The following is a 72,089-nucleotide window of genomic DNA, read 5'->3' as shown; positions in this document are numbered from 1 at the left end:
GAGTTTGATTATATCATGGAGTACAAGCCCAAAAAATCCAATGTTGTTGCTGACGCTTTAAGTCGCAAGGCAGAACTAGCAACTCTCACCCTGGTGACATGTAACCTTGTTGATAGAATAAAAGAAGGGTTGAGCCACGACCCACTAGCCAAGATCTTGATGGAGATGCTTAGAGAGGGCAAGACAAGAAAATTTTGGGTTGAAGAAGGACTCCTACTCACAGTTGGTAACCACATGTATGTTCCGAAATGGGACTCCTAACTCGAAGATATGGGGGGCCCTACAAGACTGTTGAAAAGGTCGGGACACGGTCATACAAACTCGAGTTACCATATAACTTGAAGATCCATCCCGTATTCCACATAAGTCTCCTCAAACAATACAATTGAGACAAGGAGGATCCATCTAGAAGCGTATCACATTGTGCCCCAGTCGCCAATGGCGTCTCGTATGATAAGGAGATGGATGAAATCTTAACCGACATAGTGGTTTGTAAAAGAGGATTACCTAACCGGACAGATTATTACATACGATGGAAAGGATCACCCGAGAGCGAATCCAATTAGGAGCGAGAACAAGATTTATGGCAGTTCCATGACAAGACCGATGCTTATCGAACTAAAGCTTGATGAGGACGTCAAGGACTTTGGTGGGGGAGGGTGTCACGGACCGTATCTAGAATTTTCCAGACTACTCGAGAAGTTGATAGAGTATGTTAGTTTGATCCAGAATATCCTAAAGCATCCTAGAATTCTCTAGGACATCAAAGACTTATCTTGATTTTATAGAATCATGGATACATGTAAATATTTAGATAGATTATTCTAGAATAGTCTTGTATAAAGAAATAGGTAGTAGCATCTAGAATATTCCGATGAGGAGCTATAATGACCCTATAAATAGGGGTGTAGCCATTTGTTCCAGGATCATCGGAAGCTATCTTGTATTCTCTTGAATTCGTATAATAGAAGCTCTCGTTCATTTGTAGTAATTCTCAACCTTTGTCTCTTGCTTTCCAAGTCCTTAGTACATCATCGAGGAATCGTAGTAAGCCTGACTTAGTAGAAGAAACACCAAGTGGCACACAGTGATCGAGTAGTCCCGTGACAGGTGGCGATGGTTCCTTGGCTCGCCGACAGTCGTCCTCGATGCACGAAGTCCCCAGCGGGACTATTTTAATCTCCGGTAAGTGGCAACAGTCAATAATTAGGATGTTTGTCAGGTTTGTTTGACAAGTACCAGGGATGAACAGGGGAGTCTTCACCTTCGTGGATTACTTCAGTAATCAAAAGAGGTGGTTGGAATAGAGGCAACAAAAAAACTCAGCCTTGTGGTGGTTCATCTGTGGTGGTGAGAGGGTTGCAGTCGGCGTCTCCGACGAGCCCACTGTGGTTTCTTTTCTGATCATCGGTAGTGAAGGAACATGAGGGGGTATTGTGTGGTTTCTTTGAGTTCATAGGGGATTTGCATTGTTGTTCACATCAACAGGAACATTAGAGGAAAGAGAGAGGTTGTTGCCTCTTTGATTTTCACCGGAAAATAACACTTATGGTGGTGATTTCTTGGCATAAAAAATGTAGAAGAAGGGATAGAGAAAGGAGAGTGTGATGAGTATCAGGAACGCTTTGAAGGTGTACCATCAATCTCGAATGACACATGATCCGATCTCCATAGATTTCAGTAGATTTTAACATAGACTTTACTATATTTTTGAAACGTATTATAGATTAATTTGTAAGATGTACATATACATGTATGTATTTGGAGGGTTAGTAATATTTTGTACATTCATGAGTATTGTATATAACACCATATTTAAAGTAAGTTTTTAATAGTTTTATAGGTTATAGGAAACTATTAAGAAGGTGCACAATCAAATACAATGTAATTTCTTGTGATGCAATTCTCCGATTCTCGATTCTCGTGTCATTGACCTCGACTTCGTAATATTTTTATGAAATTGCATGTTGGTTGTTCTGGTCTTGGTGATTTCAAAAATGCAAACGGATTTCAATTCTGATATACCAAACTTCGTGAATTTATGTTTAAAGTTTCGCGATTAATTGGTTTGGATTCGATAGATTTTTACGAATCTGATTTTGGTCGAGGTCAAAAATATTATAAAAATATAATAAAATAATAGACTGTAGTCTGAATTCAAAAACGTGCTCAAAAGTGATTTTCAAGGTTTGTAGCTATTCCAAACAAAGCAGTGCACGGTCCGTTTCGGAAAAAACAGATAAATACTAATTTTTATAACTTTAAAGAGGTATAACTTTCTAATACGACATCCGTTTTGGACGTTCATAATCTATTTGATTTTATTATCCATAACTCTCCGATATACTTAATGCATAAAATTTATTTTTAACGCCACAATTAGATTTAATTTTTGTTGATTTTTTATTCAATATTCAATGATAGGCGGTTTAAGCAGTTTGGGATGTTCTAAAATAATTTATAAAAATAAGATATTTACTATACATTATAAACATAAAATTACGCACAATAGGTCATTAATACTTAGCGGTTTGTGGTGGTTTGATCGTCGTACTCTAACCGATTTTTACCAATTGTTATATTAAAAGTTGTAGATGAGTTTTTTTGCTAAAACTAAAAAAAACGTCCTTGGGTGAAGCCCAGAATCACCACCTAGTTAATGATAAATAACAAATATTAACAAATATCAATAATCATGGTAATAGCATATAAAATGGTATAAAACAAAAAATGTGTTAAAGGGGCTAGATGTAAAAGATAGAAGTGTATGGACCAAAGTGGAATACAAAAGTTTGACATAACCGGAAAATTAGTTATAGTCGATCATAAGGACCTAACTGGAACATAAAAATTTTCCGACTAACCCCAAACAATGATCAAAGTTGCTTAGAATATTTCATATTTTACTCTTTTGGTTTTGTTAAGTGGTCAAACTAGTGCTACCATGCTCCCTTAATGATCTCTTAAGTTTTAAGCATACCCAAAATCTTGACATTAAGGTGCATTATATTATTTCGTACATTAAAGCTCATGCCACTTATATGCAATATCATTTTTTTTTTATTTGGACAAAATTGTGTTCATTACATATGTGTACAAAGAACCAGATGAACAATGTAGAAATTAACCGACAACATTTGTGCCCCTTCCCAGATCTCCTTGTGTTTTCTTCTTCATCATCACCAAATCGATGTCATTTTCCCTATGAACGTTATCAATATTGTCATTAAAAATTGTCTTGTATACTTTCAACCATAGTTGTTAAGATTCCGATTTGATCTTAAGATCTTATGTTCATAAGATTTCACAAGCAAAAATCAATCTCGATCACACAATGAACTTTCTAAAGTAAGGTCTATAAGGGGGTCTTAGGACTTGGATGTTAAGATTTGAATCCGATCTGATCCCACTTATTTAGTCATTTTAGATAGTCAAGCCTCAAACATTCATCCGCTCAACTTAAAATCAAGCATTAGAGATCGAAAGAAGTCTTGTAGAGACCACCATCACTTCATCTATTCAACTCAAGTTACGTAGAGTATCATGAAAAATCAGAGCTTCACTTTAGGATGTTAAAATCAAAGTCATATTTTTCATCTTCACCTTATTTGCAATCGTTGCTTGATTCACAAGTCGTTGCTGCTTCATTCTTCGCCAGCCACCATAGCCACCGTTCTTGTTGAAATCGATGGATATAAATCAAACTTATAAATCATTTGATGTATACATAGCTCAATCCAGAAATCATTCAATTGATAAATATTTAAAAATTCATACCATGACTTCAACTAAAGTTACAGCTGAGACAAGAACTTGGGGCGATGGATGTTTGTAGGTTTGTTGGAAAACTTGTTTCCTGTTCACTGATTTAGCCTATTGGCATGTTTGTGATATAGAAGTTGAATTTTGGGGAAAAAAACATCCCTACAACTCCTTAATTTCTTCCTAAAGTCTTTGTTTTTTTTGCATGTAACGCGATGCGAATGTTGAATTTTAGGGCAAAACTAAGTCAGTGGTACGACAAAAAGTGTGCAACCACCCATCATTTCCCCTATGATACCTCTTTTTTCGTTGGATGAGTTTTTTTTCGTAGTTTATCTTTAGATGTCCCATGATTTACATTCGAACCTAAAAATTAGTGTTCTTGATTCAGATAAGATGGTGGGGTTAGGGACAATTTAAGGGTATTGATTTTTTTTTTTTTTTGTTTCAGTTTCAATGCTCACAAATTTTCGTTTTGATTGGTTTTCTAGATATGAGGCTTAGAGGCATGTGGTCAAAGGAGGTAGGTGGTTTGAGGGTTTTTTTTTTAATACCACTAAAGTGGTGAATCCAAGAGAGTCTCTTTAAACCATATAAATTTAGAATTATAGTTCAAGAAACAGTGAAACACCTATGATGATGGACGGAGATGATGTTTATTGGTGGGAAAAGATGAGTAAAATAAATTTATTTTAGTAAAATAAAATATAAAAATGACTAAAAAACATTTTATATAGGACATAGATAATTCGTAAAAGTTTTAAAAACCACAAAGATTATTTGTGTAAATGTAGAAAGCACAGAGATCATTACTATATAAATTTAATAGAAATTGAAGTTGTAATCTTCGGTAAACAACATAATCCATTAATATAATTGTATCTAAAAATTATATAAAATCTTTAATTTTATACAACAATTTATAAAACTGATATTTATTATAAAATAATTTTCAGCCAAATAGATATCTAAAACCAAAAGCCGAATGATATCGTGTTTTCTTATTCTAGTTCCAACATTTAAAAAATGGTCGTTCCGGACAAATTATTTGGATACACACAATCACACATATCTTGATCATCACCTTAAACTAGGGGTGTCAAATTGGACAATCATGTTGTGTTTTTATCTGATATAACACGACATGACAATGTTTTATGCAACACGAACACAATACATTTTGATGTCGTGTTTTTTTAACTAACACGAAAACAAATCAATTAAAAAACGAAAAACATGACAAGACACGAAAAGATAACATATAATCTATTTAATTAATTCTTAATCATACATAACACGACAAACAAATATTAAATTATGTCAATTTCGTGTCAAATTTTGTAAACGAACACGACATCGTGTTTTTCACATTCAACACGAATATAACATGAACATAAGTTTAAATTACAATTCCGTCCCAATTTTGTTTGGTATCTTATATTTTTATCATGTCACCTATCCTAAATAGTAAATAAAAACATCATTTCACAAGTGAATCTCATCAAAGGAATTTGTTAATTTAAGTTTTTATTCCTCGATCCATTCTTTAATACTGGACATAACTGTTTTTTCGTATTTGATGATTAAAATAATAATATATATAAGCCTAATATCATGGTTATCAAACCAAATGCTAATATATATATATATATATATATATATATATATATATATATATACACACACTAGCTGTTTTACCCGCGCAAAGCGGCGGACAACAAATAGTTTGTTTCGATAATTAATTTTTTTCGATGGAGAATGATTATTTTCAATTCAATCATTAGTTTGTTTTAGGAAATATCTCATATTAAAAATAAAGAAAATTAATGAAATGACCAAATTATAGGGTGTTAAGTATTATTTGGATGAAAAAAAATCTGGTCAAAACCTTGGAAGAGAAGATTTATAGGAGTTTGTTTAAATTTTAATATTATTTTATTAGTGATTAGTTGTACAATTAGCTTAATGATTTGGACGTATTAAAAAAAATATTATTATTTTATTCAATCTATGTTTAGAAATAGTGGAATTTGTTTTATAAGATAGTATATATATATATATATATATATATATATATATATATATATATATATATATATATATATATATATATATAATCATGGTATTTTTTTCTTTCCTAACGAAGGTTTTCGGATCAACTTTCATACAATGATTAATCCCCCGTTGTCAACATGAGACTTTGCCTCATGCCCTGAAATTATACAGACGAACCTCCATAACCATAAGACCTGAATAGTACCAGAATTTAAGTATATATATCAATAGATCTAATCATATTTTGTATATGCCTAACCAAGTCACAAAAACTCAAATGATTAACATAATATCATGCTTATCAACACAATGCTAAAAAAAAAAAAAAAACCCTACCCAATAATGACACAATCACACAAACAACTAATTCTAAATGACGGATATTATAGAAGAGTAAGAAGACCATATATAAACAAATTAGAGCAAACAAGTCAATACAACATTATCGTATAGAAATCAGATCACATCATCTTAATTAAACGAGGACAACAATTCTACAACACAATTTCTTAACTTATGCAATTATTAAACACACTTAATACTCATAATATATTAGCAGCTCTGTAAATCCTTAACCACTAATGTCAATGGATTTCACTTCCGGCTTCTTCTCTTCCGCCTTGGGCACGGTCACTGTCAGCACGCCGTTCTCCATGCTAGCTTTCACCTCTTCCAGTTTTGCACTTTCCGGCAGCCTGAACCTCCTCAAGAACTTCCCGGAGCTCCTCTCAACCCTATGCCACTTGTCGTTCTTCTCTTCATGTTCCCTGCTCCTCTCTCCGCTGATCTGCAACACCCTTCCTTCTTCAACCTCCACCTTCACCTCCTCTTTCTTCAGCCCAGGCAAGTCCGCTTTGAAAATGTGGGCCTCCGGCGTCTCCTTCCAGTCGATTCTGGTATTGGCGATTGCTGCTGTTTCACGTGATGATTCGGGAAGGTTGCTGAGAGCACTGGAAAGGCCCTGGAAAGGGTCCCAGATGTCGAGGGAGAAGGGATCGAATACGTTGCTCCTTCTGCCTGTAAAGAAGCTTGGAATGATCGACATGGCTGAAGCTTTTGACGATTGATCTAATATTGTGACACTATGATATCGAAAGTTCTCTTGTCTCTTGAGATGTAAGGAGGTCGACCGGTGATTATTATTTATAGGAGGGAAAAGCCGAGTGGGACAGGAATTTCTAGGCTCATCTTGAAGCTTGTGGAGAACTCGGACGTCTCAAACTCTCTAGAACTTCAAAGTGAAACATGGAGATGGGCCTCTTTGACTGGCCAAATGGATCAATAGGAATTTATATTAGGCCCATATGTAGTGGCATTTTATGATTTTACCTGGCTATTTGATTTATCTTAGAAATGAATCTAATATATAAGATTATTTTTAAACCAATCAAACCCTCTTTTACAATAATCACTTATATAGTTATATTAGTGTAGGGATGGCAAAAAAGCCCGAACCCGATGGGGAAACCCGAAACCCGATCATTTCGGGTCGGGTAACGGGTCGTTATTGGGTTTTTTATCGGGTTCGGGGCAGGGAGTGGGTTATCCTCGCCCCGACCCGCCCCGCCCCGATTATATATGTATATATATATGTGTGTGTGTGTGTGTATATATATATATATATATATATATATATATATATATATATAATGTTCAAAAAATTTTGCTGTTAATTGTACGCGTTCAAATATAAAATACTTATTGTGGACAATTTTTTTAGTTATTAACAATCTGGTGTTAATGATCATTTTTATGTGTTTTGACGTATTAAACAAAACTTAAATCAAATAATTTTTAATATAACGTCCAGTTTATTTTATTAAAGTGATGCATCATGTTTTTAATTTAAAAGAGTTGCTAGAACATGTATATTTTATAAGACATTGGGGTACCCTAAAAGAGAATAAAGATTTCGTTATCAATTGTTGTAAACCCGATAAGATACCCGAAACCCGACGGGGAAACCCGAAACCCAATGGGGCGCCCCGATAAGATACCCGAAAGTTATCGGGGCGGGTTTGGGAATCCATGCCCCGCCCCGAACCCGCCCCATTGCCATTCCTATATTAGTGTAGGGGTGAGCAAGTCAGCAAGAATGTCTTTTACTATAATCGGTTAAGCTTCATCATTTATTTCCTTTCTTTGCTATTATATATCGACGCCACATTGAAATATAATAGGGTTTCTTTTGGTAGATCATGAATTATGATTGTTAACAAGAATTCTCTTAGATCGTAGCCCATTAAGACCGAATATGGTGTACACTGTATAGAGGGGTTGACGTACCAAATGTGTTTTGTCCGATGTGTCATCTTCATTTTGAGTTGTTGATACATCTATTTTGTGGAATGTGAAGTTGCACTTAGGACTTGGAATGCAATTGTTCAGTGGATTGATTTGGGTGTTCTGGTTTAGGTCTCGACCCTTTGTTGTGGTTTGATGATTATGGTGCTACCTTGAAAAAGAAGATGGTGTTGCGGGTTATCATCTAAAGTATTTGGTGGATGCTTTTGAGACTTAGAAATGATTTGGTCTCTGATAATTAGATTATATGCATCCTGAGCTTCTTTTTTATTATGTGATTGAGTATTTATATTTTTAGTTTTCTAGTAGGAATCGTAAATGTCTTTTTTGTTGGATAAACTCACTCCCAACCCCGTTATTTTTTGTAATGTTTGTTCTTCTCTAACTCTTTGCTCACCGTGACATGTAATAAATTCAGTTGTTAAAAAAGATTATTACCAAGAAAAACAGAATCTTCAGATTCTGACTTATTTATGGATACTGAAATTTAGAATTCCGTGAATCTATCATACAATTCATTTAATTGATGCCTTATAATAATGACAAGAATACATGTGAAGAAAAAATTTTTAGGCTGCATAAGACATTAAGAATTTTCTGAATGCAGCGCTAGCATCCTTGACTTCTGATTACAACTAGACTTCTTATCTTCGCCTCTTTTTTTTCAAGAGGGATGCCCCTTTCCCCATATCATATTAACGACCAAAATACTTTTGTTTTCCAATATCTATTCCTAAATCCACTCTCCAAATAAACACCCTAAAATGTCTGATATAATGGAAAACTTTTTGAAACCAATGACAATTAGAGATGAAGAATTTAGGGTTTAAGTGAGATAATTTCATGCCTAAATTGGAACTTGAAATGATGGGATTGAATTAATAATTTAGAATTCAAATAAAAAGATATGCACATAAATGTAATCTTGCATGAAATAAAATAGGCGGGAAAACAGTTATGAGAAACTCCAAAATATGACATGTGTCCTGCAAAACTATTCTTTTATTATAATAGGTAGAGGTAGATGGATAGATAATTTCATATAAAACTACAAAAATGGTTCATGTAGTTTGCCAAAGGTCACAAACTTAGTACATGCTAAATTTTGTTGAAAACTTGCGTGAATGACTCTTTTTGCTGACGTTGTTACTACTCATTCGTTAGTGTGAAGGTATTTTGCTCTTTTCAAGTAGGAGAGACTGAGTTTACCCATAAAGACCATTTATGTAATATATATATATATATATATATATATATATATATATATATATATATATATATATATATATATATTTATGTTTTTGAGTTTGTGGTTTTTCAACCCCTTTAAAATATCACTTTGAACCCTTCGCTTTGAACTTTAAAAAATGTTACTTTCACCCGTTTATTTTCTAAATTTTCGTATTTAACCCCATATTATATATAATTGAAATAAACCTGATAAATAGTCCCTGTGGTATTCTGAAATATGAAGTTTGGTCTCTAAGTTTAAAAAACCTCATAGATGATCAATGTGGTTTCAAAACTTTTAACAAAATGTCCTTATTGCTAACTCCGTCAAGTTTTATCCATTAAGTGAAGGATATTTTCGTCATTTCACTATCATAGAGACCATTTATGAAGTTTTTGGTTATTTAACAAAAAGAAAAAAAATATATAATTATTTAAATACAAAGGGTCTCTCTCTTTCCCTCTCCCTCTTCATCTCCATCTCTTCCTTTCTCTCTCTCTCTCTCTCTCTCTCCCTCTCTCTCTTTCTCTTTCTCTCTCTCTCTCTCTGTTTGTTTGTTTGTTTCTCTCTCTCTCTCTCTCTCTCTCTCTCTCTCTCTCTCATTTGCACCTGGTCATTTACATTTGCATCTTTAGAACCCAAGTAATTATCGTATTGTTCATATACCCAAATTCAACATACACACCCACTCATATCTCTCACACACACATATACACTCACATGATCATCTCTTCTTCCTCTTATACCTTCGATTTTCCATATTCACTAGTCCCAACTAGTACTTTCTTCTCCTCTCTATCAAGCACAAACTCCAAAATTTCAAATCTAATGTTTATGGTGTGGTGTTTGTCTCATTATGCCTAATCATAATCTAAAGCTCGTCAAGGAGAATAAGGCTCATATCTTGTTGGAGTTTCCTGATTCGCCAGAAAAAGACATTGTCGATTTGTTCCGCCAAAAATCACCCACCTGCGATACAACCGACACCCCTTTGTCGCCACCGTCGTTGGATGGATTCCAGTTCATGATTTGGAAATGATCAACAATGGATTCCGCCACCGTACCATCATCCTCTGTGATTTATTTTTTTCATTTGATTTATGTTTCTTCAAATCCAAACGAAGAAGAAGAAAAACACCTGACATTTACAAATGGCCTGTATGAAGCTCGGTACAAAACCTGATTGATTTCACCTTGAAGACCATCCATGGTATTCTACTCAACTAAGATTTCCTCAATTTCTTTTTCATACATCGATTAATATATGTTTCTGTTTCATGGTGTAAAACTCGATTTGTTTAATTCGAGCTCTTGTCAGTTAGGTGTTTATGCCATTGCCTCCCAAAATTCTCAAATTCTTCCGACATTGGTTAAGTTACACCTATAACCAGTTCGATTTTTTATGTGAAATGACGGAAATACCCTTCACTCAACGGATGAAACTTGACAGAGTTAGCAATAAAGACATTTGTTAGAAGTTTTGAAACCACATGGACCATCTGTGAGGATTTTTAAACTTAAGGACTAAACTTCAGATTTATGGATACTATAGGGACCATTTATGAAGTTTTGTCTACATAATTTGTTTTTCATTAATAACTTCTATTAACCTAAAATAAACTATTTTTACGTTTTTATTTTTATATATTTGTCTGTATAATTCAAGGTGATCAACGTTTCGTTTTTAATTTAGAACTTTGTTTCGTTAATTTTTTAAAAAAAATTACATGGTTTTTTTTATAAACTTGTGGGTTTAAATTTGAGTTTGTGTATGTTTCGATGTAGTTCTTTTTACGTTTGTATGTTTAACTTTATGTATGTTTCCTACGTATGAGACGAATCACATATAATAAATTTTGTTTGCTAATTTTAAAAAATATATTATATTCGAGTTTGTCTACATTTCGACGTTTTATTTTTTATTTTTTATTTTTACATTTGTGTGCTTAATTTTATGTATATTTATACGTATCATTCGGGTCACATATAATAAATTTCGTTTGTTAACTTAAAAAAATGTATTATCTTCGATCTTGTCTATGTTTCGCGAAACGTATTTTTTTAGCTTAAAAAACTCTTTCACATTTTTATGTACGTGTCGATATAAATTTGAGTTTTTTTTAATATTCTGATGTAATTTTTTTGTACATTTTGGTGCTTATTTTATGTATATTTATACGTATGGATTTGTTCACATATCTTTACTATTATATAAAATATATTGTGTGTTTCTTGAAATTTAAGAGGTACAAAACCTAATAGATTGTATACAATCATATTATGCTTATATGCTTATTGTTTATTCTTTACCGGACATATAATTTATAACGTCTCCATTTAATTAACTCAAAAAACCTTAACATATACATTTTATTAATTAACTCACACTAGATGTGCATCGACTACCGGGAGTTGAACAAGTTAACGGTCAAGAACCGTTATCCACTATCAAGGATCGACGATTTGTTTAATCAGTTACAGGGAGCATCTTGGTTTTCCAAGATTGATTTGAGATCTGGGTATCATTAGATGAGGGTCTGCGAGGAGGATATCCAGAAGACGACATTTCAGACTCGTTATGGGCATTACAAGTTTTTGGTGATGCCTTTCGGGCTCACTAATGCACCGACAGCGTTCATGGACCTCATGAACCGGGTGTGTAGGGCCATGTTGGATCGGTCGGTGATCGTGTTCATCGATGATATTTTGGTGTACTCGAGGTCTAGGGAACAACACGAGGAGCATCTTCAGGAAATTCTTGGAGTGTTGAGGATGGATATAATTTATGCCAAATTCTCCAAGTGTGATTTTTGGTTACAAGAGGTCAAGTTTCTGGGACACTTCGTTAACCAGAATGGGATTTTGGTCGACCCGGCCAAGATTGAGGCAGTTATGCAGTGGGAGTTGTCGAGGTCCCCATTCGAGATCAGGAGTCTTTTGGCTCTGGCAAGCTACTATCGGAGGTTTATTAGAGATTTCTCCAAGATTGTTGTTCCTCTCACCAAATTGACTAGGAATGGTGTTATCTTCGCTTGGGGGCTGAGCAGCATGCATCATTCGAAACTCTTTGCCAGGGATTATGCGAAGCTCCAGTGCTAGCCCTTCCGGGGCGAGTAGAGGACTTCGTAGACTACTGTGATGCATCCATATCCGGATTGGGTGTCGTGTCGATGCAGAGGGGGCACGTGATAGCATACACGTTGAGGCAACTGAAGCCTCACGAGACGAGATATCACGCCCATGATTTGGAGCTGGGGACGGTGGTATTCGCCCTCAAGATTTGGTGCCACTATCTTTATGGTGTCCGTTGTACCATATACACGGACCATAAGAGCCTGAAATACCTTATGGATCAGCCCAACCTGAATATGAGACAGAGGAGTTGGTTGGATGTAGTGAAAGATTATGACTGTGAGATTTTGTATCATCCTGGCAAGGCTAATGTGGTAGCCGACGCCCTGAGTCCTAGAGCAACGAGTTATCCGATCCAAGACGTGTGTATGAGGATGACGGTGATGACTCTAGTCTTAGATACCATCCGAGAGGACCAAGCGGTGGCCATGAGACTAGAGAACCGTAAGAGAGAGCGGGTGATTGGGCAGATTTCTGAGTTTGAGACTGATATTCGAGGGCTTATGACCTTCCATGGGTGGATATGGGTGCCATATACGGGTGGGGCCCACGGATTTCGATGGAGGAGGCCCATAGATCGATATTTTCGATCCACCCTGGGGCCACCAAGATGTATTTGGACTTGAAAAAGGATTATTGGTGGCCCTGTATGAAGAGAGATGTGACATTGGTAGTCAAGAGATGTTTGACCTGTCGTCAGGTCAAGGCAGAGCACCAGCGTCCCCATGGCCAGTTACAGCCTTTGGAGATTCCCCTGTGGAAGTGGGAATAGATCTCCATGTATTTTATTACCAAATTACCGAGGACTGCGAGGGGTGTCGATGCGATACGGGTGATTGTAGATCGGTTGACGAAGAGTGCTCACTTCCTGGCTATAAGTGAGAACTTTTCTACAGAGAAATTGGTCGAGGTTTACGTTCAAGAGGTGGTGGCATGGCACGGAGTGCCAACATCGATAGTGTCAAATCGTGATGTGCGTTTTACTTCCAGATTCTGGAAGAAATTTCATCAGGAGTTGGGTACCCGACTAGATTTCAGCACTGCATACCACCCACAGACAGACGGGCAGAGTGAGCGGACGATTCAGACGCTCGAGGACATGCTATGCGCATGTGTTATGGATTTCGGTGGGAGTTTGGACTCCTACCTGCCCTTGGCTGAGTTTTCAGACAACAACAACCATCACTCCAGTATTGGGATGCCTCCTTTTGAGCTTTTATATGAGAGGAGGTGTCAAACTCCCATCTGTTGGGGGGAGGTCGAGCAAAGAGTGATGTGGAGCACTGAGATAGTGCTCAAGACGACAGAGCAAATATAGTAGGTTAGACAGAGGTTGCTGACGGCCCAGAGTCGTCAGAAGAGTTACGCAAATCGGAGACGTTTTGAGCTAGAGTTCTAGGTCGGTGATTGTTTCCTCTTGAAGGTATCCTCATGGAAAGCAGTGATTCGATTCAGAACACAAGACAAGCTGGCCCCTAGATACATTAGTCCTTTCAGATTAATTGCTTAAGTAGGTAAGGTAGCTTATCGGTTAGAGCTGTCTACAGAGTTGAGCCAGATTCATAACACTTCCCATGTATCCCAGCTGAGGAAGTGTGTAGCCGAAAAAACGACAATGGTCCCTTTAGAGGACATTCAGGTTAATGATCGCTTGAACTACATTGAGAAGCCAATGGAGATTTTGGATAAGAAGGTGAAGATCTTGAGAAATAAGGAGGTGCCCTTGGTTAAAGGTCAGTGACAACATTGGAAGGGATTCGAGTACACTTGGGTGCCGGAGTCTGAGATGCATGAGCAGTACCCAGAGTTGTTTCCAGAGAATGAATTTGAGGGCGAAGTCTAATTTTAGTGGGGGAGAATTGGAACATCCCAACTGCTATATATAAATTTAAATTGTTTATATTCATTTTGATATGGCAACTTGACGAGTTGGAGGCCCCAACTCGTCGAGTAGAGACTGAGATTGGCTGCGTGATTTCAGAGAGAACTCGACGAGTTGGTGGATTGAACTCAACGAGTTGGAGCTAAGTGTGAAAACCCTAATTTTTAGGGTTTGCACCATATTTAAAGGACCTTAAGTCCTTTACCCCGCCTCCCTCATCACCTTATCCCCCAGAGACAAACCCTAATCGAACTATCCTCTATTTTGAGAGTGTGTGAGGCTAAGAGTGTTTGTTTTTAGTGCATTCCTTGAAGAAACTTGAAGAGTAAAGGGCTTGGAAAAAGAAAGAGTCTTTAGATTCAGTTCCCATTTAGTTGTAGCAGTCACCTGAAGGTAAAAAGCTATTACCTTGATCATTTGTTTGTTAGATCTCTTCATTAGAGAGTTGATGGCAATTTATAGCTTCTACTTGTGTCATTATTGGTTTTGAGCATACTTTGAAGCTAAGACTTTAGATCTGGACACTATTAGGACCTTTAGGCCTAGAGACTCAAGATTTGTCCAATCCTCATGCCTTAAACCCCTTGTTGAGCCTTTTTTGGAAAAGTTAGCCCCTAAATGCCATGTATGGACGTAAAGCTTGCAGCTTTACATGGTATCTCATCCATAGAAGGCTAGATCTAGAGTTTGGATCCTTAGTCTTGCTTAAAAGCGTCTGAATGAGAAAAAGGTATGAAGGAACTCGACGAGTTGGCTAGGGTTTTTCCCCAATATTCTGGACACTATAGAAACTCAACAAGTTGATGAGACAACTCGGTGATTTGACTCGAATATTCCCGATTTTTCCTGACAACAGAAGGAACTCGACGAGTTGTATATATGTACTCGACGAGCCGAGTCAACATGGACTGTTAACTTGGGCGTTGACTTCCATTGACTTTTCAAGGTTTCGTCAAATTATGGACTTTGGAGACCATGGAAGGGTAAAATGGTCTTTCATCCTTTCGAAGATCTAGTAGAGGAGTTAGTGTAACGCCCGTGTTTCTAGGCTAGGCATTAATATTGATGTAATAGTCTAGGTTAACCTTTGTAACTCATTTTGAAGTAATAGAAATGTATCATTTGAGTATTATGTGTTTATTGCTTATTGTGTGATTTAAATGAAATAAGGATAAAAATAAGTGATAAAGTAAAATATTAGATAAACCCTATATCTATGAAGGAAGTTGTAGTGGTCGTGACAAGGATTCCGGATATATAAGGAATGCCGAAATCCGAGTTATAACGAAGAAGTTATGACCTTTCGAACTTTCACGACAGAACCGGTACGCCACTGCGTGACGTAATTAGTGAATTTACGATAGAGCGATATTTAGCCTTAATAATCTAATCAAAAGTCGTAGATTACGTTAAAGCAAGAGTGTGCATAAGAAGAACGTCCAAATCTGACTTCGTATGAGGAAGTTATAATTTTTCAAAGTCTCGACTTAGTAGTATGCAACCCAAAGTTCGAACATGAGATAAAGTGATTTCTAGCCGAAACAATCTAAATGAGAATCGAAGATCTCGTTGATAGTAATGAAACGGTAAAAAGACGGAAGAAAACGGACGTCAGATGAAAAAGTTATGAATTCCTAATGGAGTTTTCCTGTCCCGGCCTAAAAAAATAATATAATAAAATCTAACTTCAAAATTAGCCGACGGATTCTAAATGAGAGTTGTAGAGCATAATCTCACCTACGCGTGCATATAAAGAACGTCGAAAACAGAGCTCGTATGTGAAAGATATGAATTTCTGAAGTTCGGGGCGTGAACTTCAACCCCTGTGTCAAAGCTCACGATGTGAACAGAGAGTTCATGACGTGAGTAGGTGATGGACATCTTCTAGGGCAAGTGGCCTGATGACAAACACCATGACATCGAGCTCACGACGTGATCATTAGTGGCTCATGACGTGAGCGACAAATTTCAGCCCTATAAATAGAAATTGAAGAGCAGCAGACCATGGTTGCTAATTCCCCCCTCTCTCACTCCCGATACCCTCTCTAGCTATCTTGAAGTACCCCCGAAGCCCCGGTATCATCCCGACACCCGAAGCAAGTCCTGAAGCTCCGATCCCGAGAAGAAAAGAGTTTCTGAGCCAAAGCTCTACCCACAAGAAGCCCGGTGTGTGAAGATATCCCGGATTCATCAAAGAGTTACTACTTGAAGAGTCGTAGTGCTGTCATAATCTTCTTATCAAGTGAGTGCATAGTCCATTTTATATACATGATTTTTAATACAAGTATTGTTGTATGTATCAAGTATATGTTTTGAGTGAGGGTATATTCCCTTTCTTATAACACATAAATATGAAGTATCTCATATAGAATACGTGTTATGTGTGTGTGTGTGTGTATATATATATATATATATATGATCTGTTTATCTGGAATGAGTATTGAATGTATATCTTATCAAGTTTATAAGTTGAATCTGAATGAATATGCTTGTTGCTATCTACAAAAATGTTGGGTAGAACTGGATAGATAGTTGACGTGTGATAAACTGATGAGAGGCCTCGCTGTTGTTGTTGATTCAGTTATCTAGCGGAGTTTAGATGACGACCACAGACTTTTCTAGACAGTCTAGTGGAACTCTGGCAGGCTCACCACCTGTAGGTGTTAATGAACTTGGATGTTCATTTGTTGTACTCTATCCCCCACATGGTTGCCTTGTTTGACATATATTGCTGAGGAAACCCCGAAGTATGTGATGTCGCCCCGATGAAAATCCTTAGACTAGGTCCCTTATGATAGTTGTTTTAGGGACGTAAAGTGAGGATAACAGGAATGAGTAATTGGGTTGTTGTTGGTTTGATGAAATTAGTATAAATATTTATTGTGGGTTGAAAACCCTATATGCTCACCAGGCTCCCAAGCCTGACCCACTCAGTTTTCTTTGTATTACAGGTAGTAACGCGGGAGCATAAGTGGATGACTTATCAAGATATTTTGATTATAGGCCTTTAGTGTATATAACTGTGGTAAGACTTATAATGAAAATACATTTCTTTAAGAAATGCTTTGCTAAATCTTATTTTATCATATTTCATTTTGGGAACCAATTCCACAACTCTTTTAATCAAATGATTACTCTGAAATTATTTTAAAAAGCATAAATTAAACCGGTTTTTTCTGGCCGTGAATTTGGGGATGTCACAGTTGGTATCAGAGCATTAGTTTAAGCGAACTAAGAATTTGTAGGATTTCTAGACTTAAACTTAGGATGCTAAGTAAAGATTGTGAGATGAGTGTCTGTTGTATTTTAGGCACGAGCACTAGTTTATTTTAGGAAAGTTGCCTAAAATGATTTTATGTGCTAAATGTTATATGTTTTCCATATATGATGTTATTTGTTCGGATCTATGGTTTGTTGCCAACCGGATCTGGAAACTTTATGTGTTTAGGATTCTAAGCGTAGGATTACGACATTAGAACTAGCATGTAAACGTTTCGGAGGGATTTATATAATTTAAATATCTAACATGAATGAGGATCTAAAATCACCTTATTCGGTGTATAGATCAACAATGGAAAGAATTAGAAGTGGAGTTGGAAACGCGAACGAAGACAGGAATTAACCACCTGTGATTGAGCGAGTACCTGTTGTAGCAGCAGCACCTGAACCAATAATAATGGCTGGTGTACAATTGATGATTCAGACGATGTTGGATTGTCAAATGGATGAAACTAGACGTCTGCTTCAGCTGAATCGTGAAGAACTTTAAATGCCGATTGAACAGATCGAGTTGAATGAAGGGAAGTCGGGAGGAGGTAACTTCAGTGGGATTGTTGGTCAAGCCAACCCACTGTTGGTTAGAAAAAACAACCAAGAGGTAGGAATTGATGGACTTGGATGCAAGTACAAATACTTTTTGATTTGCAAACCATCGACCTTCACTGGAAAGGAGGATCCGATCGGAGTTATGGATTGAATCTCAAAAATGGAGCTAGTCGTCATGACGTGTGGTTGCAGAGGCAAGTTGCAGACCGCGTTCGCAGTACGTCGGTTCAGAGGTGGCACTGTTCATTGGTGGAACACTCTGGGGAAGACCCTAAGCCCTAATGAGCCACTGGAACTAACTTGGGCAGAGTTCTTGGTGTAATTCAAGCGCAAGTTCCGCTGGGCCCAAAATCTACTGGAGTTGGAGAACAAGTTTCTGACATTGACAAAAGGCAGCATGTCAGTCAACAATTACACCAATGTCTTTATAGACAAAATGGAGTTTTTTTGCGCATCGTCCTAGACGAGCTGACAAAAGTTGACCGGTACACAAAGGGACTCCCGTGGGAGTACGCGGTGCCAGTACGTCATGCACCTACGCTGGAGGTAGCTATTTGGGCTGCCAAGTTTGTTTAGGACATGATCAAGGGAAGAACCACCAACAAGGTTGAAGTTGGTGATAAGAGAAAGTTTGAAAGAACTTCAGGTTCCAACAAGAGAAACAAATTTTCGAAGTCTAATTCAAAGAAGTTTGGAGGCGAAGTGAAATGGTGTGAAAAGTGAAAGAAAAAGCACTCTGGGAAGTGTAGCGAGGAGGTGACCTACTACAAATGTGAAAAAAATTGGGCATTATGCCAATGAGCGTCCATCCAACAAGAGGACATGCTTTGGATGTAACGAAGAGGGGCACATTTTGAAAGACTGTCCTAAAAAGAAGGAGGTAGCAAAACCTAATATTCCGCCAGAGCCACAGGCGAGAGCCTTTTAAATGACACTTGAGGCTGCAAAAGATGAAGCTGATGTCGCTTCAGGTACCTTTCTCATAAACAAATTGTCTACCCAAATTTTATTTGATTCTGGAGCCAACTACTCCTTTATTTCGCATGAATTTGGTAGAAAACTAGCTTTGACTGTCGATAGACTAGGTAATGATTTATTAGTCGAAGTTGCTATTGGCAAGTTTGTACCTGTTAGCCATCTTATGAAAAACATCTTCATTGACTTGAATGGGAATAAGTTCCATGAGGAATTATTTTCTATTGAGCTAAACGGTTTCGACATCGTGCTAGGAATGGATTGGCTTAGCGCCAATGATGTTGAGATATTATGCAAGAAGAAGATAGTAAAAGTAAACCCGCCAGGGAAAGAGTCATTTATGGTGTATGGGGACAAACGTAGAGTAAGTTCTGGGATTATTTCCCTAATGAAAGCCAAAAAGTATTTGACCAAAGGATGTACATCATATTTGGCATTCGTGATCGATGCTAAGAAGGAGAAAAAGGAGATGCAGAGCATTCTTGTGGTGTGTAATTATCCGGAAGTATTTCCCGAAGATCTTCCCGGATTACCGCCTGATAGACAAGTGGAGTTCAGAATAGACTTGTTACCAGGAACGATGCCAATAGCAAAAGCATTGTATCGATTAACACCAACGAAGATGAAGGATTTGATGATGCAACTTCAAGAGTTATTAGACAAAGGTTTCATTAGACCTAGTTCATCACCCTAGGGAGCTCCGGCGTTATTCGTGAAGAAAAAGGACGGGAGTATGAGAATGTGCATTGATTACAGAGAGCTGAACAAGGCAACAATAAAGAATAAATATCCATTTCCATGGATTGATGACCTGTTCGATCAACTACAAGGTTCAAGTTATTTTTCAAAGATCGACCTAAGGTCAGAATATCATCAGCTGAAGGTGAAATAGCAGGATATCGAAAAGGCTGCATTCAGAACACTATATGGACACTACGAGTTTTTTGGTTATGTCGTTTGGACTAACCAATGCTCCAGCATCATTCATGGATATAATGAACAAGTTTTGTAAATTGTTCCTTGATAAATCTGTGACAGTGTTCATAGATGACATTCTGATTTACTCGAAAAGCCAAGAGGAGCCTGGCCAACACTTGCGAGAAGTGTTGGAAGTATTGAAGAAGAATAAGCTATATGAAAAGTTCTCCAAATATGATTTTTGGATTCGAGAAGTCCAATTCTTGGGTCACGTGGTCAACCAAGCAGGGACAATGGTTGATCCAACGAAGAGTAAAGTTGTGATGAAGTGGGAACAACCGAAAAGTCCCACGGAGATCCGAAGTTTTCTGGGATTAGCCGCATATTACCGAAGGTTTATCCAAGGCTTTTCTTTGATCGCTACTCAACTAACAACTTTGACCCACAAAGGAGCTACTTATGCTTGGAGTGATAAGCACAGAGAAGCATTCGAGTTGCTAAAGAAGAAGCTATGTGAAACACCGATTCTTTCTCTACCCGATGGAGTTGAAGACTTCGCTGTCTATAGTGATGTGTCTGGTGTTGGGTTGGGTTGTGTTTTGACCCAAAGAGAAAAGGTGATAGCATATGCATCTCGACAGCTGAAAGAGCATGAAAAGAACTACCCCACTCATGATCTGGAGTTGGCAGTAGTAGTTTTCGCTCTAAAGATATGGAGGCGTTACCTCTATGGCACGAAGTGCAAACTTTTCACTGATCATAAGAGTCTTCAATGTCTCTTTAATAAGAAAGAATTGAATATGAGGCAACGTCGCTGGCTAGAGTTACTTAAGGACTACGACTGTGAGATACTTTACCACCCTAGTAAAGAAAATGTTGTCGCTGATGCTCTCAGTCGGAAAGTCGATCTTGAGAGAAAGAGGCCAAGAGTGTTGAGGATAGAAGTTGTCTCGACGATTGTGGAGAGTTTAAAGAAAGCTCAAGAAGAAGCTTTAGAGAAGAATGACCGAAAGGAGGAACGTTTGGGTAAAACGTTAGTATTTGGTATAAACAGTCATAGACTGAAGGTGTTCCAAGATCGGATTTGGGTACCTAAGTCCGAAGGAATAAGAGATCTTCTGATGGAAGAAGCTCACAAAACCATGTACTCGATTCATCCTGGCAGCAACAAAATGTATAGGGACCTGAAATCCAATTACCGGTGGCCGACGATGAAGCTTGATGTAGCAAAGTATGTGGTCGAGTGTGTGACATGTGCTACAGTTAAGGCACAACATCAGAAACCATATGGGAGTTTAGAACCTTTACTTGTACCTATGGGTAAATGGGAAGACATCGCTATGGATTTTGTCACTAAACTGCCCAGAACAAAGAACAGTCACGACATGATTTGGGTGGTCGTTGATCGCTTCACTAAGAGTGCGCACTTCATAGCAGCCAATGAGAAATGGTATATGGATAAGCTTGCAAATTCTTACGTGAAGGAAATTATGACACTTCATGGTGTTCCGTTAACGATTGTATCAGATCGTGATATCCGTTTCACCTCAAGGTTTTGGAAAAGTCTATAAGAGGAATTGGGTACCAAGTTGTGTTTGAGTATAACTTACCATCCACAGACTGATGGTCAGAGCGAACGGACGATACAAACACTTGAAGATATACTGAGAGCATGTACACTGGAATTCCAAGGCAACTGGGTTGAACATTTTCTTTTGGTAGAATTTTCCTACAATAATACTTTCCACTCAGGCATTAAGATGACACCTTATCAAGCTTTGTACGGACAGAAGTGTCGTACGCCGTCTTGTTGGCTTGAGGCTGGGGAAAAGCAGTTTATGGGACCTGAGATAGTCCATCAGACTGTTGAAAAGTTGAAAGTGATTAGGGAGAGAATGTTAGCAGCTCAGGATCGTCAAAAGAGCTATGCTGACAAGAAAAGACGACCGATGAATTTTGAAGTTGGAGATTCGGTTATGCTTAAAGTCTCGATGTGGAAGGGACTTATAAGATTTGGTAAAAGGTGAAAGTTGAGTCCAAGGTTATTTGGACAGTTTAAAGTTCTTCAAAGGATTGGGAACCAAGCTTACAAGCTCGAATTACCCGAAGAAATGAATGGAATTCATAACACTTTTCATGTGTGTTATCTGAGGAAGTTCACGGGAGAAGGTCCCGACATGATTCCACTTTTGGAATTAAGAATTGATGAAAATAAGAGGTTAATTGAAGAACCAGAGGCAATCGTTGACCGTAATACTAAGAAGTTGCGACACAAGATGGTCGAATTAGTGCTTGTCCGTTGGAAACATACGAATGGGCCAAATCTCACCTGGGAGACGGAGAGTGACATGATAAGTCACTATCCGCATTTTTTTTGTTGATGTGTGATTCTGGGGACGGAATCATCCTAAGGGGGAGAGCATTGTAACTCCCATGTTTCTAGGCTAAGCATTAATATTGATGTAATAGTCTAGGTTAACCTTTGTAACTCGTTTTGAAGTAATAGAAATGTATCATTTGAGTATTATGTGTTTATTGCTTAATTGTGTGAATTAAATGAATTAATGATAAAAATAAGCGATAAAGTAAAATATTAGATAAACCCTATATTTATGAAGGAAGTTGTAGTGGTCGTGACAAGGGTTCCGGATATATAAGGAATGCCGAAATCCGAATTATAACGAAGAAGTTATGACCTTTCGAACTTTCGTGACAGAACCGGTACGACACTGCGTGACGTAATTAGTGAATTTACGATAGAGTGATATTTAGCCTTAATAATCCAAACGAAAGTCGTAGATTACGTTAAAGCAAGAGTGTGCATAAGAAGAACGTCCAAATCTGACTTCGTATGAGGAAGTTATAATTTTTCAAAGTTTCGACTTAGCAGTATGCAACCCAAAGTTCGAATATGAGATCAAGTGATTTCTAGCCGAAACAATCTAAACGAGAATCAAAGATCTAGTCGATAGTAATGCAACAGTAAAAAGACAGAAGAAAACGGACGTCGGATGAAGAAGTTATGAATTCCTAACGGAGTTTTCCTGTCCCGGCCTACAAAAAAATAATATAATAAAAGTTAAATTCAAAATTAGCCAACAGAGTCTAAACGAGAGTTGTAGAGCATAATCTCACCTACGCGTGCATTTAAAGAACGTCGAAAACAGAGCTCGTATGTGATAGATATGAATTTCTGACGTTCGGGGCATGAAATTCAACGCCTGTGTCAAAGCTCACGACGTGAGCAGGTGATGGACGTCTTCCAGGGCAAGTGGCCTGATGACGAACGCCATGACATCGAGCTCACGACGTGAGCATTAGTGGATCACGACGTGAGCGAAGAATTTCAGCCCTATAAATAGAAATTGAAGGGCAGCCGGCCATGGTTGCTAATTCCGCCCTCTCTCACTCCCGATACCCTCTCTAGCTGTCTTGAAGTACCCACGAAGCCTCGGTATCATCCCGACACCTGAAGCAAGTCCCGAAGCTCCGAAGATCCCGAGAAGAAAAGAGTTTCCGAGCCGAAGCTCTGCCCATGAGAAGCACGGTGTGTGAAGATATCCCAGAGTCATCAAAGAGTTACTACTTGGAGAGCCGTAGTGCTGTCCGATAATCTTCTTATCAAGTGAGTGCATAGTCCCTTTCATATACACGATTTTTAAAAAAAGTATTGTCGTATGTATCAAGTATATGTTTTGAGTGAGGGTATATATATATATATATATATATATATATATATATATATATATATATATATATATATATATATATATATATGAACTGTTTATCTGGAATGAGTATTGAATGTATATCTTATCAAGTTTATAAGTTGAATCTGAATGAATACGCATGTTGCTATCTACAAAATTATTGGGTAGAACTGGGTAGATAGTTGACGTGTGATGATAAACTGATGAGAGGCCTCGCTGTTGTTTTTGATTCAGTCATCTAGCGGAGTTTAGATGACGACCACATACTTTTCTAGACAGTCTAGTGGAACGCTGGAGGCTCGCCACTTGTAGGTGTTAATGAACTTAGCTGTTCATTTGTTGTACTCTATCCCCCACATGGTTGCCTTGTTTAACATATATTGCTGAGGAAACCCCGAAGTATGTGATGTCGCCCCGATGAAAATCCTTAGACTAGGTCCCATGTGATAGTTGTTTTAGGGACGTAAATTGAGGATAACGGGAATGGGTAATTGGGTTATTGTTGGTTAATGAAATTAATATAAATATTTATTGTGGGTTGAAAACCCTATATGCTCACCAGGCTCCCAAGCCTGGCCCACTCAGTTTTCTTTATATTATAGATAGTGGCGCGAGAGCATAAGTGGATGAATTATCAAGATATTTTGATTATAGGCATGTACTGTATATAAATGTTGTAAGGCTTATAATGTGTCGTTTATGCTTTTGGTCTGTATCGGAACATAACATCCCGAGTTTTGTTAGATAATGAAAATAAATTTCTTTAAGAAATGGTTTGTAAATCTTATTTTATCATATTTCGTTTTGGGAACAAATTCCGTAACTCTTTTAATCAAAGGATTACTCTGAAATTATTTTAAAAGCATAAATTAAACCGGTGTTTTCTGGCCGTGAATTCGAGGATGTCACAGTTAGCTTAGCATCTTTGGAGTTTTTAATGCAAATTGTTAATTAATGATGATTGTGATATATATATATATATATATATATATATATATATATATATGTATATATATATATAGGCGGAGTTTAGACCCATAATTTGAGTATGAGACATACTTGCTTTACTTACAAGGTGAGTCTTCTCTCTATACTTACCTGAGTGGTAATTACTGTGCGGCCGGAGGGTCTTATTTGTGTTACTGACCAAAGGGTCATATGTGCTTATACTGAGATATGTGATATTATGCATTTTTTTCTTTGTGAATTATGTTGTATATTATTTTGTGCATTACCGAGATAGGACCAGAGGGTCCAAACCGAGTTGTGAGACCGGAGGGTCTTCACTGAGATACAGGACCGGAGGTTCCAACCCAAGTTGTGAGACCGGAGGGTCTTCACCGAGACACATGACCGGAGGGTCCTTATTAAGATATAGCCATGAGAGGCTAATTATTTGTGTGTGATATTTTGGGGAACTCACTAAGCTTTGTGTTTATAGTGTTGTGTAAAATGTGTTTCAAGTACATCTTAGGACCGCGGGAAGGCGCTGACATGATTGGACACACCAGCTTGTTGATTTATGTTTTGAGGATACTGGGATATTTTACAAACAGTTTTTATGATTGTGTTTGGATACATTTACAAATTGAGTATGAGAGTTGTTGAACTGTGTTTTTGTGTGGAATTAAAAATGAAAAATTTATTTGAAAATTTAGAGTGTTATAATTTTTAGAAGAGAGATCAAGGTGAACAAAGTCCAGATCTATAAGCTATAATGAAAACAACACTTCTCCAATAAGTTCCTTCTTCTCCAAGGTGCACCATACATACTTTAAAGCACTCAAAAACACATTCTTTTAGCTCTCAAGGCTCAAACTAGGGTTAGGGTTTCATGAGAGGGTGTTGGAGAGGTGGAGGTTGAGAATGGAATGGTTTTTTTTTTGGGGGGGGGGGTGTTAAGGAGCTTAAATACGGCTCAAACCACAAAAATAGGGTTTGCGCACTGATCGCATATGCCCTGCATACTCCCGGTACGCCCCGCGTACTCGGGATGCCCCAATACGCCCGTCGTACTCAACTTAACCCAAAACCGTCCAAACTTCAAACCGTCATAACTTCTTTATTTCAACTCCGATTTCGACGATCTTTATATCCACGGAAAGATATCGAGGAGCTCTACAACCATATCTAATTACTTTTGATTTAAAACACATCGAACTAAAATCCATAATTCATAAAAGAAGTCTAAAACACTACTTTCCCATTTTACCCTTTGACTCCAAAGCACAAACCGAACTATTGGACCACATATCTACATCACCCACATTCAAATAGGCCTAAACCTCTCTTCCCTAAAGCACGAAGCCTTATGATACTTGATCTTCAAGTTACAACCCCGAATTATGAAACGACCCGAAACAGGGTATTGCAACTCTCCCCACTTAAATTAGATTTTATCCTCGTAATTATTCTTTACTATCTCTTCTACCCAACCAAACGATCTTGACTGAACTCCCTGAATCACGAAGATGACTGGGAAAGTCACCTCACTCTGATAACCATCCACCCTTACTACTATCGAACCCAAAATAGCAGAAATCACAAGGCTTAACGAAAAATGAACCTCAACATGGCTCTAAGCCAACGAGTGTCCAACCGCTACGTTTGAAACTGAAAATCCTATTCGATGTCTGCCTCCTAGGAAGGAAAAACCACTCCAAAACCATTTCCACAATGACTCAACTTCATATCCCGAACTGCACAAACATATCCCCCCTGAACAAATTTACGGAGACCCGGAACATATACGTCCCGACCACTCACCGGTACCGAAAAATCCTCATCGAAAACAAAATCAGCTTCAAACTCAAAACTGAATAGCTACAGGTGGTCATGGTCTATCCGTCAACATTAATCTTCATTCATTTACTCCTAATGAAGGACAACTCAACTAACTAATGCTCGAACGATCACCAAGTCCGCTTAACCCCAGTGATGGCTACAAACCGAACTGAGTACTTGTGACATCCCCAAAATCTCGGCCAGAAAAGACCGATTTTCATTTATGCTTTTAAATAATTTCAGAGTAAATCCTTTTGATTTGAAAGAGTTGCGGAATTTGTTCCCAAAACAAAACATGATAAAATAATATTTATCAAAGCATTTCATCAAGAGATGCATTTCATTATATAATCAAAACTCGGGATGTCATGTTCCGATACAGACCATAAAGCATAAACGATAACATTACAAGTCATTCAACAAATATATACATATACAGACTTGTAAACAAAACAACAAGATGATCCATCCATCTTACGCCCTTGTGCCACTTCCTGTAATTCAAATAAAACTGAGTGGGTCAGGCTTGGGAGCCTGGTGAGCATATAGGGTTTTCAACCCACAATAAATAAGTTATATTTAATTTCACCAACCAATCACTATCCCGATTACCCATTCCCGTTATCCTCACTTTACGTCGCTAAAACAACATCTATCTCAAGGGACCTAATCTAGGATTTTCATCGGGACGGACATCACTGCGAAGGGGTTTCCTCAACAATAGATATCCTAAAGGCAACCATGAGGGGGATAGAGTACACCGGTGAACACATCGTTCACAATACCTACAGGTTATGAACCTGCTAGCGTTCCACTGGACTGTCTAGAAAGAGTCCGTGGTCGTTATCCATACTCCGCTGAATAACTATATCAACAACAACAACAACATCGAGGCCTCTCATCTGTTTATTACACACCAACTATCTACCCATGTTCTACCCAACATATTAGTAGATAAAAATATATTTTCATACATAGTTTAAAACCTGTATATCATTTTCATTCAATATATATTCCACATAACAGATGAGGCATACCACGTAACACGTATTCCATAGAAAACAATTCAGATCTATGAGACAGAATAAAGTGAATATCCATTCACGCATACAATCACCAAATATACACATAACAAGTATATCATATAAAATACTTCATAGTTACTCGTTAGAAGAAAGTAACTATACCCTCACACATATAAACCACAATTTACTTAATACACTCAAACCGCACTTGTATTATTATCATGTTTATGAAAGGTAGTACACACTCACTTGATCAGAAGATTATCGGACAACACTACGACTTGCAGAAGTAGTAATCCACAGCAGATCTGGAAGATCTCCACAAAAATCGAACTTCTCGCGGGCAGAGCTTCGGCTCGGGAATCGCACTTCTCAGGATCTTCGGGATCTCGGGACTTGCCTCGGGGCTAGAGAATAATATCGGGGCGTCGGGGTATTTCTGGCACGCAAAACGATGCAAAACGGGAGAGAGAAGAGAATAAATGGGCAAAATAGTCGGCTGCCTTCGGATCCCTTTTATAGAGGCTGGAACCTCGGAGTACGCGGGGCGTACTAGCCTCCGAAATCGTCACTGCATGCGTCATCCGAAGTGTCGACACTCTCGGCGTACGCGGGGCGTACGTCGGATCGGACTGGTGACTCCCCCTTCGGATAATGCCGGATTTTTGATTTAAAAATAAATACAATTTATTTATCAAACTTCGGAAATTCATATCTTCTTCATACGAACTCCGTTTTCGACGTTATTTATATCCACGGAAAGGTGAGACTACGCTCTACAACTTTCGTTTAGACTTCGTCGGCTAATTTTGACTTTATTTTTATTATTTATTTTTAATAGGCCGCGACAGAAAAACTTCGTTATAAATTCATAACTTCTTCGTTTGACGTCCGTTCTCGCCTAACTTTTTATCGCTTCGATACCAACAATGAGATCTTCGATTCTCATTTAGATTGCTTCGGCTAAAAACCGCTCGATCTCAAATCGAGTATTTCAGGCTGCACACCGCTAAGTCGAAACTTCGATAAATCATAACTTCCTCATACGAAGTCAGATTTGGGCGTTCTATATATATTCGAAAACCTCGTTTCAACTACTACAACATTAACCAAAGATATTAAGTTTACTTTACACTTAAATTTTGACGCTTATTTTTATTCTTAATTAATCAAACCACATAATTAAGCAATTAAGCACAAAACACATAATACTCAAATAATACATTCTTATTATTTCAAAACGGGTTACAAAGGTTAACCTAGACTATCACATTGCTAAAAACGGCAAGCCCGGAAACACAGACGTTACAATTCTCTCCACCTTAGAATGATTCCGTCCCCGGAATCACACATCAACAAACAAATGCATATAGCGACCCATCATGTCACTCTCCGTCTCCCAGGTGAGATTCGGCCCATTCATGTGTTTCCATCGGACAAGCACTAACCCAACCATCTTGCGTCGCAATTTCTTAGTCTTTCGGTCAACAATTGCCTCTGGTTCCTCAATCAACCTTTTGTTCTCATCAATTCTCAATTCAGAAATTGGAATTATGTCGGGAACTTCTCCCATGAACTTCCTCAAATAACACACATGAAAAGTGTTATGAATTCCATTCAGTTCTTCTGGTAGTTCGAGCTTGTAAGCTTGGTTCCCAATCTTCTGAAGAACTTTAAACGGTCCAATAAACCTTGGACTTAACTTTCCCCTTTTACCAAATCTTATAAGTCCCTTCCACGGCGAGACTTTAAGCAAAACCGAATCCCCAACCTCAAAAGTTATCGGTCTTCGCTTCTTGTCAGCATAGCTCTTTTGACGATCCTGAGCTGCTAACATTCTTTCCCTAATTATTTTCAACTTTTCAGCAGTTTGATGAACCATCTCCGGTCCCATAAACTACTTTTCCCCAACCTCAAGCCAACAAGACGGCGTACGACACTTCTGTCCATACAAAGCTTGGTAAGGTGCCATCTTAATGCTCGAGTGGAAACTATTATTATAGGAAAATTCTACCAATGGTAAATGTTCATCCCAATTACCTAGGAATTCCAGAGTACATGCTCTCAGCATATCTTCAAGCGTTTGTATCGTTCGTGCGCTCTGACCATCAGTCTGCGGATGGTAAGCTGTACTTAAACACAACTTGGTACCCAATTCCTCTTGTAGACTTTTCCAAAATCGTGAGGTGAAATGGCTATCACGATCTGACACAATCGTTAACGGAACACCGTGAAGCCTTACAATTTCCTTCACGTAAGAATTCGCAAGCTTTTCCATAGACCATTTCTCCTTGGCTGCTATGAAATGCGCACTCTTAGTGAATCGATCAACGACCACCCAAATCATGTCGTGGCCATTCTTTGTTCTGGGCAGTTTAGTGACAAAATCCATAGCAATGTCTTCCCACTTACCCATAGGCACAGGCAAAGGTTCTAAACTCCCGTACGGTTTCTGATGTTGTGTCTTGACTCTCGCGCAAGTCACACACTCAGCCACATACTTTGCAACATCAAGCTTCATCGTCGGCCACCAGTAGTAGGGTTTCAGGTCCCTATACATTTTAGTGCTACCCGGATGAATCGAGTACATGGTCTTGTGAGCTTCTTCCATCCGAAGATCTCTGACTCCTCCTGTCTTAGGTATCCAAATCCGATTTTGGAACACTTTCAGTCCATGACTGTTTACACCGAACACCAACGTTTTGCCCAAACGTTCCTCCTTTTTGTTATTCTTCTCAGAAGCTTCGCTCTGATCTTTCTTTATACTTTCCAAAATAGTCGAGACAACTTCAATTCTCAACGCTCTTGGCCTTTTCCTTTCAAGATTGACTTTCCGACTGAGAGCATCAGCAACAACATTAGCTTTACCGGGGTGGTAAAGTATCTCACAGTCATAGTCTTTAAGTAATTCCAGCCAGCGTCGTTGCCTCGTATTCAATTCCTTCTGATTAAAGAGATATTGGAGACTCTTATGATCCGTGAAAAGTTTGCACTTCGTGCCATAGAGGTAATGCCTCCATATTTTCAGAGCGAAAACTACCGATGCCAACTCCAAATCATGAGTTGGGTAATTCTTTTCATGCTCTTTCAGTTGTCGAGACGCATATGCTATCACCTTTTCTCTTTGGGTCAAAACACAACCCAATCCAACCCCAGACGCATCGCTATAGACAGCGAAGTCTTCAACTCCATCGGGTAGAGAAAGTATCGGTGCCTCGCATAGTTTCTTCTTTAGCTTCTCGAATGCTTCTTTATGCTTCTCACTCCAAGCATAAATAGCTCCTTTGTGGGTCAAAGCTGACAATGGACTAGCGATCGAAGAAAAGCCTTGGATAAACCTTCGGTAATATCCAGCTAATCCCAAAAAGCTTCGAATCTCCGTGGGACTTTTCGGTTGCTCCCACTTTGTCACAGCTTCAATCTTTGCTGGATCAACCATTATCCCTTCTTGGTTGACCACGTGACCCAAGAATTGGACTTCACGAATCCAAAAATCACATTTGGAGAACTTTGCATACAACTTCTCCTTCTTCAAGACTTCCAACACTTCTCGCAAGTGTCTGCCATGCTCCTCTTGGCTTTTCGAGTAAATCAGAATGTCGTCTATGAACACTATCACGGATTTATCAAGGAAAGGATTACAAACCCTATTCATCAAATCCATGAACGCTGCCGGAGCATTGGTTAGTCCAAACGACATAACCAAGAACTCGTAGTGTCCATATCTAGTTCTGAATGCAGTCTTCTCGATATCTTGCTCTCTTACTTTTAGCTGATGATATCCTGACCTTAGATCGATCTTCGAGAAATAGCTCGAACCTTGCAATTGATCAAACAGGTCATCAATCCTTGGCAACAAATATCTATTCTTTATGGTTGCCTTGTTCAGCTCTCGGTAATCAATGCACATTCTCATACTTCCATCTTTCTTCTTCACAAATAACACCGGAGCTCCCCAGGGTGATGAACTAGGTCTAATGAAACCTTTGTCCAATAACTCCTGAAGTTGCATCATTATCTCCTTCATCTCCGTTGGTGCTAATAGGCCGCGACAGAAAAACTTCGTTATAAATTCATAACTTCTTCGTTTGACGTCTGTTCTCGCCTAACTTTTTATCGCTTCGATACCAACAATGAGATCTTCGATTCTCATTTAGATTGCTTCGGCTAAAAACCGCTCGATCTCAAATCGAGTATTTCATGCTGCACACCGCTAAGTCGAAACTTCGATAAATCATAACTTCCTCATACGAAGTCAGATTTGGGCGTTCTATATATATTCGAAAACCTCGTTTCAACTACTACAACATTATCCAAAGATATTAAGTTTACTTTACACTTAAATTTTGACACTTATTTTTATTCTTAATTAATCAACCACATAATTAAGCAATTAAGCACAAAACACATAATACTCAAATAATACATTCTTATTATTTCAAAACGGGTTACAAAGGTTAACCTAGACTATCACATTGCTAAAAACGGCAAGCCCGAAAACACAGGCGTTACAGTACTGGCATCACATTTGGCTCTAACCAATCCTACGATCTTCCAAGTATTACAGATGTTGAGGCCCACTCATAGCCTTTCACCCTACCATGCAACAATCTAAATTATCCTAGATGATGCCATGAGCCAACTCATAGACTTCCGTCACTAGTACCACCGCCTACCGACCGAGTGAATGCTACGACTACTCCGCAGTCTTATAATACTTCCACAACCGCATCCTATCCTAGTGAATGCTATGGATGCTCCGCAGTCTTACATCACATTCACAGCCACACACTAACATGGTGAATGGTACGGCCGCTCCGCAATCTTACATCACTTCCACAACCACACACTATCCTGGTGAATGCTACGGCTGCTCCGCAATCTTACATCACTTCCATAACCACACACTATCTTCGTGAATGCTACGGATGCTCCGTAGTCTTACATCACTTCCACAAATCACACACTATCCTGGTGAATGCTACGACTGCTTCGTATTCTTACATTACTCTCGTAACTAAACACTAACCAAAAACACTACGAGTCAAAACCTTGCCTACTGAACTCTATCATGTGTTCATGTCGTGCTTTAGACCACAAAACCTTCATTAGACAAGAACAGGAAGAGAGGTCCTAACACAACCCTCGACCTGAACCTAACCATGAATCCATATCATTTGCTCCGATGCTCGTCACTGACCAAAGAACACTATTTCTTGCTTAACTTTGAACCCTCTCACAACCAGAATTGGCTCTCTCGTTGATTGACCTTCCCAGTTAATCCTTAATCAAACAATATCTTATCAGCACTACCCGATTAGCCGTTTAAGGTCTCGTCTTCCAAACGATAGTATGCTCCACACTTATATTACTGACCTATCTTGGATTCTTCCTAGCCTCAAGGAACCCTGACACTCCCTCCAGATATATCGATCCAAAACTATAACGTGGGCATAAATTCTAAAGTGGCTTCACACTTGTAACTATCCTTGGCAGCCCTAAGTGACCATCCCTCACTTGGATTCATCTATGTTCTGATAAATTCATATTCATTGGATTACTTGGACATCCCACAATCTTCCTACCTAATCATGTAACGCCCATGTTTCTAGGCTAAGCGTTATCTTAACGATGAAATAGTTAGGGTCAACAGTTGTAACCTATTTTGAAGTAATGAAGATGAATTATTTGAGTATTATATGAATTATGTGCATTTTACTTGCTATTAACGACGTAATAAAATAATAATAAAAATAAGCGTCAAAAAGAAATAATAGATAGACCAAATATCTATGAAGAAAATTGAAGTAGTCGTAACAAGGATTTTGGGGATATAAGGAACGCTGAAATCCGACTTATAACAAAGAAGTTATGACATGTCGAAATTTTGCTGCAAAATCGACACGACACCGGGAATCGTAAAAGGTGAGTTTACGATAAAATACGTTTTAGATTTAGCGATCTAAACGAAAGTCGTAGTTTACGTTAAACCGAGAGCCCGCATAAAAATAACGTCAAAATCTGACTTCGTATGAGGAAGTTATGGTTTTTTTAAGATTTAGCATAGTAGTGCACAACCCAGAATTCAAATTTTAGATCGACCAATTTTTAGTCGACACAATCTAAATAAGAATCGAAGATCTCGTTAATAAAAACTCAACGATATAAGGACAGATGAAAATGGACGTCGAATGACAAAGTTATGAAATTTTAACAGACTTTACCTGTCCAGGCCAGTTAAAATATAACTTTAAAAAAAATTCTAAATTAGCCAATAGAGTCTAAACGAAAGTCGTAGAGTACGTCGCCACCTACGTGTGGACATAAAAAACATCAAAAACGGAGATCTTATGCGAAAGTTATGAAATTTAGAAGTCGGGAATAGGCTGTTGCGAAGAGGGTGACGTGGCAAAATCCTGACCCTTGCTTGTTCCCTATGGCCTCGCATCTGGAGCTGACACCTGCCCCTTCGTACGTGCAGCGTACCCCGAGTTTTGAATCATCACTTTAACAAGTGAGTGCATAGTTACTTTCATCTTATATATATATATATATATATATATATATATATATATATATATATATATATATATATAAATTACATGTTATGTGTGCATATTATCTGTGTACTTGATATTTATGATGGATGAACAAAATATACATGTTTTACTTGATTTAAATTGTATATGTATTTAATATAAATTACGTGTTATGTCTGCATATTATCTGCATATTAATCTCTTAAGCCCTTTCATCCAACACTTAGGTCTAGTCCCGCAACATCATTCTAAGTCATAAAGTTTTCACCTTTATGACTTTCCATGTCTAAAAAAGGTCCAAAAGCCAAAACCTTAACTTCTTAATCTATTAAGACATCATGACACTTTCATAGAAGGAATAGAAGGATCAAGATCACATTTTCATGGATCCTAATAACTTCATAATGGATAAAGTTCAAACTTTATCCATTAGAATGGTTCAAACCACAAAGATCTAGACTTTAAGTATCAAAGGGACCAAAAAGTGCAACTTTTTCAACTTAATCCATTAAATTTAAGTCTCTAACCTTCATATCTGAATCACAATGATGTTTAGATGGATAAAGTTTCCAACTTTATCCATAACAAGGTCATAAAGTTTCATGATCAAAACTTTATGCACCAAAATGACCAAAATCTCATAACATCCAAAACTAGCTAGATCTAAAAAATGCATCATCAAGATTCAAACTTTATACCTTTAGAAGAGAGATAAAGGTAAACAAAGTCCAGATCTACAAGCTCCAATGCAAACAACACTTCTCCAAGAAATTCCTTCTTCTCCAAGGTGCACCATGCATACTCCAAAGCACTCAAAAACACCTTCTTTTAGCTCATGCACAAGGCTCAAACTAGGGTTAGGGTTTCATGAGAGGGTGTTGGAGAGGTGGAGGGTGAGAATCAAATGGTTTTGGGGGAGTTAAGGAGCTTAAATATGGCTCAATACACAAAAATAGGGTTTGGGCACTGATCGCGTACGCCCTGTGTACTCCTAGTACGCCAAACGTACTCCCCCACTGTACCCCCATCGTACTCAGCTTAACCCAAACCGTCCAAGCTTCAAACGATCATAACTTATTTGTTTCAACTCCGATTTTGACGATCTTTATATCCACAGAAAGGCATTAAGGAGCTTTGCAACCCTATCTAATTACTTTTTCCATAAAACACATCGAACTAAAATCCATAATTCATAAAAGAAGTATGAAACACTACTTTCCCAGTTGACCCTTTGACTCCACAACACAAACTGAACTATTGGATCACATATCAACAACACCCACATCCAAATGGGCCTAAATCTCTCTTCCCCAAAGCCCGAAGCCTTATGATACTTGATCTTTGGGTTACGGCCCCGAATTATAAAACGACCCGAAACAGGGTGTTACATCGAAACCTTAATCACACTTCCTAAATCTAAAATTTCAAGAAAAATTTGTTTTCTATTGAAATTATAATAATTAAACAAAAATAGCAAATGAAAAATAATACAATAAAAATTTTATTAAAATATGAATCTTATATAATTATTTGATGTTTAATGCAAGGCTGCCGATATATCGATGCATCAACTTTTATGTGTACATGTTCTAATGAACAAAACTGGATGATTGCAAATTGTTGTAATTTATATATCATAAAGTTAACTATGAACTTTCTAATGTATGTTCAACTTCCATGTCTTATTGTTCGACTATGCACATAGGTAGAAACTATCTGACACAAAACAGTCTGTGAAAAGGCCATAACGAACTAGGTAGCACCTAAAGGAAACTAATTACCGCACTTAAACTATTTCCAGAAACAAATAGTCGCCGCTCGCTGCTTTGCGCGGGTAAATGACTAGTAATAGATAAAAGCATAATTATAAGCATGAAATTTTTTAAGTTGAACTTTGGCGTTTATATTGATAAAGTTACATTTCGACGTAAAAAAACATGAATGGAAAAAACACGTACATAATCTAATGCCTTGTGACAAGATGTAAAAAGCATAATCCTCCTTCGGCAGTAATCTCAAGCAACATAATGTTGTTTATCTTATTTGCTAACTCATATGGGTTTATATAATCATTCTCCAACTTCAAAAATGCACATTATTTGCTACAAAACATTGAAACTATTAATTACCAAGAATACCCCTTGTTCAAATATGAAGCATGATCTCGACAATTATAAAGCAGAGAAATTTTGTTAACCATATTGAATGCAATCAATACCTTAAAATGATTACTAATTGGTTTCAATCTCCATAGTGTGCAAACAGTGAAATCATTATTTGGTTTAGGTCATTAATAAAAAAAATAATTCCTAGTAAAAAAATGTTAAAAACCTTTTGTGAACATCTAAAAGTGTTAAAAATAACATGTATTCACCACATCTCTCCATGACCGTAGAAGGCTCTTCTAATCTTTGAGAGCACATTGGGGACTTTCTTTAAACAAAATTGTTCCTCTCCTTTTATATTATAAAAATAAAGTTGTAAAGACGTAATGGCGGTGAAGTGGTTTCTTTTTCTTAACCATCACTCTGATTACCCAAAAAATGATTCACACTAAAATTTGCAAACAATACAAAAATCGAGCATCATGGTCTTTTATTTGTTTAATTCATAAAAAATTATAATTGATAAATGATAAAATACCATAATTATAGGAAGAAAAGCCATCTAATTCAACCTCTTGAATTAAGTCCTATGAAAACAAGTATACAATCAACATCCTTCATTTCGTATATCTATAAAACAATTATTTGCATAAGGAAATGTATAAATTTTCAAAAAAGAACCTCAATATGCTTGCCAATAATCTCTTCATTCATAATTTATCTCATATTCCAGATTTTAAAACGGTGATTCTGATAACATTTTTTGAATTTTAGTAAGAAAATCTACATAAGTAGCCCACCTATGAAAATTAATAAAGTTCTAATTACATTTTCACTATAGAACAATAAAGCTCTGATTCAGGAATCCTACTAACTTTTTGGTTTCCTCGTTTCTACTATCTTCCTTCACAATCTATCTATACCCTAAACAAATTAATGGACTTTTATTTAGGGTTTTTTTAGTGAAACGTGATTTTTACAGTAGGGTAGAGGAGGACCGATGAGATGTAGGGAGAAGCAAAGACCGAAGATTCCAAACGTGATTGAGGGAAAAAAACATATCCATACTCTGTTTGGAGTTTTTAGAGAGAGAGAGAGAGAGAGAGAGAGAGAGAGAGAGAGAGAGAGATGGATAAAAAAAAGGAGAACGTGTGTATGGCGGTTTCAGAGAAGCCGATTACGATGCAAATGAAGCCCCAACTCCAAGCCATAAAACCACAAAACCAACAGCTTGAAACTTATATTGTAGGCAAGTCAATTCAAAATTAACTGTATATATAATGGAGATAGGGAATATACATTACAACCTCACCTAAGCGTAGGTACTAAACTTCTAAAATATGTCGTTAAACACGCTAAATATACCCGGTTTGGTTTCACTTGGTAAATATATCATCCTCTATAACATTTCTTTCTTTCATTATCGTTTTACCATCTCTGTTTTCTTTCCTCAATTATCGTTTATTACTTCACCCAAGTGAACATTACTAAACCCTAAACTTAAACCCTAAACCCTAAATTTAAACCCTAAACCCTAATCCTAAACCCTAAACCCTAAACCCGAAACCCTAAACCCTAAACCTAAACCCTAAACCTTAAATCTAAACCCTAAACCCTATTGTGTCGATCTTGAATTTACATCTTGAATTATTAATTGTGAATCCATTAACCGTAATCTTTATATAGTAAAACAATGTATTTTCAAGAAGTTTAGTACCTAAGCTTATATTGGACTATAATGTTATTCCCTTTTCCCATATATAATATTATAATCTGCTAAAAGTCCAACCCAATTTGTTGTTTATAGGTTTAATATTTTAATGGGCTAAAACTCTTTAGAAGCGAAAGTAACCCGGGTTTGGGTTCGACCCGATTTGCTCTTCCTTTACATATACATATAGAGGGTTGGGTTCTCTAGAAATTAGGGTTTAACGATAACAAGTCTGAAAAAAGTTTCATCGAAATAGCACCAATCTGCAGCAATGATCTACGACGTCAACTCTCCGTTGTTCCGTTCCTTCCTCAGCCAGAAGGGAGGCTCAGCTGATAAAAGGTACTGCTCGTTTCATGGATCTTGAATTTGGTAATGAGATTTGTGTATTTTATGTTTTTCTTTTGCAATTAGTCGGCTTCGTATTATGTGATTCGAGTATTCTTTGGTTTGCTTATTTGCTATTTTGATTCATACGCGTTATCTGTAAATGATTTCGTCAAGATGTTTTATTTTGCTCAGGTGATAAAGATGATTAAGTTTATATACGCATATCGTGTCTTACAGGTTTCAGTTTTAACATGTAGATTTCAGCCATGCTTGATAAGTTTTTTGCGATTCATCTATGATAAAACATTCATTGTTCATGCTTCGGGTAGCGAAATAAATAAATGTAGGGCTTAGGGCTGTTGATTGACGGATGCTTTTAGGGCTGGAGTTGTAGATCTAACATTGTGAACCAATTATTTATGTATTTCAGATTATGTTTTTTTACTTGTTAATCCTATCTGCTTTTTTGTTCAGGAAAATGGAGGAGAGGCCAAAGGAGCAAAAGCCAAAGGCAAATGAAAACAAGCCTGTCATGAATGAGTAATGCTGTCTTTTCAACTAAACACATATACATGGTGTATGTCATATCTTTCTTTGTATTTTGTTCATGGAGTTTTATGATATAGCTGGTATCATGTCTGTTATGAGGTCATTATCTTCATCACTTTTTGACTGTTTGATATTTCTTTTGTAATGATCTTTGTTCGGGATTTAGATTTTTCTAGTACTCAAGTTACAAACTTTATCTCAGGTTTAACAAAATACTTTAAAAATATATACCTCAAGATGTGATTATCCTGTAAAACAAACAATAACCGATATTGCGATTGGCCAATTGAAACAAGTTGCTGTATAATTTACATGTTAGATCTGAAAAATTAAAAGGATTTATAAGGTTTCTCATGTCACCCTCAATTGTGAATATATACTTTTACAATAGTATATAATACAAAGCTTTTATTGACGACTTAACATAAAAAGTTAAAAGAACTTAATAACCATACAAATAATCTCACAAAACCCACACCACACTACACGACTAGATTATTACATTCTATACAAAAACCTATCCGGAGATATCAATAGCCTTCACTTCTGGCTTCTTCTCTTCCTCCTTGGGCACAGTCACTGTCAGCAAGCCGTTTTCCATTATAGCCTTTACTTGATCCATCTTTGCATTCTCTGGCAACCTGAACCTCCTGAAAAACTTCCCGGAGCTCCTCTCCACCCTATGCCACTTGTCATTCTTCTCCTCATGTTCTCTGCTCCTCTCTCCGCTTATCTGCAACACCCTTCCATCCTCAACCTCCACCTTCACCTCCTCCTTTTTCATCCCAGGCAAGTCCGCCTTAAAAACATGCGCCTCCGCCGTTTCCTTCCAATCAATTCTTGTCCCGGCGATTGCTGCTGTTTCGTGTGTAGATTCAGGGGTGTTTCCAACGGCGCTGGAGATTCCCTGAAAAGGGTCCCAGATGTCGAGGGAGAAAGGGTCATATACGCTGCTCCTCCTGCCGCCAAAGAAGCTTGGAATGACCGACATGTTTGATACTTTGAAAGGTTTATCTCTAGTGGTGTCAATTATACTGTTCTTCACTGAGACCTGAGAGGATAGAGACATAGAGTTATTTATAGGTGAGAAAAGATTGAGCCTTGAGGCGGCGATTTCCGCTTTCCAGACTTCTCTTGAAAATACACTTCTGAAAGGTTCTACAGTCTACCGGACAGAAAGAGAGCCTTCGTTTGTTCTTTATAGTTTATCCTTTAACGAAATTGGGCCATGAATCAGCCCAAACAAAGTAAAAGAAGATGACATTTCCTCTGCTACAGTCCAACTGTCAACTTGCCACCAATTTGTACTTTTTCAATCATAAAAGTTTGATTAGATGGTGAGTACTCCACGGTTTAATCACATTCATATCCTCAAGTCATGGGAACCAATTTTGGGAGAAGGTTTTAACCGTATGGCTATTGATTTTGAAGTAAAAGGACATGTTTGGAGGTGTAGTTCATTACATGAACATTACAAAAAGTTCCTAAATAATTTAATGTCAAGATAAAATAATGATATTCTAAGAATAGGGTATTACTTCTAATGCCATGTGAATGTCATCTTATATTTTTATAATGACACTTAATTTTCTTGTAATTTAGAAGGGTTGTTTGCTATGCAACGTTTATTTTTTATTTTGATTATTATCTAAAATAATCTAACTTATATAAAACTTATAATCTCACCTAACCAGTAACTCGGGTATGACTTCTAATGTGTTTTCTTTAAGAGGCCCCATTATATTTCGGTTGGCAAAGGTAATCATATTCCAGTTATTGGTTATGGCGATTCCACATCCTCCGCTAACCAAAGATACACCCTTAAAAGTGTTTGCTCCGTGTCAAACATAATAAAAAGCCTTGTTTCGGTCCATATTTTAACATTAGAAAACAAACTTTCATTAGAATTTGACCCGGTTCACTTCCACATATGTTATGCCTCTTCATGTAGTTCTCCACACAATCTTCCCGACCCCCTAGTACAAATGCTTGGGCATCTGGGATCTTCTGTTTTCAACTTTTTATGCAAATGTAATTTCCTTTTGGGTAATAAAAAAAATTTATTTTCAGTTCTTGTTCAATAGGAAAACATTGTTGTTTACATCTTCGTAGTTCGCATTCTATTACTCTCTCCATTTAACATTATACATGTGGACTGATGGACTTCACCCATTCCTTCACAATAAGGTCATAAATATTACCTTGTCTTACTAGAAGACTATTCACACTTCCTTTGGACATTCACCGTTTAAAAGGAATCGAAAATTTATACCACCTTTATACAATTTCAATATATTATACGTATATCTTAACTTAGTTCAAAAGGAAATAAAAACTCGTAAATGCATTACTGTTCGAGAATTCAACAATCCCATTTCCACAGAATATGTAACTCAACCAATATGCAATTCCAATTTTCTTGCGCATATACCCCCTCAACATGGCAAAGCCGAATATATCATATAAACTATAAATAATATGATATATACAAACCATAGTTGGAATGATCCCATGAAAACTGAGTATAATGCTTTGCTTAAACAAAATACTTTTGAGTTGGTCGGGACCTCGTGATGTCAATTTCTTTTACACTCCCAAAAAACCGATCAATTTCTTCTACACCCAAACAAAAATCTAAATAAGAAGGTATAGATAAACACTTATAAGAGGCTGGAAATAATTTCTTGTACACTTCAATCAATTTCTTCCCGTTGCCATATCATCTCCGATATAAAATCCCAGACACTTCATCATCATCAAAAGTGAAAATGAGTTGACGGGATAAAGATGTTAGGATGAAAGTGGGGGTGTAGGGTGGGGTATGGGAGATAGGGTGGGTTATTTAATATTAAAACTTTGTATATGAGAAATAAATAATGATAGGAATAAGAAAAACGATTCATTTTAATTCGACCGATGACCAAAACCGAAATAAAACCAAACTATATGGATCGTCTGAATGAAAAATAAAATAAAAACGAAACTTGCAATTTACCTAAACTATAGGGGCGAGTTATATAATTTACTCTTACATTATGTAAATTGTAACAAGCTAGCAAGCATATTATGCATGAACAAAAAATCCTCCGTACCTCAGGTCTACGGAACAAAGAGGATGATTCTCTCACATGTCATTTGCATTTTCATCAAATAAGCGAATCAACAGGAACTGAAATCAATTATATGTAATCCTAAAATCCATTCTTCAATTTGCAAAATGGATTCTCAATCAAGTTCTCCACATGTACTCATATTCCCCTTTCCGGTCCAAGGCCATGTTAGTTGTATGCTCAAACTTGCAGAGCTCCTCTGTCTCTCCGGTCTCTCTGTCACCTTCCTCAACTCCGACATCATCCACCGCCGCCTCCTCCGGTACACCGACGTCATCTCACGTTTTTCCCGGTACCCCGGTTTCAGATTTGAGACTATTTCAGATGGGCTTCCGCCTGATCACCCTCGTTCCGGTAATAGAGTTGTGGATATCTTCGATTCCATAAAAATGGTAACTAAACCCATGTTTAGAGAAATGCTTCTCCCTGGTGGTTGCTTGAATTCTGGTAAACGGCCTCCTGTTTCAAGTATTATTGCTGATGGGATTATGTGTTTCACCATTGACGTCGCTAAAGAGATGGGGATTCCCATTTATCTTTTCCGTACGGTTAGTGCTAGTTGTTTTTGGGCTTTTTACTGCATTCCGAAGCTCATAGAATCCGGCGACCTTCCGATCAAAGGTGCATCGTCTATTATCATAGAAAGTTAAAAGTTCCTTCTCTTGGTGTTTACCTTTTCTTGGGTCGAATACAACATTTTTTATGGACTCCATTCAAATTAGTTATTAATATCACTCAATTTTTCCATACGATTGAACGAAAAAAGAGGGATAATTGTTTTAAAAGATGGTGTCAAACAAATTGTTATACAACGAGAATGGTAAAAAATGCAAGAATTCATAAGTCTAAGGTTCGAGTTTGAGCATCAACTTACGATTACTTTTTGGTGTTGGCCGTGAGGCTGATTAGCGAGATGACTTTTAGCATTTTTTGAAAATTTGTAGTTATTATACTAACCCGAGTTGTTGATAATATGCAGAAGACGATGAAATGGATAGGCTTCTACTTGGTGTCACAGGGATGGAAAAGTACCTTCGGCTTCGTGACCTACCAAGTTTTTGTCGTGCAAACGACCTATCAGATAGAGCTTTCCAAGTTGTCACAACTGAGACACAAGAGACCTATCGAGCAAACGGACTCATTCTCAATACCTTTGATGATTTGGAAGAATCTGCCTTAGCTCAAATCCGCAAGCACATTCCTAACCTATACTCGATCGGACCTCTTCATGCCAACTTAAAATCCCGATTGGAAGCAAAATTGACATCACCACCTAGATCATCAAATAGTCTATGGGAGGAAGACCGAACTTGTATGACATGGTTAGACGAGCAAGCTCAAAAGTCGGTTATATATGTTAGTTTTGGAAGTATGACCATGTTGAGTAGAAATGAACTCATTGAGCTTTGGTATGGGCTTGTGAATTCTAGAAAGAAATTTTTGTGGGTTGTTCGGCCCAATTCCGTGGCAGGAGATGGCCAAAACATTCCGGCCCAATTACTAGAGGGTACGTTGGAAAGAGGGTATATGGTGAGATGGGCCCCACAAGAGGAGGTCCTAGCTCATCCCGCAGTTGGCGGATTTTTAACACACAGCGGATGGAACTCAACGTTGGAAAGCATAGTGGCTGCAGTCCCGATGATATGTTGGCCTTACTATGCGGACCAACAAGTTAATAGTAGATTAGTAGGAGAAGTGTTGAAGTTAGGGTTTGACATGAAAGACATTTGTGATAGGGTTGTTGTTGAGAAATTTATTAAGGATTTGATGGACACAAAGAGAGATGAGTTAACAAGACCGGTTGAACGAATGATGAAAATGGCTCGAAGATCGGTTGCTAAAGATGGGACTTCTTATAGTAATTTGAATCGATTGATTGAGGATATAAAAAACTCGAAGGAAAAAAGATGAATATGTAGTGTGAATTAATATAATTCATTTTGTTTCTAGATTTTAAATAACTTTCTTCTTTTCATATTTTGTAAGCGAAACTTATCGATTTGCCCTGAAGTTGTATGCATGTAACCCAACTGCTGTGAGGCGACCTTGTCATGCTAATGATAACCTTAGATCTTTCGAAACATAATTTTCATGAGTGATGTGAAAATATATATGTATATTTCTCTGTAATTGTTATATATCTTTTAGTTGGAAGTTTATATCCAAAACTGTTGTCAGCGTATACCTTTACAAAACAAATTACATTGTCAATAATCATTTCCCCAAATGAACTCAATATTTTTTATTTATGAACGTCATCTAAGTTATTTTTTAACGGCATTATTTTAGTTACTTATCAATTTGAAGTTGAAAGGTTGATAAAAAAAAGTTGCATTTTTTCATATTTAAAAAATTAAACAGGAAAGGAAAGAGACACATAAATATATCTTTATCTGCTGTGACCATCATATCTTTTCCATGATTTGGAATTGTAATTTTAACATTATCTTCTTCATCTTCCATTTCAATATAAAACATCAGGTCGCCATTGTCAAATTTCCACAGCTTCGAGTCATTAGTGTTGGCTTACTCGTCTCGATACACTCTCTCAAATTCAATTGATTATGCCTCCTCATGTCTTAATTTTCCCATTGTCAATGCAAGGCCCTTTAAATTGTATGCTCAAATTAGCAGAGCTACTCTGTCTCTCCGGCATCTCCGTCACTGTCCTCAACACCGACCACATCCAACGCTCTCTCATTCGTCATACCGATGTCTTGTCCCGATTCAGCCGCTACACTAATTTTCGATTTGAGACTATCTCCGACGGACTCCCCGACGATCATCCTCGTTCCGGCGAGCGGTTTCTGGAGATATTGGAAGGATTCAGAACTGTGACGGAGCCGGTTTTCAGAGAGATGATGGTTTCTGGATGCTTCAGTTCCAAATCCGGTTTTCCGGTGACGGTTATCATACCTGATGGATCCTTTTCGTTTGCACTTGATGTGGCTGAAGAGATTGAGATTCCTTTGATTTATTTTGAAACTGTTAGTCCTTGCGCTCTTTGGACTTATTTGTGCCTCCCTAAACTGATCCAAGCCGGCGAGGTTCCTTTCAACGGTGACCTAATTAACTTCTTTCCTTTCACCGGCGATGCACTGCAGCACTGTTTGAATTTTATTTCACATCTCTAAACAAAATTTTAACCTAATCTGATGATTGATTTAGGTAATGATTTGGATATGCCAGTCAAAAGCGTTCCAGGCACAGAAACGTTTCTCCGGCGTCGTGATCTACCATCCTTTTATCGCTGCGATGACCTTGTCAATCCTGTCATACACATCATCATGAACGAAGCTCAACATGTTCCTCGAGCTCAAGGTCTAATTATCAATACATTCGAAGCCCTAGACGCACCCATACTCGTTCACATGCGCAATCTCTGCCCAAATATTTACTCCATAGGCCCATTACATACCTTGCTCAAATCACGTCTCCAAATCGCACACAAATCCAACGTTTCAAACAGTTTATGGGAAGAAAACAGAGCTTGTCTCTCATGGCTCGACACACAACCGGAAAAATCAGTTGTTTATGTTAGTATCGGAAGCATGGCAACAATGACGGTGGACCAATTCTTTGAAATCTGGCATGGATTAGTGAACAGTGGACAGCCTTTCTTGTGGGTTAAACGTCCAGGGTCGGTTGTTGGAGAGTATGATGATGGTGAAGTTTCGAAACATCTCATGGATGAAACTAAAGAAAGGGGGTTCATGGCGACATGGGTTCCACAGGAGGAGGTCTTAGCCCATTCAGCGATTGGTGTTTTTCTAACACATAGTGGGTGGAATTCTACGATGGAGAGTATAGTGGAGAGGGTGCCCATGATTTGTTGGCCACATAATGTCGATCAACAAGTAAATAGCCGATTTGTCAGTGAGGTGTGGAAGATTGGAATAGATATAAAAGATTCATGTGATAGAGTTATAATTGAGAAAGCAGTGAAAGACGTTATTTTTCAGAGAAAAAACGAGTTTATTTCATCAGTAAAAGCGATGGCAGAATACAGTGTTCAAAGTGTTGCAGAAGGTGGATCTTCGTATATGAATTTAATTAAGCTGGTTGAAGACATTAAATCAATGGGCAATAAAGCATTGTAATCTAAATAAATATAGTCAAAGAAAAATACTAGTTTATATGTAGTTTACTATATTTGAAGAATATTTAACAGAAATTGATGAGGAAGCCATTGAAGTATGAATTATCACGCCATGTTTACTTGATATGATCCCCAATTTCTGAAGAAGAAAAAGGTCAAATGGATGATCTATTGGCCGTCTTCTTGGGACCATAGAGTAAATAGTAACTTCATCTGTAAAACATGGAAGGTGGGATGCATACGGAAGACAGATGCCATTAAAAATTCAATGGAGAAAACAATACGAGATGTTATTGGATCGAAGGGTCATGAGTTGATGATCGAAAATGTAAATAAAATGAAAAAGTTGGACAAAAAAAGTGTAAGCATAGGCGGATCATCCTATGTAATGTTGGATAATCTAGTTATCTTGATTCATCTTTAATGTTGTAGTTTACATTAACTTTATTTTTTGTGTGTGTACATTTTATTTTAGATTCAAACTTCATCTATTTCAAAAAAGTTATTAGTGATGAAATTTAATAAGAACTATTATATATTTATATGATAACCTTTTTTATAAAGTTTTTATGACAGTTTTAATGATAAACTCATTAAATAAATTTTTAGTTGTGTATCAGATGTTTTATAATTATGGGAACTATAGAATAGAAATTAAAAAGTTATCAGGGTTAAAATAAAAATTAACATTTTTTTTCATGTCAAAAATAAACTTGCACAAAATAGTTACTTATTCACATTGGAGATGAATCACATGATACTAAATTAACTTTGTTTTCTTCTTTCAAACATGAAACATATCGTGTAAGAAGACGACGACGAAATTAGGTGCATGGGATTTATTATTTTTCTTTTTAAACTTTGTATAATTTACACATTCATGAGCCTCATAAATGTGATGAAGATATGCACATAATCTTTTTAACTGTTAGCAAGGATGTGTTTTAATTAAACCGATTAAAATAAACAATAGAACTAACATAAGTACATGATCAAATGTAGTAAAGAATAGTAGATGGATATATTTTATAGAGAAACGATGAAGTCAACTAGATTCTCCAGTGATTCGTATGCAGAACCACCTTTCTCCATAGAACGATTCACCTTCTCTTGAAGATATTTAGATCTCTGTCTTATCTCACATCCTTCTTCCTCCATAATTACACTTTTCATCACTCTTCCAAACTCCTCCTCCGTCCCCTTATCCAACATCACTCCTACTCTCCAAACGTCTGTTACGTATCTAGCATTTATCGGTTGATCATAAGAACAAGGTGAACAGATCATCGGAACACCTTCACAGATGCTCTCCAATGTCGAGTTCCATCCATTATGAGTCCAAAACCCTCCTATGGCTGGATGAGCTAATACTTCTTGTTGAGGAGCCCACTTTACAATACACCCCCTTTCACCAACTTCCTCTATAAACCCTTTAGGCAAAGACTGGAGCCATTCAGACCCTGAAACCGAACCAGGCCGAACCACCCATAGGAACCGTTGCTTACTCTTTGCAAGCCCCCTAGCCATATCTCTGAACTCGGCTTTACCCATTTGAGCGATACTCCCAAAGCTCACATACACTACAGACCTAACTGGTTGCAGATCTAACCATAACATAACACTTCGATCTTGTTCTAGTAAGCTGCTAGAGGATGCTGGGAAATATTTATGAAACGGACCAAGTGGGAAAGTGGGAATACATATATTTTGGGTTATCGCACAAAATGCAGGTTCTTCGAGTTCTTTGAAGGTGTTCCATATGATTCCAGATGCCGCTTTTATAGTTCTGATCATGCTAAAGATTAACTCGAGCTCTCCCTCCTTACAATCTTCGTTAAAAATCTTTAGCATGTCTTTTTCTGTGATCGGTGAAAGGTCTGGGATCGGATCTTCTTCTTCAATTGTGGTTTTGAGGTAGCAGTTTTTAATATGAGGAAGCAAGGCTGAGTAAACAAGGATGCAGGACATGCTGCTGGTTCGTAAAACGATTCTTGGGAGATTAAGACTGTCTGCAACTGATTGAGAGAAGTACCATAGCGCATCTGAGATCACGCATGCAATTGGCTCCTCTTCTTGTAACTTTACTAAACAATCCCTCAACGGATTGATGCAGCTTTTGTTTAAGAAGTTGATGACAGAATTAGGATTATCCAGATTCAAATTCTTGTTTTTGGATTCGGACAAGCCGTCTGAGATCGATTTGAAGGTGAATTGTGGGTAGTTTGATTGGTTTGGCGAGTTGAAATGGGTGTGAATGATGGTAATCTTGAAGCCTTTTGTGTGAAGTATGTTTGCTAATTGAAGCATGGGGTTGATGTGGCCTTGAAATGGTAATGGAAAAAGCGCCAATTGGCGGTTGTTGGGCTGTGGTTCGGTGGACATGGCGGTGGCTGGTTTTTATTTCTCTCAAAGTGGGTGTTCAGAGGTAGCTATGTTGTGTTTGAGTTGATTAAAAAGAGATAGATTTATGTGTATTGCCACATGGAAGTTTGGGGAGGTCACGTGAGTCGTGTTCGACGATGCTTTTATTGTAGGATTCTTAATTCTTATGTCATCTATATATGTAGACTAAGAAACATGGAAGTTTGTGGAGCCCCGTGAGTCATGTTCACTAAAACTCATTTTACATGGAAAAAGTTATTTTATGGAAAAATATGTTTTTTTTTTTTTTTTTTTTTTTTTTAATAAATACATTTAATTTGAATGCTCAATATGGTCCTTATGGTTTGGGAGGTTGGTATCTAACTATTTTTTTTATTAACATGGAACATCCTAATAATTTTGTTTTGGTATGACTTTCGTCCATGTCTTTACCTAAAATGACTCATTTATTCTTAGTAATTTCATTTTGAATTTCCTAATTTCTTATATAGTTATTTATATTATTTTAAAATAAAAGTGAGTCTCATCCCAACTCCACCCATTTCTTGTGGGTTAAATGTCTAAGCTCAATTATTAGAGAGTATGATGATGATGTAATCTCCAAACATCTTATCGATGAAACTAAAGAAAGGGGATTCATGGCGACATGGTAAGTAGGATGAGGTCTTAGTCCATCCAAAGATTAGGGAATTTATAACACATAGTGGGTGGATTTCTATGATTGAGAGTATAGTGGATCGGTGTGTTGATGATCTATTGGCCACATAACATGGATCAACAAGTAAATGGTCGAGTTATTAGTAAGGTTAACAGCCCAAAAACCAGGATAAAATTTTTCATTTTTAAACAGGAGTGACAATCATAATATTGTTCCAAAAACCATTACATAATATCAGTGTCAAATTATCAGAGTAACAATATCAGTAAGTGTGGAAAATAGTGAAGGGAGAATCACTACAAGAAAAATGCTAAATAGCTACGGAAAGTTACTACGGAATCAAAATCCGTTGCTATTTTACTAAGGAATATGCTACAGAACGACTTGTCGTAGCTATTTTGCTACATAAATGGTTACGAAATTGCATTACGTAGCTAAATCTTAAATAGCTACGTAAAGTTGTTACAGAATCTAAATTCATAGTTATTTTAATACGGAATATGTTAAAAATGGTTGGTTGTAACTAATTTGCTACGGAAATGGCTACGGAATTGCATTCCGTAGCTAAATCTTGAATAGTTGCTACGGAATTAAAATCCATAGCTAGTTTACTACAAATAATGCTACAAGTTTTTTGGTTGTAGCTAGTTCTCTATGAAACTTGTTACAAAATCCATGTATGTAGCTAGTTGGCTACATAAATGACTACAAAATAAAAATCCATAACAAGTTAGCTATGAAATTAGGATCTGTAGCTATTTTGCTAGGAAATTTGCTACAAAATAAAATTTTGTAGCTAATCTATTATGGAATCTGTTACAAAAAGGTGAATTTGCAAAATAGCTACGAAATCAAAATCCATAGGTATTTGGCTACGGAAAATTTCGTAGTGAAATAGTTACATAATATGTTTCCGTAGCAAAATATAGAAGATTTTTGAAAAGATATATTAAAAATGCACAATTATTTTTGAAAACTCAACAACAAAAATAAAATATTATTTTTAATTGTTTTGAAATTTTAATTATAATATAATTTTTACATTATAAATATTTTAGCTTCAATTTTTAGATTTTGATGACATACATTTGCTAATTTTCTCATAATAATATTATCCCGACTTTGAAAATTATTACCTCTAAATCAAAATTTATTTACCCTCTATTGTACTAGCTGTTCTAAAAGAAAGAATTAAAATGTTTTATTTTGACTTTTTAGTTAAAAAAATGGTCAAGTAATTGTCGCATAAAGTTTTTTTCAATAATGTTTGAGTTTGTTTCAATAATGTTTCTTTAGGGGCAAATTAGTAAATTCAATAACCCCAATTTACTTCCTCACAAATTAGGGGTATTTTTGTTGAGTTCAAATCCATCGCCGGACAATGGTCAAGATCGGATCTCTTCCTCTCTCTCTCAACCTGCTGCCGCTGTCGCTCGTTGCTTAGCCACGTCGTCGCTGCTCACAACATTCCGATTTCAAGTACTGCCCCAAGCCCTAAACGATTTCATTGGTATTCTTCTATCACTATAAGCATCTGTTCTTTCATGTTAATTAGGAAGAAAATTCCATAGCTAAAGCGCTATTCTGTTTAGAAACAAAGTCTCCATGATTGACTTCTCTGTCATGCATATAAACTAACATATTGCTAGGCATAAAAGTCTCCACCACAGTAAAAGACTAAAAGTCCATCCAGGTAGATATGATTTGAAACATGATAAAGAATCCTAGTTTTATCAATCAAAAACAGAAGTTTGATAAAACATGACTTTTAGAAGTATTAACCACAAAAAAACATATTTCTTGCATTTTAAGTTTTTAACCCTAAAATTTATAGCAAATACCACTCCAAAAGATATATTTTTATTTGAAAAACTGTTGCACAAAAATATATAAAATCAGAATGATATTATTTATATATTTTATTTATTTACCATGATCAAAATTATATAAATATACTCACGTAATTGATAGTTCAGGGAGAACACGACTCGTGCGTATACAGGTAGATGAAAACAAAGAGCGAAATTCCACCTGACATTTAAAAAAAAATAATCAAATATTCAGATTAAATACACCAAAATATAATAATTTTTTCTGTTAATTTAAAGATTTTATTTGGTAAATTTGATTTCTTAGGAGAGGACCCATCAAGTCATCAACCGATCATTAAGGGCAAATGGGTCAAATAATCGGATCATATCTTCTTCCCCAAATAAGAGGTAATCGGATCATATCGATCGTATTCCTCATTCCTCAGATCAATCGGTCTTAGTACGCCATCATCGATCGGAGCTTTGTTGTTCACCGCCTGCTCCATCAACCGGTAGATTTTTCTCGACCGACTTCATCCCTACCTCGATCCTCCCTAAATTAGAGGTAACATTATTCTCTCTTCTTTTTTGCTCTATTTTTCTCGATCTCTCCATTGAATCTTTCTTCTTCGCACATCATCGCTGTCTGGTCGTCGCCGTCTATTGCTGCTTCTTCCGGTCATCTTTCTCATTGACCCTGTGCAGGTACTATCCTTGATCCTCCCTAAATCCCTTCCTCGGTTTCTCCTTCTCCACTCTTCTGTGAACTTAGCCGGTCATGATTTTGTTTCAGAACTTCTAAATCTTCCAGTGAATTTTGTTTCAGAACTAAAATTATTGTTCATTACGCATTACAGAACATTGTATCACACTCTCATACACATTTAACACATATACACCTCTACTGCTCTTTTAAAAGGATTTTGTCAACCAAATGGTTAAATTTCATATGACTTTATGTAGAAAATAAGCATACATTGTATGATGAGTTTATTGATCAAAACTAGAGACAAAAACTACATTCTGTTGTGGACTTGTGGTCTACTGATGATAGAATTAAGATAACTTGGTGATGAAAACTAGATTATGCAGTAACTATGCTTTTGTGTGGTACATCACATTACAAACACCTCACTCATATTTTCTTTTTTACCTTAAGCATCAGAATCTTGTAATTTACTCCAATGCTTATACCAAGCCCTCCAAATTTCAATGTTTAACAACTCATGAAGATGTTTTCCTATCCTATAATAATACATTGTGCATTCTATACATGTATAATATGACCTTGTTAGTTGATGAAAAAGATGACTCTTGAAAAGAATGTATTTGATCGATCAAGTCAAGACTCGAGAATAAATAGAATACAAGATGGGACAATCATAAGGTCCTATAATGTGATGTGCATTCATTGTGTTGTTTAATTTGATGTTACTTTACTAGATGGCATATTCTTTGTTTGTAAAATGTAATCTTGCACTTTTTTACTTAGATGAAGATAAGGAGACTCAGCTCTCATTTTGGAGTCCACTGTTGGATCTGAGCTCTTTCTTGTTAAGGTGAAGTTGATAAAAAATCAGTGTCCAGCAATGTTAATTAAAAAGCAGTCAAGTAAACAAACCATATTGTATTATTCCTGGAAGAAATTAAGGTATAAAGTACAATTAAAGTTGCTATTATAGAACTCCTAAATTAAAACACAGACACATAAAAGTAGCAACCATGACCTAGTGACCTCTAAGGTGGTAGTGAAGCTCTAAAGTACCCTAGATTGATAAATCTATGTCCCACAGATGTAATTGTAAATCTCAATATATCATTGTAGTCATTAGTTTGTTTTAATTGTAGTTTTTGTGCAACCATAGAAATCATTCCAAAGTGAATTCTCAAAATGAGCTCTTTCGGTATCACTTTATGTATAAATATTAATTAAAGGCATGAACTGTTTCAACTTTTTCTTTGCTCCAAGTTCCAATCCACTTCAGTCCAATCCAATCCAATCCAATCCAGGTGATAACAAAACCATCATGTTTAAGTTTTGTGCTTTATCTTTTATACTTACTATGACATTTTAAGTTGTTATTTTTTTTCATTTTTAAATGCAAAAATAGCAATCTACTTTCATTAAAGTATTTGCATTATACTTTTAGTTTTTGTAGTTTTCAAAGTAAAAAAGTAGGATGCTAAAATAAATAAGCAAACAAAAGTGGCATTTTAAATAAAAAGTAGTATGCTTAAATTTTTAGTAAGGTATTTCTATAATATTTGTGATCTAACAGATTTATAACTTCCTAATTATTTAAAATTTCAGGGAATATGTCACAATTCTTATTAAGAGACACATTGAAACGAAAGCAACATACAAGTGTACGTTTCATAAACAAACGCACAGATGATGTAAAATCTGCCCCATTATCTACACCCGTATTGTCGTCATAATCATCCCGTACCACATTATCATCTGTTGGTAATGTATCTGCCCCAACATTTGTTTCACATGTTGGTGCCACATCATCAACACATGCATCATCCATACCTACATCATCCAACCAGTCATTCTTACCTACATCATCGACCCAATCATCTGTATCTACATCTATCCAATCATTTACACATGCATCTACTACATCATCTGGTACCTAGATCCACAACAAATTGTAGTGAATCGGTTGACGAAAATGTTGGCGTTCAACATCAAGGGTATTTACTTGGATCTACAGGACTGGATGGGCGTCTATATATTGGAGTGCAAGATAAGGAGTAAGTTAAAATTCTTACATTTTTATCAACATTGAGCTTCAAGAATTTTACAATGCGGTTGATTTTTTCTTTTGTAGGTTATTTTCTTCGGGCCCATGTTCTTCCGTTATCTATGAATCCTTTGGTGAAAGAGCTGATTTAAATGGGTATAGCTGGGCAACTTTAAGTGACGAGACAAAACTCCTTTATTGGGACGAGTTTCATGTATGTATCTCATTTATGAAATTATTAGGTACTTATTAACTAAAAAACTCATCTTTATATTTTGTATTGTAGAAAAAGTGCCATTGGGATGATGCAAAAACTCCGTTAGTCCAAGCTTGTTGGGAAAATAAGGCAAAGGAAAGATATAAACAATATATCTACAATATAAGCTCAAAATGGAAAAAGTCGACTCTAAAAAAAACCTGTTAATATAACATCAGAAGTGTGGACATCCTGGACTGCAAGATGGAATACTGAAGACTTCAAGAAGAAATCAGAACAAAAAAAAATAGGCGTAGAGGTGTAGCTGATGGACAAGCCCTTTCTACGCATACCGGTGGATCGGCTTCTCATTCTAAAATTGCTTCTGATTTAGTAAGTACCCATTTAATTTTATATTATAGCAATGTACTTTCATTTAGAAATACCATTATCTAGTTCTATTTTGATTTTTATAAGGACTAAGCATAAATACATAAAATAGCAACGTGCTTTCATTTAGTTGTATGTTATTTTATTTTTCATTTTTCAAGAGTGGAGCCTAAATGCAAAAAATAGCAATCTACTTTCATTTACTTTTGTATCATAGCAATCTAGTTCCATTTTGATTTTTAAATGGGTTTAGCCTAAAAGTAAGTTGCTATTTTTTCATTTTTAAATATCTAAGCCTAAATGTAAAATAACAATCTACTTTAATATTGATTTTTTTTGTATATATGTAGAAGAAGCTTTGGGGACATGATCCGACACACCATGACTATTCTTGTATACACACACTAAGAATTACGATGGAGTGACTTTTTTAGTTGACAAAGCTAAAAGAATTCATGTAAGTTTTATTTTTAATAATTTCATGTAAGTTTTATATTGATTTTTTTGTATAAGTTTTATCTCAACACAATTATAAAATTATAGGATGATTTTATGGAATGATGTGATCGGTTGGAAGCAATAGGAATGGAAATTGATGAAGACAAACTATTTTATGATGTTGTTGGGGGACATGATCGAAAAAAGAGATTATATGGATTTGGCTCATATGGAAAGTGCATTCGTTCTAGTAAAGGATCTTCTGAAATGCACCGCGAACAATACGAGGATAATAATGCCGAGACAAAAGTCGAGATTGAGAATTTGAAGAAGTTAGTTGAGACGCAATGCGAACAATATGAGGATATTCAACAAAAATATGAGGATGTTCAGCAAAAATATGAGGATGCTCAGAAAAAGAATGTGGAGTTTCAGCATAAAAATGTGGATGTTCAAGCTAAGTTTGAACAACAACTCGCACAAGCAGTGAATGTCATTAACACATTGAGTGAAAAAGTCAAAAATTTTATTAATCAATGATAGAATATTATGTTGGATTAGTGTCTACGTCCATAACTATTTTGGTATGTACTTGACCCGATGGTGCATGGTCCTTTTGGGTTGCCTTCACCAAAGCAACTTGATAGGATGAATTATGGAGAGAAAGGATTAAATATGATTTATTAATATATTATGAGAATAATATATTAAAGGAGAAATCATATTGTTTAATTAATATTAGTCAAGAATTAATAAGAATTAAGTTTGTGACTAAAAGAGATTAATTAAACTTAAGGGACTGGAATTGTAATTATAAGATAATTGCAATTGGGCCATGGATTGCCTTATATTATAAGGTTGGACGAATTCTATGGGGAAACCCATTGGAAATCGTCTAAGGCCTTTAAGGAAAGGAGTCCATGGGTTGCTTAGGGCTTAAGCATCCAAATTAGGGTTTCCTTGTTAGATAACCCTAATAGCCTCACTATATATAGAACCCTTATGCTCCAAAAAACGTGGTGAACTAATTGTCTAGGGTTTCCACACGTTTTTGAGAGCCTCCTTTTCTTTTCTTCTTCATCCTCTTGCTCTTGGTGTTTGTGAACCATTAGAAGAGTGACATTTGTGACTCTAAGCTTTCTAAAGTCATTACAAAGAGAATTGTGATTGTTATTGCTACATAACAATCAAGGTAATATCTTAAACCCATTCTTATGTTAATATGATTACTTGTATGCTAGAATTAGGGTTTATAGTCTTGGATAACTTGCATGTACAATAGAGAAACCTAGATCCAAGCATTAGGGTTTGTATGAGCACATAGGATGTTCTTATGACCAAAACCCATCAGTGGTATCAGAGCCTTGATTGGTTTCTATTGTATTGATGCCTTGTATGTTTGTTCAAGTTGAAAAATTCGATTTTTGTGAAACTGCCTGATGAACTCGGCGAGTCCCATTGTGGACTCGACGAGTAGGCCCCTACTCGGCGAGTCCATATGGGTACTCGGCGAGTTCGAACGTCAGAAAGAGGGGATTTCGGGATTTCTTGCTGTTTCTCTCATGGATAGTTGCCTTATCTGCTTTAGATCATTAAAATCTGATTTTATTCATATTTTTGAGTATATCCTTGATTAAACAAAAGATAATTACCAATTGATTAGATAATAACTTCCTTATATGATTAAAGTTGATTATTTGTATTAATTGGGTAACTTATTTTGCAAGAAATTGAAATTAGGTCAAATATAGATAATGACAAAATTAATTGTTTGATTTATATTATTTGTTATTTGATCATTGTGTTATGAAAAGTTTCAAATTTTCCCCTTTAGGTTTTATAGTTTAAATTTGAACTCAAAAGTTTAGTTTTGAAATTTAAATAGTTGAAACCCTAATGTTTTGAAAAAGGTTTCAAAACTTGTCCTCAAGTTTTGGAATTTAAATTTTGATTAAAAGTTTAATTTTGATGTATATTTAAATTCTAAACCCTAATGTTTTGAAATGTTTCAAAACTTGTCCTCAAGTTTTGGAATTTAAAAGTTGATTAAAAGGTTTAATTTAGGAATGTTAAATTCTAAAACCCTAGTATTGTTTTAAAAAGTTCATATCACACCCTTATGGTTTTATTAATTAATTAAGGTGTATAATTAAAAGAGGTTTAATAAATCCATAAAGTTTTGGTTTACAATTTAATTGAATTAAAAGTATAATTGTTAAATTTAACCACCTAGTATTTTAAAAGTGTAAAATACACCCTATACTATATATAACATTAAAAGTATAACATTATATATATATATATATATATATGTATGTATGTATGTATGAGTAAAAGTCAGTCTTACCGTTAGTAGGCCTCATTCACGAAGCTGGTCTATAAGGAAATTGCCTATAAAATGGCGATTGAATGAGTATACACTCTTACCCACCGCACTCTTGACTAGTGGAGGGTCGTTAGCCGAACGGGTAGGATAGGACAAAACCTTCCATTATAAGTATAATGAAGTACAAAAGTAACTAAATGTTTTACAAATTCCCAATCTTAGTTACTTAGGCAAAAGTGAATTGATGCAATTCCATGAAATTACACTTTGTGCCCTTGCGAAGACGTTAGTGAAGCGTGTGTGGTTTACCGGCACACTAAATGGTTCTAAGCAAAGGTAGCAAAGGGTGAATCAATGTTTTTCATAGTTCGGTGGAGCGTGTGTGGTTTACCAGCACATCGAATAGGTGACGGTAACATGTGAGGGCACCATGTAAGTTTGCATGGTTATTCACACCCGCTTTGTGATCCTCGGCATCCCAGTCACAAACAAGAAGGGCATATCGAGATTTAAACATGCCATTGAAATGTTCAATGAATCTCAAAGGATCTAGGAGTTTTCATAGATTTAAAACTTAATTTTTTTTTTCGTTTTTCATGGTGGAAATTAGTGAATCGGCATTCACTTAGCTTCAAATATTCTGCAACTAGATTACGACATCCCTTTTCTAGGTTGTAGCATATTGTGTTGGGTCCTAGCCTTAATATCTCATTTGGGTGATTTATTAAGGACTCAATCAATCAACTAACTTGAATTCGTTTTCTCCCGTTTTGTAGATGTCAAAGTATGACAACTATGGTCTTCCCAAATCCCATGGAACAAGCATTCCACATGAAGATGATATTTCACGATTCGATCAAGGAGCAAGAGATCATGCTTCACTTCCTCTACCTCCTCCAATTATTCTCCCTAAACCACAAGTTAGAAGACTTGAAAAGTTCAAGCTCACTCAAGCCCTTTTGGCAAGTAAACATAAAGAAGGAAAGTCGGTGTATGCACACGTCCTAGGGATGAAGTCACACATTGATAGGTTAAGAATGTTGGGATCCATTGTCATTGGGGAGATGGATATTGATTGGGTTCTTCAGTCACTTCCTAACTCGTATAGTGAGTTCGTAAGAGAGTACTATATGATGAACCACGACGTGAACCTTATAGATCTCACCTACATGCTTATTGTCGCTGAATCAACAATGATTTGGCGCAATGGAAAAACAAAGTTGATTGGTGAATCTGCCTTCCAGACCTCTATAGATATAGGCAATGGCAACGAAAGACATGCCATGATCGAAGAGTTTGATCATAAGAGAAAGGCAATATCTGAAATAGTTCCATGTGCTGTTCCAAAAGAGTCAATTTGCTTTTATTGCCAAGAGAAGGGGCATTGGAGACGAAGCTTCCCTATTTACTTAACAGATCTAAGAGATGGGAGAGTCAAAACGTATGGCTCTGCGTTAGGTAAAAATCCATTGACTAACTCTTTTAAGCTTATATTCTAGATTCTTAATACATAATGTGATAAGATTACAATTGATGTTTTGAAGGATCGAAGAAAAAGAAAGGAAGCTTAAGGGAAGAAGTGAGCATAATCTAACCGTGAAGGAATGGATTTCGATCGCATTACTTGAAGATTAGATTCTTGAGCTACTACTTGGAGTTAGAATAAGATTGCTAAGAAAGATGTATTAGCATAGTTTTTCAATGAATTGCATTGTAAGGACAAATTTTTCCGCAATAAAATAAATTTTGATTTTAAATTTTATTTATTTATCCTTACAATGGTGTGTATGAAAAATTGATGTTAAAATGTTTCTATTATTAGCAATAATGGATTTGATTCTTAATTATATTGTTTGTGGAAATGTCGAGAATTTACCAAATAGGGAGAGTTTCTCATCTCCCAAGCTTCAATTGGACAGAAACTTGGAATCATGCAACTTGGTTGCACGATGAATGAGAAATTTCATATTTGGAAATTAGACAAATTCATTGACAAAGTGTTAAGTGAAGGATTAGGAGATCGAGTACACAAGGTTGCGTGTTGATCAAGTCCACCATAAGAGTAACAAGATATTCGTCATGATTTACTAAAGCTTTAGTAAATATGATTATACTTATAAGATTAAGTGTAATTCTGAATTGATTGAAAAAGTTTAAATCAATAGCAGAACGAATAAGAAGAATCAAGTAGGCAGATAGATAAAAGTTTCTCCATTCTAAGAAGAAGGGAGAGTACCTTTTATGCTTTATGATAAGTCTTAATGATTAAGAACCATATATCAATTGATCCTCTAAGTGAGTCTTAGTACAATTGCATGTCTAAGAAGAGGAATCAAGAATTGAAGAAATGGTTAAATCAGAAAGTCAATCATACTTCGTTCCAAAACAAGTCTTAGAGTTAAGATTGTGATATTGAGTGACAAGTATTAGGAAGGTTTATAACATTCATCAAATATGGAAAGTTGTGATGTCTCGGATAAGACAAAGACCAACTAGAACCAATTTATGAAGTGTTTTGATAAAAACTACACTAACTCTTGAATATTTGTTTGTCAAGAAATGTTTATTTACAAGAGAATCTTATATGTCAAGGAGTCAGTGGGAGTCTTAATGGTCTTGAAAGGTTTCAAGAACAAATCAAAATAAACCTTATCGATCATCACTAGCACGTGAGTTGAGGTTTACAACCTATCGTGTTGACACTATTTTGTTTCTGTGCCATTCCAATTGAGTTAATTATGCATGTGAGTTCTATGAGTTCTCATTTGAACGCATAAAAGGAAAGCACCTTGATCAATGGAAAGTACATTGATAGGAAAGGGTGAGCTGCTTAACTACTTGGAAGACATGGTGGGCAGCTGTGTTACCATAAGGCAAGAAGTCAAGATTAAGAAAGTTCGGTCCATATGAGTTTGAATTTGTCGTAAACTTTGGTTTTGACAAATTCACATGGATAGGAACACATACACCATTAAAATCTAAGTGTCATAAGATTCTCTCCTTCATGAAAATGACTGTGAGGAAATGCTTTCACTAAGAGAGATTTTAAAAAGATAGTGATTGTGAAAATTGGATTCTCGAATTCGATTATGGTTACGGTATCCCTTTCCATGATTCGAATTGTGAGATTTGGCAATTAGTCTGAATTGTTTAGACACACATATGAGCTATCTAAGGAAAAGATGTATAAGCTTAGATAAAGGATTATCAAAGCATTAAGTATTAGAAACATGAACTTAAGAAATTCAATAAGTATTGTTTTTCTGGAAGTTAAGCTGGTTTATGAATACATGTCAAAGCTAGTGGGAGCACAAGGGTTATGTTTATAATAATCATCATGATAGTGAGAGCATAAATGTTATGATAGTATGATTATTATGGAAAGTATTGCAAGTTAGCAATATTAATTATAGAAAAACAAAAGTCATACTTTGCAAAGTTGTAAAGGATGAATAATTGTTTTGCTATAATTAAGGGAGAGAATATTACGCTTCATTTCAAATCTAAAGGCTTAGGTTGTGGAATGTTAATAATTTAGTCAAGGAAACATAGTGTGTTCGCAAATTTCGATTATGATTACGACATTCATCTTCATAGTTCGAATTTTGAGAACGTAGCACATAAAATATTACGGCAGAAGATTGATAAAGTATCAAATCTTTATGTAAGACATTATGCATCGTGTACCATACGCTTCGGGTATAGGATCGATTGCAAATGCTATAATATTTGATCATTCTAAAATTTTCCAAATGTCTAGCGCATTTAGAGGGAAAAAGGACAAGAATCGGTTTTGACTAAGATAATTAAACAACTATCAAAGGACAATCCAAAGTTCGCCTAGGATTGGTCGCTTGTGAGTAGTTGGAAGTATAGTATTGGATGGACCATATCGACATTATTATGAATAGATAAGATTCTATTGAGAATGAGTTGTCATATGGTAAGTATGGAAAGTTTTCCATATTGGGAATTGAATATTGAAAATCTATGTCTAGATTAGAAACTTTTATGCAAAAGGATGTTCAAAGGAATGTACTTTGAGTGAGAGACATCATATCTAAGGAATTGTCTTGTAACAATCTCCGATAAAGGACTTTGTAATTTCATTGGCAATAGTCATTGTGACTTTTGTGCTATGACATTACGAAAGGATCATTGCAGAAAATGTTAGAATCTAACATATTCCATAAGTGGCAAGAATTTGATATTCTTTCAATTGAGAAAAGGATTGGGAGTTGTGAAATGAGTATGATTGGAAATGTGTTCATTTGATCTATTTCACAAAGTAAGAACCATAGGTAAACATTGTGTGCATGCTAAGAGCATGGGACAAGTGTTGTAATAATTCAAGTAAAAAGTTGATTACCCGAAACAACAAATAATGAGTAATCGATATGGTGATAAATAAAAGGTGTTTTTATTTATGCTCAAAGGTTTGAGGCCATATGGGATTAGTATTATTCTTGTATTTCACTTTCCATGTTTTGACTTCCTGAATAATTTAATTGGTTTAGAACAGTCAAATTATTCGAACGGGCCACAGTCGTTCATATGTTGGAAGTAGGTATGAATAAAGTGATGGGTTTTGGTCATAAGACATCCTATGTGCTCATACAAACCCTAATGCTTGGATCTAGGTTTCTCTATTGTACATGCAAGTTATCCAAGACTATAAACCCTAATTCTAGCATATGGAAATCGATATTAACATATAATTAGGTTTATGATATTACCTTGATTGTTATGTAGCAATAACAATCCCAATTCCTCCTTGAATTGACTTTGGAAGGCTTAGAGTCACAAGTGTCACTCCTCTAATGGCTTACAAACACCAAGAGCAAATGGAGAAGGTATAAAGAGAGAGGGGAGGTATTAAAATTCGTCTGTAGGACCTCTTGGGAAGGCATGGACGAATTCATGAGCCTTGGGGTCTTTATATAGGTGTAGAGATTAGGGTTTTAGTCCTTATCCTTATCTAGTTGCTTGCCCACCAAGTAACCATAAGATAAGCCTTGAAAACCCTTATCCTAGTCGAATTCTAAGGCCTTATCACCTTAAATTCGTCCAAACTATTAATAAGATAATCCTTACCTTATTTTGTAACTATCACATAATTACAATTCAGCCCCTCTAGTTTAATTAATTACACTTGATCACAAAATTAATTATTAATTAATTATTGACCAATATAAATTAAACAAATATGATTTCTCCTTTAATATATATTATTCTTATAACATATTAATAAATCATAATAACCTCTCTCTTTATTTATTTCTCCAATCAAGTTGCTTTGGTGAAGGCAACCCAAAAGGACCATGCACCATCGGGTCAAGTACATACCAAAATAGTTATGGACTTAGACACTAATCCAACAGTCTCCCACTTGGATAAGTCTAACAAGTATTATGCGTATGACTTCAGATCCTGATCTGCAATCGTAGCTTTCCAAAGCCGCTGTCAACTCTGATCCTATCAGATACGCGTGTCCTTAGATAAGGGATCATATATTCCTCCATTCTAGATATCATATGAGATATGATTTCAAATCATTCTCTTTGTACTATATCTCGATTCCCGATTTATGACGACTGACTAATTAAACAAATCAAATTAGCCCTAGCCCGACCGAGCATTTACGTTTGTCATCACAAAATCATCGAGGGGCCCAAAGATATCACATTTATCCTACTTTGGATAAAAGGAACGGATAAACTTTGATACAATGCTTGCTTGCACTCACTCACCGAATCACACACAACAATATGTTTTATAACACCAAGTTACTAGTGCGTTTACATATTATCAATGTGCAACCGATTCGCAAGATACAACTCACACATCTCGGTTTCAAGAATATAAGATGTTATCGTCTCACTAATCACTCGTGATACAATTCAAGGAGCGATCCAAGTGAGCGTGGGTTTAATCCAATGCTCAAATCATATTCATAAGCACTCATGAACGTTGCAGCAAACATTTGCTTATGTCTAATACTCCTCTAGACAATCCACACACCAATTCACGACAATCTTCATTCATATCTACTTCCAACATATGAACGACTGTGACCCGTTCGAATAATTCGATTATTCTTAATAAATTCAATTATTCTGGAACTCAAAACATGCAAATGTGAAACACAAGAATAATACTAATCCCATATGGCCTCAAACCTTTGAGTATAAATAAAACAACTTTTATTTATCACCATATCGATTACTCATTATTTGTCGTTTCAGGTAATCAACTTCTTACTTGAATTATTACACTTGTCCCATGCTCCTAGCATGCACACAATGTTTACCTATGGTTCTTATTATGTGAAATAGACCAAATTGAACACATTTCCAATCATTCTCATTTCACAACTCCAAATCCTTTTTCATAAGTTTAAGAATATCAAATTCTTGCCACTTATAGAATATGCTAGATTCTAACATTTTATGCAATGATCCTTTCGTAATGTCACTGCACCAAAGTCACAAAGACTATTGCCAATGATATTACAAAGTCCTCTATCGGAGATTGTTACAAGACAATTCCTAAAATATTATGTCTCTCACTCAAAGTACATTCCTTTGAACATCCTTTTGCATAAAGGTTTCTAATCCAGTCATAGATTTTCAATATTCAATTCCCAATATGGACACATTTCCATATTTTCCATATGACATCTCATTCTTAATAGAATCTCATCTATTCGTAATGATGTCAATATGGTCCATCCAATATGGACACATTTCCATATTTTCCATATGACAACTCATTCTTAATAGAATCTTTTCTATTCATAATAATGTCGATATGGTCCATTCAATACCATGCTTCCAACTACTCACAAACGACCAATCCTCGTCAAACTTTGGATTGTCCTTTGATAGTTGTTTAATTATTTTAGTCAAAACCAATTCAAGTCCATTTTCCCTCTAAATGCGCTCGACATTTGGAAAATTTTAGAACGGTCCAACATTAAAGCATTTGCAATCGATCCTATACCCGAAGCGTATGGGACACGACGCATAATGTTTTATTTGCTATGTTCTCAAATTTTGAATTGTGAAAAGGAATGCCGTAATCGTAATCGAAATTTTAAGAACACACTTTGTACCCTTGACTAAATTTATTAACATTTCTCAACCTAAACCTTTAGATTTGAAATGAAGCATAATATTCTCTCCCTTAATTATAGCAAAACAACTATTCCTTCCTTACAACTTTGCAAAGAATAACTCTTGTTTTCTATAATTAATATTGCCAACTTGCAATACGTGCCTTAATAATCATACAATCATAACTTTTATGCTCCCACTATCATGATGATTATTATAAGCATAACACTTATGCTCCCACTAGCTTCGACATGTATTCATAAACATCTTAACTTCCAGAAAAACAATGCTTATTGAATTTCTTAAGTTCATGTTTCTAATACTTAGTGCTTTGATAATCTTTTATCAAGGCTTCTTGAACTTATACACCTTTGCCTTAGATAGTTCATATGTGTGTGTAAACAATTGCCAAACCTCACAATTCAAATCATGGAAAGGGATACCGTAACCATAATTGAATTCGAGAATGCAATTTTACAATCACTATCTTCTTAAAATCTTTCTTAGTGAAAGCATTTCCTCACAATCATTTTCATGAAGGAGGAAATCTTATGACACTTAGATTTAAATGGTGTATTTGTTCCTATCCATGTGAATTTGTCAAAACCAAAGTTTACGACAAATTCAAACTCATATGGATCGAACTTTCTTGATCTCGATTTCTTGCCTTTTGGTAGCAAAGCTGCCCACCACGTCTTCCAAGTAGTTAAGCAGCTCACCTTTTCTATCAATGTACCTTTCATTGATTAAGGTGCTTTGCCTTTTATACGTTCAAAATGAGAACTCATAGAACTCACATGCGTAATTAACTCGATTGGATTGGCACAGAAACAAAATAATGTCAACACGATAGGTTGTAAACCTCAACTCGTGTGCTAGTGATGATCGATAAGGTTTATTTGATTTGTTCTTGAAACCTTTCAAGACCATTAAGACTCCCACTAACTCTTTGACATATAAGATTCTCTTGTCAATAACCATTTCTTGACAAAAAAATATCCAAGAGTTAGTGTAGCTCATATCAAAATACATCATAAATTGGTCCTAGTTGGTCTTTGTCTTATCCAAGACATCACAACTTTCCACATTTGATGAATGTTATAAACCTTACTTTTTTCACTCGATGTCACAATCTTAACTTTAAGACTTGTTATTGGAACGAAGTATGATTGACTTATTGATTTAACCATTTCTTCAATTCTTGATTCCTCTTCTTAGACATACAATTGTAGTAAGACTCATTTAGAGGATCAATTGAGATATGGTTCTTAATCATTAAGACCTATCATAAAGCATAAAAGGTACTCTCCCATCTTCTAAGAATGGAGAAACTTTTATCTTTCTGCCTACTTGATTATTCTTATTCGTTCTGCTATTGATCTAAACCCTTTAATCAATTCAGAATTACACTTAATCTTGTAAGTATAATCATATTTACTAAACCTTTAGTAAATTATGACGAATATCTTTGTTACTCTTATGGTGGACTTGATCAACACGCAACTTTGTGTATTCGATCTCCAAGTCCTTCACCTGACACTTTGTCAATGAATTATCCTAATTTCCAAATATGAAATTTCTCATTCATCGTGCAACCAAGTTGCATGATTCCAAATTTCTGTCCAATTGAAACTTGGGCGATGAGAAACTCTCCCTATTTGGTAAATTCTCGACTTTTCCATAAACACCATAAATAAGAATCATATCCATTTGTTGTAGAAATATGCAAACACCAATTTTCATAACGATTTCATTGCAAGGAAATAAACAAATAAATAAATAAGTCAAACGAAAATTTATTTTATTTATAAAAGCAGCGGAAAACATTTGTCCTTACAATGCAAAATCCATTGAAAACTATGTATTTCAAAAGAAAATTTTCTAACAACTCTATCATAACTATCTAAGCTCTAATCTTCAAGTCCATGCGATCAAGATCCATTCCTTGTGATTAGATTCATCTTGCTCTTTCACCAAGCTTCCTTTCTTTTCACCGATCCTGTAAAACATTCAAATGCAATCTTATTACATTATGTATTAAGAATTAATGAATAGGAACTTAATGGAGTTAGATAGTGGATTTTACCTGAAGCGCAGCCATACTCTTTGACTCTCCCATCTTCTGGACTCTTCAGGATCTTTGGACAGACTTGTATCCAACGCCCTTTCTTTTGGCAGTAAACGCAGGTCGGTTCTCCTAGAACGTCCTTGGAAGCATGGTCGGTTGACTTTCCCAACAAATACGCTCCATTGCTTCGCCAAATCATTTCTGATTCAGCAGCAATGAGCATGTAAGTTAGGTCAATGAGGTTGTCGTCATGATCCATCATATAATACTTTCTTTTGAACTCATTATATGATTCAGGAAGTGACTGCAAAACCCAATTCACAGCCAACTCATCTGGGAATGACACACCCAACATTATCAACCTATCAATGTGTGATTTCATTCCTAGAACGTGGGCACACACGGGTTTACCATCTTCATGTTTCATTTCCAATAGGGCCTTAGTGATATTGAACCTTTCAATTCTTCGATCTTGTGGGTTGGGGAGAACAATAGGAGGAGGAGGAGGAAGTGAAGCATGATTTCTCGTTCCTCGATTGAATCGTGGAATACCATCTTCATGTGGAATGCTTGTTCCACGGGATTTGGGAAGACCATAGTTGTCGAACCTTGACATCTACAAAACGGGAGAAAAACAAATTCAAGTTAGTTGATTGATTGAGTCCTTAGTAAATCACCCAAATGAGATACTAAGGCTAGGACCCAACACAATATTCTACAACTCGGGAGAGGGATGCCGTAACCCTAATTGCAGAATATTTGAAGGTAAGTGAATGACGATTCACTAATTTCCACCACGAAAAATGAAAAGGAATTTAAGTTTTAAATCTATGAAAACTCCTAGATTCTTTGAGATTCATTGAACTTTCAATGGCATGTTTAAATCTCGATATGCCCCTCTTGTTTGTGACTGGGATGCCGAGGATCACAAAGAGGGTGTGAATAACCATGCAAACTTACATGGTGCCCTCACATGTTACAATCACCTATTCGATGTGCCGGTAAACCACACACGCTCCACCGAACTATGACAAACATTGAGTCACCCTTTGCTACCTTTGCTTAGAACCATTTAGTGTGCCGGTAAACCACACACGCTCCACTAACGTCTTCGCAAGGGCACAAAGTGTAATTTCATGGAATTGCATCAATTCAATTTTGCCTAAGTAACTAAGATTGGGAATTTTATGAAAACATTTAGTTACTTTTATACTTCATTATACTTATAATGGAAGGGTTTCGTCCTATTCTACGCGTTCGGCTAACGACCCTCCACTAGTCAAGAGTGCGGTGGGTAAGAGTGGATACCCATTCAATCTCCATTTTATAGGCAATTTCCTTAAACACCCCTTATAGACTAGCTTCGTGAATGAGGCCTACTAACGGTAAGACTGACTTTTACTCATACATATATATATATATATATATATATATATATATATATATATATATAATGTTAGACTTTTAATGTTATATATAATATAGGGTGTATTTTATACTTTCAAAATACTAGGTGGTCTAATTTAACAATTATACTTTTAATTCAATTAAATTGTAAACCTAAACTTTTACGGATCTATTAAACCTCCTTTAATTATACACCTTAATTAATTAATAAAACCATAAGGGTGTGATTTGAACCTTTTCAAAACTATACTAGAGTTTTAGAATTTAACATTCCTAATTAAACTTTTAATCAACTTTTAAATTCCAAAACTTGAGGGCAAGTTTTGAAACATTTCAACACATTAGGGTTTAGAATTTAAATATACATCAAAATTAAACTATTAATCAAAATTTAAATTCCAAAACTTGAGGGCAAGTTTTGAAACCTTTTTCAAAACATTAGGGTTTCAACTATTTAAATTTCAAAACAACAAAACATTTGGGTTCAAATTTAAACTATAAAACCTAAATGGGAAAATATGAAACTTTTCAAAGTATAAGGATCAAATAACAAATAATCTAAATTAACATTTAATTACATAATTATCCATATTTGATTTATTTAATGATTTCTTGCAAAACAATTTACCAATTAAGTCAAAATAAGTAATTAATTATCACATAAGGAAACAATTATCTTATTAATTGATAAATATTTTCAATTAGATCAAGAATATAGTCAAATATATCATAAAATCGGATTAATATTGATCTAATATGATAAGGTAACTATCCATAATCAAAAACAGCAAGAAATCCCGGATATACCTCTGTCTGACGAGTTGACTCGTCGAGTCAGGCTTGGACTCGTCGAGTCTGCATGGACTCGGCGAGTCCAGCCTCTAGAACATCAAAAATCGAATTTTTTGAACATGTAATGCATCAATACAATTGAAACCAGTCTCTGATACCACTGATGGGTTTTGGTCATAAGACATCCTATGTGCTCATACAAACCCTAATGCTTGGATCTAGGTTTCTCTATTGTACATGCAAGTTATCCAAGACTATAAACCCTAATTCTAGCATATGGAAATCGATATTAACATATAATTAGGTTTATGATATTACCTTGATTGTTATGTAGCAATAACAATCCCAATTCCTCCTTGAATTGACTTTGGAAGGCTTAGAGTCACAAGTGTCACTCCTCTAATGGCTTACAAACACCAAGAGCAAATGGAGAAGGTATAAAGAGAGAGGGGAGGTATTAAAATTCGTCTCTAGGACCTCTTGAGAAGGCATGGACGAATTCATGAGCCTTGGGGTCTTTATATAGGTGTAGAGATTAGGGTTTTAGTCCTTATCCTTATCTAGTTGCTTGCCCACCAAGTAACCATAAGATAAGCCTTGAAAACCCTTATCCTAGTCGAATTCTAAGGCCTTATCACCTTAAATTCGTCCAACCTATTAATAAGATAATCCTTACCTTATTTTGTAACTATCACATAATTACAATTCAACCCCTCTAGTTTAATTAATTACACTTGATCACAAAATTAATTCTTAATTGATTATTGACCAATATAAATTAAACAAATATGATTTCTCCTTTAATATATATTATTCTTATAACATATTAATAAATCATAATAACCTCTCTCTTTATTTATTTCTCCAATCAAGTTGCTTTGGTGAAGGCAACCCAAAAGGACCATGCACCATCGGGTCAAGTACATACCAAAATAGTTATGGACTTAGACACTAATCCAACATAAAGACTGTCGTGAATTGGTGTGTGGATTGTCTAAAGAGTATTAGACATAAGCAAATGTTTGCTGCAACGTTCATGAGTGCTTATGAATATGATTTGAGCATTGGATTAAACCCACGCTCACTTGGATCACTTCATGGATTGTTATCATGAGTGATTGGTGAGACGATAACATCTTATATTCTTGAAACCGAGATGTGTGAGTTGTATCTTGCAAATCGGTTGCACATTGATAATATGTAAACGCACCAGTAAGTTGGTGTCATGAAACATATTGTTGTGTGTGATTCGGTGATTGAGTGCAAGCGAGCATTTTATCAAAGTTTATCCGTTCCTTTTATCCAAAGTAGGATAAAAGCGATATCTTTGGGCCCCTCGATGATTTAGTGATGACAAACGTAAATGCTCGGCTGGGCTAGGGCTAATTTGATTTGTTCAATTAGTCAGTCGTCATAAATCGGAATTCGAGAAATAGTACTGAGAGAATGATTAGAAATCATGTCTCATACGATATCTAGAATGGAGGAATATATGATCCCTTATCTAAAGGACACACGTATCTGATAGGATCAGAGTTGACAACGGCTTTGGAAAGCTACGATTGCAGATCAGGATCTGAAGTCATACGCATAATAGTTATTAGACTTATCCAAGTGGGAGACTGTTGGATTAGTGTCTAAGTCCATAACTATTTTGGTATGTACTTGACCCGATGGTGCATGGTCCTTTTGGGTTGCCTTCACCAAAGCAACTTGATAGGATGAATTATGGAGAGAAAGGATTAAATATGATTTATTAATATATTATGAGAATAATATATTAAAGGAGAGATCATATTGTTTAATTAATATTAGTCAAGAATTAATAAGAATTAAGTTTGTGACTAAAAGAGATTAATTAAACTTAAGGGACTGGAATTGTAATTATAAGATAAATGCAATTGGGCCATGGATTGCCTTATATTATAAGGTTGGACGAATTCTATGGGGAAACCCATTGGAAATCATCCAAGGCCTTTAAGGAAAGGAGTCCATGGGTTGCTTAGGGCTTAAGTATCCAAATTAGGGTTTCCTTGTTAGATAACCCTAATAGTCTCACTATATATAGAACCCTTATGCTCCAAAAAACATGGTGAACTAATTGTCTAGGGTTTCCACACGTTTTTGAGAGCCTCCTTCTCTTTTCTTCTTCATCCTCTTGCTCTTGGTGTTTGTGAACCATTAGAGGAGTGACATTTGTGACTCTAAGCTTTCTAAAGTCATTACAAGGAGAATTGTGATTGTTATTGCTACATAAAAATCAAGGTAATATCTTAAACCCATTCTTATGTTAATATGATTACTTGTATGCTAGAATTAGGGTTTATAGTCTTGGATAACTTGCATGTACAATAGAGAAACCTAGATCCAAGCATTAGGGTTTGTATGAGCACATAGGATGTTCTTATGACCAAAACCCATCATATTATGTATCGAATAATGTTTTATGTTAAATTTGTAGCGACTTTTGATTTTGAAATATGTATCTTTTGATGTATTGGATATTTCTTTTAGTTTCTATAGAAATACTTTGTCATTTTTGGTTTTATATTAATTGTATTTTTGTAAATTGATATAATAAGACAAATTAAATAACCGAATTTTATAGAAAAATGGTATGGAACGATTGTTATGGAATTGACTACAAAAAAAGTTGTTACGAAATATGTTACGGAATGAATGGCTACGGAATTTGTTAGGGAACGAATGGCTACGGAATTTGCTACGGAACAATTAGTTACAGAATTTGCTACGAAACAATTAATTATAGAATTTGCTAGGGACCAAATGGCTACGGAATTTGCTACGGAACAATTAGCTACGGAATTTGCTATGGACCAAATGACTACGGAATTTGCTACGGACCAAATGGCTATGGAATTTTCTACGGAACAATTAGCTACGAAATTTGCTATGGACCAAATAGCTACAGAATTTGCTACGGAACAAAATAGATACGGAATTTGCTACAAAATTCATTGTTACGAAATGGTGATGGAAGTGTGTTGTAGTTGAAATGCTACGGATAGACGTTGTAGCAACGACCATAGCAAAATTGCTATGGATCTATAATTTCGTAATTAAACATTTTGATACAAGAAATCTTACTATGGAATCTCATTGGCAAATTCTGTAGCAACTTCCGTAGTTATTTAGGTTTACCTACGAAATTACATCATTTTGCTACAGAATTTTTCCGTAGTTAAATCGAAATTTTCTTGTAGTGAATGTTGTGACATCACGTCAGACCATTTCCCTTAGTACCAGAAGTACCTGAAAGCATAAATAAAAACTGTAAGCAAAAGCTTAGTGAGTTTCCCCAAGCACCACACACCAAACATAAAGAAATTAATGCTATAGGCCAAACCATAGTCTTGCATGTAATTTCTACCAGGGGATAAATCTCGGTCTTTGATATAGGTGTCAGGGGCCAGACCTTGGTCATTTATACAGATGCCAGGGGCCATATCCTGGTCTTTCATATAATTGTCAGGGACCGGATCCTATTCTTCATAGATATATCATAATAGATCTTGCATCCTGTATCACAAATAATGGGCCGACCCTAGTGCCTTCGACCCATTGATACAGTGAGAAAACTCACCTCAGACTGCCGATAAATAACTGACTGCTCGGCTACTGAACCGGAAGATCTCACACTGAACATACACAAATTACCCTAATCAAAAATAGGTTATAAACCATAACCA

General features: G+C 36.1%; 6 protein-coding genes and 1 long non-coding RNA gene across 8 annotated transcripts; 4 read left to right on the top strand and 3 right to left on the bottom strand.

Moving 5' to 3' along the window:
• Nucleotides 1-6,234: 6,234 nt before the first annotated feature.
• LOC111905718 (17.8 kDa class I heat shock protein) lies at nt 6,235-6,975 on the bottom strand. The gene has a single exon (XM_023901441.3). It carries the CDS (start codon nt 6,860-6,862, stop codon nt 6,389-6,391), a length of 474 nt encoding a protein of 157 aa, XP_023757209.1. The 5' UTR covers nt 6,863-6,975; the 3' UTR covers nt 6,235-6,388.
• Nucleotides 6,976-38,162: 31,187 nt separating this feature from the next.
• On the top strand, nt 38,163-39,002 carry LOC111905720 (wound-induced basic protein). The gene is made up of 2 exons (XM_023901443.3): nt 38,163-38,300; nt 38,763-39,002. The coding sequence occupies exons 1-2, from the start codon at nt 38,230-38,232 to the stop codon at nt 38,830-38,832; spliced, it is 141 nt and encodes a 46-aa protein (XP_023757211.1). The 5' UTR covers nt 38,163-38,229; the 3' UTR covers nt 38,833-39,002.
• Nucleotides 39,003-39,159: 157 nt separating this feature from the next.
• On the bottom strand, nt 39,160-39,971 carry LOC111905719 (17.6 kDa class I heat shock protein-like). Its single transcript, XM_023901442.2, has one exon. It carries the CDS (start codon nt 39,904-39,906, stop codon nt 39,355-39,357), a length of 552 nt encoding a protein of 183 aa, XP_023757210.1. The 5' UTR covers nt 39,907-39,971; the 3' UTR covers nt 39,160-39,354.
• Nucleotides 39,972-41,602: 1,631 nt separating this feature from the next.
• Nucleotides 41,603-43,898, top strand: LOC111905721 (7-deoxyloganetic acid glucosyltransferase). The gene is made up of 2 exons (XM_023901444.3): nt 41,603-42,568; nt 42,927-43,898. Exons 1-2 carry the CDS (start codon nt 42,055-42,057, stop codon nt 43,856-43,858), a joined length of 1,446 nt encoding a protein of 481 aa, XP_023757212.1. The 5' UTR covers nt 41,603-42,054; the 3' UTR covers nt 43,859-43,898.
• A 385-nt stretch (nt 43,899-44,283) lies between these two features.
• LOC111905722 (7-deoxyloganetic acid glucosyl transferase) lies at nt 44,284-46,132 on the top strand. The gene is made up of 2 exons (XM_023901445.3): nt 44,284-45,007; nt 45,116-46,132. Exons 1-2 carry the CDS (start codon nt 44,512-44,514, stop codon nt 46,045-46,047), a joined length of 1,428 nt encoding a protein of 475 aa, XP_023757213.1. The 5' UTR covers nt 44,284-44,511; the 3' UTR covers nt 46,048-46,132.
• Nucleotides 46,133-47,002: 870 nt separating this feature from the next.
• Nucleotides 47,003-48,558, bottom strand: LOC111905723 (UDP-glycosyltransferase 76C2). The gene has a single exon (XM_023901446.3). It carries the CDS (start codon nt 48,426-48,428, stop codon nt 47,073-47,075), a length of 1,356 nt encoding a protein of 451 aa, XP_023757214.1. The 5' UTR covers nt 48,429-48,558; the 3' UTR covers nt 47,003-47,072.
• Nucleotides 48,559-51,252: 2,694 nt separating this feature from the next.
• On the top strand, nt 51,253-55,333 carry LOC111905724 (uncharacterized). 2 transcript variants are annotated; one of them, XR_006188862.2, is made up of 7 exons: nt 51,253-51,462; nt 52,390-52,907; nt 53,209-53,657; nt 53,735-53,861; nt 53,934-54,236; nt 54,584-54,690; nt 54,777-55,333. It is a non-coding gene; the product is annotated as an uncharacterized LOC111905724 (long non-coding RNA). The 2 variants fall into 2 exon arrangements; XR_008230043.1 differs by having other exon boundaries at nt 53,735-54,236.
• The last annotated feature ends 16,756 nt before the right edge of the window (nt 55,334-72,089 follow it).

This window comes from Lactuca sativa, chromosome 2, assembly GCF_002870075.4.
Source record: "Lactuca sativa cultivar Salinas chromosome 2, Lsat_Salinas_v11, whole genome shotgun sequence".
NCBI lineage: Eukaryota > Viridiplantae > Streptophyta > Magnoliopsida > Asterales > Asteraceae > Lactuca > Lactuca sativa.
Note: the sequence above shows the minus strand (reverse complement) of the source record. Positions and strands in the feature narration are given on the sequence as shown.

What these genes read in the sequence shown, in the direction of transcription:
- LOC111905723 (XM_023901446.3), bottom strand. Translation starts at nt 48,428, where the DNA reads ATGTCCACCGAACCACAGCCCAACAACCGCCAATTGGCGCTTTTTCCA.
- LOC111905719 (XM_023901442.2), bottom strand. Translation starts at nt 39,906, where the DNA reads ATGTCTCTATCCTCTCAGGTCTCAGTGAAGAACAGTATAATTGACACC.
- LOC111905721 (XM_023901444.3), top strand. Translation starts at nt 42,055, where the DNA reads ATGGATTCTCAATCAAGTTCTCCACATGTACTCATATTCCCCTTTCCG. An exon ending in CGGCGACCTTCCGATCAAAG is followed by an intron (nt 42,569 to 42,926) that starts GTGCATCGTCTA and finishes GATAATATGCAG; the next exon opens with AAGACGATGAAATGGATAGG.
- LOC111905720 (XM_023901443.3), top strand. Translation starts at nt 38,230, where the DNA reads ATGATCTACGACGTCAACTCTCCGTTGTTCCGTTCCTTCCTCAGCCAG. An exon ending in GGAGGCTCAGCTGATAAAAG is followed by an intron (nt 38,301 to 38,762) that starts GTACTGCTCGTT and finishes TTTTTTGTTCAG; the next exon opens with GAAAATGGAGGAGAGGCCAA.
- LOC111905722 (XM_023901445.3), top strand. Translation starts at nt 44,512, where the DNA reads ATGCCTCCTCATGTCTTAATTTTCCCATTGTCAATGCAAGGCCCTTTA. An exon ending in CGGCGAGGTTCCTTTCAACG is followed by an intron (nt 45,008 to 45,115) that starts GTGACCTAATTA and finishes TGATTGATTTAG; the next exon opens with GTAATGATTTGGATATGCCA.
- LOC111905718 (XM_023901441.3), bottom strand. Translation starts at nt 6,862, where the DNA reads ATGTCGATCATTCCAAGCTTCTTTACAGGCAGAAGGAGCAACGTATTC.